At 39.7% G+C, this 72,089-nt stretch overlaps 1 protein-coding gene across 1 annotated transcript; it reads left to right on the plus strand.

Moving 5' to 3' along the window:
* Window positions 1-24,459: 24,459 nt before the first annotated feature.
* On the plus strand, window positions 24,460-55,152 carry Gc (GC vitamin D binding protein). The gene is made up of 13 exons (XM_048425065.3): window positions 24,460-24,650; window positions 33,194-33,263; window positions 33,845-33,977; window positions 36,033-36,244; window positions 37,941-38,073; window positions 38,377-38,471; window positions 40,561-40,690; window positions 41,744-41,946; window positions 43,436-43,565; window positions 43,988-44,085; window positions 45,398-45,530; window positions 50,793-50,851; window positions 54,998-55,152. The coding sequence occupies exons 1-12, from the start codon at window positions 24,557-24,559 to the stop codon at window positions 50,826-50,828; spliced, it is 1,467 nt and encodes a 488-aa protein (XP_048281022.2). The 5' UTR covers window positions 24,460-24,556; the 3' UTR covers window positions 50,829-50,851; window positions 54,998-55,152.
* Window positions 55,153-72,089: the final 16,937 nt, after the last annotated feature.

Raw genomic sequence — 72,089 nt, forward strand, 5'->3', positions numbered from 1 at the left:
CAATCTTCAAGTCTTCATGTTATTTTCCTCTCTAGCTCCACGGTCATCAAATAAATAGTCATCCTCTTTTCTTCCCCTTGGAATTCATGAGGATTGAAAGATTATACAAATATTTTAAGATTGAGGAAAGATTATCTGAAAGTTGAATCACAGTGTCCAAAAATAGCATCTTAAGTGTAGCCATGTTCATCCATTGAAAGTTTTGATGTCTCTTTCATGCTAACACAACAGGTAACTGAAGAACCAGCCTGCCTCTGTAACATGAGTGGGCGTGTTGGGGATTTTCTGTCCTGCCCAGTCCCCCAGCTGTTTAGTCCCAGAGAAAAATCACACAGAAATCTCTATAAGTTATAAAGCTGATTGGCCCATTAGGTCAGGCTTCTTACTGGCTAACTCTCACATCTTGATTAACCCATTTTCTGATCTATGTTAGCCATGTGGCTCAGTGCCTTTTTCAGTGGGGCAGCTCACATCCTGCTGCTTCAGTGATCTGGGAAAGAGTGGAAGGAATCAACTTTCTCCTCCCCAGAATTTGCCTGCTCTCCTTATATCATTTCCACTTCCTGTCTGGTTTTCCCACCTACACCTCCTGCCTAACCAATCAGTGTTTATTTAAAACATGATTGACAGAATACAGACAATTCTCCCGCACCACTTCCCCCTCCTTTTTTTAAAAAAAAACAAAGGAAAATAGCCATAGTTCATTTTTTGGGAATGTGGGCGTAGTATTCCAGGCAACTTCCTGCTGGTTGGGGGTGCTGATAATCTGATGGGGACCTAAAGAAAATTTAGAGTTATGATCAAGTCCTGATTGAAGTATCCTGTGAGTCTTGAACATCTCAGGCAGCAGTCTTGAACCTGTTCTGGATGAAGAACTCAGACATCTGGGCCATTTGTTCCTGCCAGAGATTTCTCAGGTGGTCTCCCTTGGTCAAACTGAATTTTTCTTAACTCTGTATAAATCCACAGCCTCTCATTTTCTGTGGAAACAAAAGCAAAATCTCTTCTCCAAAGTAACATACCTTTTGACTTCAATTTTGCAGCCAAGGTATTTTCAAAATACCTATCTTGGATTAATTCTGCAGCATTTATAAGCAAAAACCTTTTAGCAGCTGTTGCTCCTTCCTCAGCATTTAAACAATTCAAAGAGAGCATAATAGCATACAGTATCAAGATTCTCTGTATATTTTCCATCTTTATGTGGCTTTATTTTAACCTCTTTTTCTTTTATTTTTACTTTTAACTTTTGGCTTTTTGAGACAGGTTCTCTGCATATCTTTGTCCTGGAACTCCCTCTGTAGACCAGGCTATCTTTGAACTCCCAGAGATCCGTCTGTCTCTACCTCCCAGGCTACTCGTTCTTTCTTTTTTTTTAACTTTGAGAATTTTAACCTTTAGCCTGCATATATTTTTAACACACTGTAAACCATTTAGAGGTTTTCTTACTCTATGAATCTATCTTTACTGTATATCTCTCTTTTTCAGACCACATGGGTCTTTAATTTGCTAAGGAATATGGGGAAAACAACACTCAAAAGCTCTTAAGGCATTTCAAGGTCCTTGCCAGGAAGCAAGCTGCAACAATGTTTCCATAGTCTGGACTGCCTGATTGAAAGAGTCAAGAATTTTCCCTGGCAGGATGGCCCAGAAAGCTGGCATTTTAAAACAGCGTAGCTTTTATCCTGCTTCAGCTGAAAACTGAAATGCTTTACTCTAGTCTTTCCCAAGCTTTCTCAGGCTTTCTGTGGATGCAGTTATCCACGTGGGCGCCATTCTATAACATGGGGGGGGCTGCTTGTTCGTTGGGGGTTTTCTGTCCTGCCTGGCCCCCCAGCTGTTTAGTCCCAGAGAAAAATCACACAGAAATCTCTATAAGTTATAAAGCTGATTGGCCCATTAGGTCAGGCTTCTTACTGGCTAACTCTCACATCTTGATTAACTCATTTTCTGATCTATGTTAGCCATGTGGCTCAGTACCTTTTTCAGTGGGGCAGCTCACATCCTGCTGCTTCAGTGGTCTGAGCAAGAGTGGAAGGAATCTACTTTCTCCTCCCCAGAATTCACCTGCTCTCCTTATTTCATTTCCACTTCCTGTCTGGTTTTCCCACCTACACCTCCTGCCTGGCCAATCAGCGTTTATTTAAAACATGATTGACAGAATACAGACAATTCTCCCATACCATGTCTCCATCTTAGGCTTAAAAGCTATCTTACAGTAAAGACAAACTAGGTCAATTCTTATTTACTATTAACCTCTATTTCTCACGGATCTGGCTATGTCTCACCTGTAACTTTAACTACAAATGGTTCTGTACTGCCTGGTTAAGGAATAACAATCATAACTTTATTTGAAAGAGTCATTTATAGCCTGAGGCAGGTGGGAGAGTTTGGCCCTGAGGTCATAAGAGTGGGAGATCTGGCCGTACCCCTCATCGAGTATAGGATGTCCAGGAAGAGTCCCAGTGAGGGCCCAACATGGATGGTGCAGCAAAGACCAGGAGCCTCAAACCAGACCAATGATTGATAAATTCCTGCATGTAAACATATATGGATAAGGGTTTACTATGTGACTCACAGTGTCACACTGCAGCTTCTATGATGAGATTTCCTTCTTCTTCCTTTCTTTTTCTTTTTCTCTTAAATTTTACTTTGATTTATTTTAGGATGAGAAGGAAGATGGCCGCGATTGGGAGGCATAATGTAAAAGACAAAGAATAAATTTAAAAATTAATAATAATAAAAGTTGTTTATAACCATCTTGCAACCTTATCTTTGTTTCAAAAGATTTTATGCTTACCTATGACTACCTTGTTATGACTGCCTGTTGTTATGACAACCTTGCTATGCCCACCTTGCAACCATGTATTTGTTTCAGAAGGTTGTTAGAACTGACTTGTTATGCCTATGTTCTGATCCTGTAACCCCACCTGTTTTGTCCAACAAATGCCAGTTTGGAAACCTCCTACCCCTGAGCTCTAAAAGTCTTTTCTTCTTCACATCCAATGTTGACTGCTCAGCCCCTCCTTCGAGGGAGGAAGTCATATCCATAAGTAAAAGAGCATGCTTTAATTAATTTGGCAGTGGTTTTAGTATATTTAACTGAAAGCACTACCTAGCTTTTTACATTTCCCTTTTCTTGGCATATTTATCAAATGAGAGAATAAAACCAAAAGCTTTGTAGCACTTTAAATGTAATCCAAATGAAAGATTAGTATTCTAAAAAAAAAAAGTAAACATGAAATAGTAGCGATCAAAACTGGTTAATAATAGCAAAAGCATAGGGAAGCATTAAAGCAAAAACAACAAAAAATATTAAATATCTCACAAGCAAAGGAACTCTTTTTTATTGAAACAAAACTTGTTTTAATTAACAATACAAAAAGGAAACAGAACAATTGTCTACTGTATTGATTTGGTCAAACACTAGTCCAGGAAGGTGACCACTGGACACAGTCACTGCCATAACTCCACTAGGTCCCTCTCAGGCCATTTGTCCCCTTCAGTCTTGGAATCAAGCTCCTGCAGTTACTGTGAATTCCAGGAAGTACAGAACCAATCAATAAATGCCATCATGAACAAAGACAGAAACTTCACCTGAGTCATGGGAGCCTGGCAAGAAAGATGACCCCCAAATGATGGCAAATACTTACTCATGAGGATGAGGCTCCATCCAGAACAAGAGTGATCACTTCCTGGAAGCCAGGTTGCTTTCATGTAGGAACAATAACTCCAGGCTCCTCAGCAGAACCAGAGCTGAGCTAGCAATCAGATTACTCACCTGGCCGAGATTGTCTGTCCTGTCCACTTTGATTATTCAACCCCTCCTTTCCCTGCTTTTTTTTTGCTATGAAAAAAGTTTCTGTTAGACTTTTAAAGACATACTTGAGGTCACTGAATTCCCATATCTGTTCTCATTTCTGATTTATTACTCTTTCTTTCCCTGTCTTTTTCTTTTTGTGAGCATTGGTAACCAACTTAGATGAGTGCCACTTAGCAGACAAACATTTCTAATCACGCTGACCACTTGCTCAGAAAGGCTTAAGATGAGTTTTCATGGGCTTCTCTCACAAAGGACTTGCTCTCTTCCCTATTGCCCTAGTCAGGAATAATAGCTTCCCTGTCAGCTTCATGCCATCCAGTGCAATTTATCCCTATTGTAGTAGCTTGAATAAAGATATTCCCTAGCTTTTTAGTGTGTGTGTTTTGCCTTTTACACTTTAGAGGTCATCATTATGAAAATAAACATTTTTCTTGTATGTAGTTATCCATTACCAATTTGGAGAGGAATAATAAATCTGAAATTATCACATATGGACTTCCACTTTGTCCTTTTTATCCCAAAAGGACAATACAATACAATACAATACAATACAATATTGTATTATTATTTACAATACAATACAATAAAAATATGTATTATTTCCTATTTAAAACTTTTAATTTAATTATGTGTGTGTATTTGATTGTATGTAGGTATGTGCAAATGAGCATAGGTGACCAAGAAGACTAAGTGAAGGCACAACCTCCCCTGAATCTCGAGCTACAAGTGTGATGTGTATGCTATGAATATCATTGGCCAAAAAAGAATCTATTTTGAGCCTATTGCAGTGCAGAATAGAACAAAACAGGAATTTCAAGCAGATAGAGGAGGAGAGAGTATGCAAAGTCAGAGAGAAGCCAAGTAACCACACAGGAGATAGAAGCCAGACACTGGACAGGACAGAACCTTACTGGTGGGCCATAACCTCATGGCAATACACATATTAATAGAAATGGATTGGTTTAAGATGTAAGAGATAGCTAGAAATATGCATAAGCTCATAGGCGAAGCAGTGTTTTAATTAATACAGTTTCTCTGTGGTTATTTCAGGCCTGCACAGCCAGGAATTAGCAAGCAGACTCTGCATAGAGATTGGTGTGTAAATGTGGGGCTGACTACATCCACATAAAACCTGAGAAAGCTTGGAAAGGAATTCTAAACACAAAAGAACAGAGGGAAGCATGACTTCTTGGTAGCCGGCATTTTTTTTTTCAGATGGGCTCTGTTTGCTGGCATTGAGCAGGGCTGCTGCAGATCCTTTGACAGAGGTCTTCCTGATTCAGGATTAGCAGCAAAGAAATCCATGCTGCTTCTTTAAGAAACAGTGGCTTCCTGGTTCGTGTTTGCCACACAAACAGCTCTGGATCTTTCAGGAAGCCAAGCATTTAAATGGGGTTTGTGAGCAGCATGCTACAAACTGCTTAATGGCATGACATAGACCCACTGCATACCTGGAACTGGGGAAATGTGCATAACTCTCAGAGGCACTGAACATGCCTCCGCCATGTTAGACTGGGCAGAGCTAAAAGGCAAAGCAGCTTTAGTCCTAACCATGCTGCTTAGTACTTTAAGAAGCAGTCCTGGTCAGAAAAGGATTAGAGATATGCAATAAAGACAGATTCAGATAGAAAAAAAAGGCCTCTTAATGTGTCACAGTGTTAGATAAATGTACATAGGCTTGGGAGAGAGAAGAAAAAGAATATAGATAGTTATAAAAAGAAGTAAATCGTTTTAAAAAATAAAACAAAGTCTTTAAAGAGACATAGTACAGACAGTCATAGATAAAAGAGACTTTACAAAAGCCATGTAAAGGTGGAAATACACAGAGAGTCTATGTATATTATTGTGATTTCTTTGAATTTTTGACGGTGAAGGAGATAAGCACAGAGAGACATTTTATTGTACAGGCTGCTAAGCTAAACCAACATATATATTTTAACAATATATTGACTTCAGAATTTGGGTCTAAGCATATGTTGCTTTAGAAAAGAGGTTCTACTTTTGTTTTCACAGAGAACAAGAACCTGTGGATTCCTTCTAGGATAACATGGTTTGATGGACCAAGGGCCCCTGAAATGTCACTGCAAACACCCTCAAAAATTACTTAGCCTAACAAAAAGCAGGAAGAAGTTTGGAGAGAACTATATCCAAATTCGCTAAATGATCGTTTATAAATGTTAGTTTACATTAAAAAGGAGAAATGCTATACAGATTTGTATTGGTATGAATCTTTGTTTATTGATACAAATTTAAGGTCAATTTTGTTGTATGTATATTTCTGCTCTTGATTAAAGTATTGTGTTTGTGCATCCCATTTAAAAATTCAATGTATAATTAAAGAATATAGGTTAATAGGTAGTCATCTATAATAATCAAGCTTGTAGTCCTGTTAGGTTTTCTAGATATATTCTAGAAATTCTAGAGTTTTGGGAGTTGCTTATAATGTATTTCCTGTTAACTTAAGTAATATTGTATTCTTTTTGAGTCTTTGATGGAGTTGAAGAATAGATAGTTATAGTTTTACTTAGTCATGATAAACTATAGATTAGAAAAAACCTTTAGACTCACAAAAATAGGATAGATGATAGAGTATTTTTCTTAATTTGACAAATGTAAATGGACTAAATATTGTAATTCTTGGTTGATAACTGTTTTGTTATATATAATCTTGCTATGTTAAAGTTAAAACCTTCCTTTTTATTTAGACAGGAAAGGGGAGGTGATGTGGGATTCCCCTCTGTATGCTTTGAATACCATTGGTTTATAAAAATCCATTTTGGACCTATTGCAGTGCAAAATAGGGCAAGGCAGGAATTCCAAGCAGATAGAGGAGAGAGTGGGTGGAGTCAGAGAGAAGCCATGTAACTGCCACAGGAGACAGAAGCCAGAGGCTGAACAGAACCTTACTGGTGGGCCATAACCTCATGGCAATACACAGTTTAATAGAAATGGGTTGATTTAAGATGTAAAAGATAGCTAGAAATATGTGTAAGCTAATAGGCAAATCAGTGTTTTAATTAATACGGTTTCTGTGTGATTATTCTGGGCAGTCAGGAATGAACAAGCAGTCTCTGAACACACAAGTGGTTATGAGATAACAAACATGGGTGCTAAGAACTAAACTCTGGTCCTTCTGTAAGGCAGTACTCTTAAACACTGAATCATCTCTCCATCCCCGTATTATTTCTTCATTTTACATACACCTACTTCTTTCACTGAAAGCTGAATACCTTAACATAGGAGATTCTAGGCATTTTATTGTTGTTGTTGTTGTGTGTAATATGAGTTTAGGTGTGCATGTCACAGCATGCATGAGGAGGTCAAAAGACAACTATGGAGTTGGTTTTATCTATACTTTCATGAATTCCAAGGATAATTCTCAGGACCTTGGGCTTATAGGGCAAGCACTTTATCAACAAAGCCCTATCAGTAGTCTCTGGATTTATTTCTATAGTGAAATTTGTCTGATTTTAACCCATCAGTAGTACTCCAAGAAAAGCAGTCAAAATAGAAAGCTTTTCTTCCAGAAGTTTAGATGACAAGTTTGAACAAGTCACTATAAATCCTAATAGCCCCATTTGCTGGATCATACCCCACTCAGATGCAAGAGACTCCTTTTCATACTTAATAGCTCCTCTTTATAAACTACATATAGTGAGGCCCTATATGAAATGTCAGCAGTAAAAAACACCCATAGTAGACATGTGTGTGTGTGTGTGTGTAATATATATTTTTTTAAAAAAGAAAAAGACAAACCAGAAAGTATTATCTTGTTGAGACTTAAATCATTAGAATTGGCTTCTTCTTGACTAAATTTAATTAACAGGAAATTGTCCTCTGTACAATCTTCATAAAGGGTAGCAAATTTCCCCCATTAACACTTTATTAATGAATGCTCAATGAAGTGACTACTATCTTCCATCATCTTTATAATCAGGTAGAAGACATTGAGGAGGAAATCGCTGTCCTTTATTTTTAGCCATTTGTGGCATTTGCTCTCCGACTGGAAATTACTAACCACACGCTGTAGCAGCTTAATAGGATAGGAAGTAAATCAGCTTATGCTAATTTAGTCAGAGAGTGGTTCTTAATATCGATGAGTCTGCATCAGGTCTCCTTTTAGCCAAACTGTGCCACATTTTATACTTCCTTTTGGAAAATTCCTTTCTGCTCTTCTGACAGCATATCTGCAGAAATTCAGTTCTCAGAAGTCAGGTTATCTAATAATGCAGCTCTCTGAACTCAGACTATTCTAAATAACCCTATCATCTTTCTCCAGATGCCTAAAGATACAATCCTTATTTTCCTGAATCACCCCCTTTTATGTGCTAAAAATTATCCAAAAATCAAAAACTTTGAATTATATGGGTACGATGAAGTACTCAGCACTTCCTACTTTCCTTACAAATCATATTCCTCTGAGGGGCTCGTTTCTAAGACAGAACTATTTTCCCTCGTAGATTTTTTTTAGCATGGTAGTTCTACTAAATTTTCATGCTTATATTTTAATCAGTTGATTTGAAAATCAACTATTAAACTTTGATTTGGTTGATAAATACCTTTTACCCTGAAGTCAGATAATCACAGAATGCCTGTTTTTTTTCTCCGCTCTACAATGTAATAGTATCAAGGAGTTCCATAACAGCCTGGAATATATATATGGAGTATAACAAAGGTGTATTTATTTAGGAATAACTCACAGTAAGGTATCAATCTGAAGTCTGCTGCACTTGCTGGGAACTGGAACTGAATCCAGCAGCTAAAAAAAGGGGGGAGGTTGTGCACATTTCTCATTTGCACTTATAGTACATAAGACCATGCCCAAAGTGGGCTTGTATCTTAAAGGCTGAAGGAGCTACTACAACATCTTCCCTTATTGTCTAAAGAGAGTTCTATGCCTAATATAAAACTATATATAATAAGAAAAAATATCAAGTATTGTCCATGGAAAAGAAGAGGCAAAAAACATACAAAAAATTAAAATTACAATCAGCATGAACAACATCAAACAAGAAACGTATGCTAAATGCTAAAGAGTTATCATTTCATAAGGAGTCTAAGTCTCATATTTAAAATGTCTTGACTTAATCTTGAAAGGAAAGTAACTATGACTATCTAGTCTTCAACCCCATCAAAGACCTGAGAAGAGAAAAAAATATTTCCTGAGTAAACAGGGAGTACAATCAAACAACTTATAAAAGGGATAAGAAATGACAGAGACAACTGGCTACCTATACAATCACCCAAAGTCTCATTTGCAAGGTTGGGGCAACCAACATTGGCTAAGGCCTAGAGTATCTAGCAGACCATTTTTAGAGGTAGAAAAATTGGAAAAACTGTCTTAACCTGTCTTGGAAAGGTTTGGCAGTTGTTTTTGCTTTTATCCTGCTTGTCCAGTTTGGACATCAAGTATTTTTGTCAGTAGTCAAGGCATGGGCAGTTCTTTGCCCAAAGGCCAGTTTTGTCAAGAAGAAAATAAGCTCCAAGTGAAATGTCTTTGGTGCCAATCTCGGGAAAAGAACATTGCTGCCAGGATGTCAACAAAATCCTAAGTTATTTAAATGCCACATTCTTCAGTTCTTTGAAGTGTTTGAAGATTACCTATCTATATGGAATATAAAATCTATATATCTAAAAAACCTGACTAATCTAACTATAAGTATGGCAAACATGGGTGACTATTGGCCTGTAGTTCTTAATACCTATATAGTTTAAAGACTAAGGTTTCACATTAAAAAAATTAAACAATCTTTAAACAACTGTACAGCAAATGAGGACAATGACCTCAAAATGTAATGTGTGTGTGTGTGTGTGTGTATCTTGATCAGAGGTAGAAATGTATGGTGCAGTATGATAAATATATCCTAAAATTGCATCAATATACAAAATATCTTAAGCAGAGGTAGAAACATTCATGCATTAAATATAACCAAATAACTTTGCATAGATGCACAAATATTGTAAACAGAAATAGGAGCATATTCGATATAACAAATATAATTTGAATTTGCATCAATATACAAGAATCTATGCCAATGTAAATTGTCTATAAATAATAGTTCACAAATAATACACTAATATACCTTTTATCCTATCCCATCCATTCCCCTTTTTTTTTTCAAGTGAGATCCCTGAGCCTACTTCATTTTCACCCTAAACCTATATCACTTATTGTTGTAATAAAGCCACTTGTTTGTTCCCAGCTTCCCAGAACGGAAATAATCACACAGAAACTGTATTAATTAAATCACTGCTTGGCCCATTAGCTCTAACTTCTTATTGGCTAGCTTTTATATCTTAATTTAACCCATTTCCAATAATCTGTGTATCTTCACGTGGTTGTGGGTTACTGGCAAGGTTTAGTGCCTGTCTCTGGTGGTGGCTCCATGCCTTCTCCCTGACTCTACCTTTTTTCTCCCAGAATTCAGTTTAGTTTTCCCCACCTAGCTAAGTTCTGCCCTGCAATAGGTCCAAAGAAGTTTCTTTATTCATTAACCAATAATAGCAACACATAGACAGAAGGACATCCCACCGTAGCTTATAACCAACTCCTAGCAGATGTCCCTAACCCTGAGGAAAAACTTTGTTAGGAGAGGGGACACCGTCTTCTTGAATTACTTCCAGCAATACCACAAAGCAGAAGATCAGCTCAGAACAGGAGACAGCTGTATTGTTGATCTGTTGGTGAGGAATTAACTAATGGCACAAAGATTAGAGGTAATATTCATAGTTTAGTATTGTTGCATACAATTTGTTTCATATTATATACAGTGCACAGTAAGAGTCATAAATAATCTTTTCTATGCATTCCTAAATATAGCCCATTACCTAATTTCATCCTAGCTATGAGGACTGGATGAGGGATGGACAGCTTATGTAAGCTACAGTATTTGCCTTTAGTAGGTTCATGAATGCTAATATTTTTAAATATCTAATTTATTAGATATTATATATTGAAAAGTATAGTGATCATTCTACAAGAAAACTTTCCTGGTTTTCTTTTATATGAAGATCAAACTAAGTGTGAATTTGAGGTCTTTTTCTGAATAATCAGACAATGTTACCTCTTTGGATTCTAATTTCTTTGGCTGTAGAATATAATAGAGTTGTGCACATTCATCTTCTGTAGTAAATGATCATTGAACCCTTGCATATTCCAGGTACTTTACCAGAAACTGGGTATACAATGTGTACAAATCAAAACAATGTCCTTTACTCTTGAAGTCTGAACTCTAGAAGGAGCATGAGACATTAGGAAAGTGATTACACCCACCAAATTTTAAAAATTTAAAGTTGGTATGTGTCATGTGAGCATACATAAACATGACTTCACCCAATCAAATGCCTCCCAAAATTGGATGTTTAAATTGAGACAGATTATCTGCCTTATCACTAAGATGCAAAGAGAGCAAGCTGAGAAAATAGCAGGTAGAAAAGTTAAAGGGAAAGGGAGCTTAAGATGTTCAAGCAGGATGGCAGGGGACTTGCAATGGCTGATTAAAATGGTGGGATAAGAGGTGTTGCCAAATGCAGACCATGTGGGCTCTTTCAAGTGGGACCAAAAATAGTTGTTTATGGTAACACAGATGAATGGCATCTCTGTTAGTACCCAATAGTAAAGTCTATTCCCAATAATAAAGAGTTAATGCATTTTAATGAAAGCAGAGATCGAAATGTATAAACAGATAAAATTCATTGAACTTAAAGTTTACTCAGTGGTTAAGAGTATATACTGCTTCCATAGCAAACCAGGGTTCAGTTCCCAGCTCCCGTATTAGGTGGGTCACAACTGTCTTTAACTCTGACTCCAGGGGACACAACACCCTGTTCTGGCTTCCATGAAAGTCCCACACATGCACACATACCCAGACTCAGGCCCATGCAAATACATATATTTTTTAATTTTTGGTTTGTTGAGACAGGATTTCTCTGTGTAACAGCCATAGCTGCACTGGAACTAGCTCTTGTAGAGAAGACTGGCTTTGAATTCATAGAGCTATGCCTGTCTCTGCCTCTGCCTTCTGGGTGCTTGAATTAAAAATGTGTGCCACCACTGCCCAGTCTCAAATATATATACTTAAAAAAAATTAATTAGAATTTAAGTTGGAAAAACACACTATTTTTATATGGCCTGTTGCTGTGACCTATTGGAACCACACAGCTTCATACTAAAGTGAATACAATTAGAATAACTAATATATTTCTTATAGTAACAGAGACTTTGTCCCAGCTACACAGTACCAGGTGCAGGTAAATATCCAATTTTCACTGTGTCAGATTGCTCAATGAAAAGTCCATGGTTCAACTAGGGCGTTCTGTTTGTCTTTTTGAACTGTGAGGGCAAATAATACAAACTAAAAATTAGAAACTAATACTCCCTGTTGAAAATAAGAAAAGAAGCTTAGCCCACAAAGTACTTTCTTAGAACACTTACCTTCGAAAACATGTAAACTCCTTCCATGATTCTTTGACATTTATATAAAGTCTTGTTTTAAAAGTAAGGTCATCTTCATGCTGTCTTTATAATTTGGGAATGATTTTTTTAAAAAAATATCAAAAGCCATCTTCTTGAAATTTTTCAAAAAAGAGAAGACAGTCCTCCTAGTGTCTCTGGAGAGGTGGCCTAATGTCATCATATAGTTGCCCTGAAACACGCTTGATGTGGAAATCCCCTCTGTATGCTGTGATTACCATTCATGAATAAAGAAACTGCTTTGGACCTTTAGCATGGCAGAATTTCCCTAGGTGGGGAAAACTAAACTGAATGCTGGGAGAAAGGAGGCAGAGTCAGGGAGAAGTCATGACAGAGACAGACGCAGAACTTTGCTGGTAAGCCACAACCACGTGGCAAAACACAGATTAATGGAAATGGGTTAAGATGTAAAAATCTAACCAATAAGAAGTTAGAGCTAATAGGCCAAGCTTAGTGATTTAAATAATATGGTTTCTATGTGATTATTTTGGGGCTAAGTGGCCAGCAACTAACTAGTGGCCTCTTTACAACACATCCTTCTGTCTCAAAATAAAAGACCTTGGTTTTCTTCCAGGTAAAAACACTGAGATCCCACAGAGGGGTTCCAGATCACAAACACAGCAAAACTCCATGTGCACTACATTGTCTTCCTCGAGGACTAGTCACTACTTATCTCAAGAACATGCCTACAATGGGATGTGTCTGGATGTGCACTGGACTAGGATTTCTTTCTGTCTTTTCACTCCATAGAGCAGACTGCCTGATTCCTTTCTAGTCAGATTTGGTGAAGAGCTCTTATATTATGGATATGGAACGTATCTGGAGCTTTGATTATTTTCCTAACAATACTCGCTTCGGCCTTCTCATTGCATCTTTTGTCATCAACAACATTGAAGGAATCATACTTCAACCAGCAGCTATACTTCAGGAATGGTTTGGTACTGACTCCCTGTGTCTTACAGCATCTATACTTCAGGAATGGTTTGGTACTGAGTCCCTGGGTCTTATCACAAGTCCTGCTGGACACCAAATCTGACACTTCAGTTGATGCTGTCTTTAGCTGCCCCATGATTGAAGTAAGGCTTTGTGCCTTGGGCCTTCATCTGGAAGAGACTAGATTATGATTGGGAAAATGGTTTTTCTCATTCTTTCTACATTTCTTTATTATATTATTTCAATGTTTCCAGGCTCTATATGTAAAAGAGTAAATCCTTGTTTTAAATTCTGCTCTATTCTAGGGAAGGAAAGTAGTAAGTAAGTAATCATTTTTTCACATCTTGTTGTTGTTTATTTGTTTTTCAAGATAGGGTTTCTCTGTGTAACAGTTCTGGCTGTACTGGATTTGCTTCATAGACAAATCTGGTCTTGAACTCACAGAGATACACCTGCCTCTGAATCTTGAGTGATGGGATTAAAGATATGTGCACACACCTTTAATCCCAGCACTTGGGAAGCAGCAGAGATAGGCAAATCTCTGTGAGTTAGAGGCCAGCCTAGTCTACAAGAGCTAGTTCCAGGACAGGCTCCAAAACTACAGAGAAACCCTGTCTAGAAAAACCAAAAAAAAAAAAAAAGTGTACCACCATTGCCTGGCCATATCATAACATTATAAACTTTTTGAAATTGGGGTGCAATGGCTGCCAAGATTCTGACTAGCAAACAGACAATCCTGCTTCAATTTTAAGTTTGCCTGCTTCAGTCCTCATTAGCCAAGGGTTTTTTCACAGTAATGACTTTCTCACAGCTTAGCTGGCACCTGTGTGAAGAGGGACACTTAAAAGAAATCCCACACTAGCTCAGAACTGAGTTTAATAGAAGGTTATTTGTTTAGGAGTAGACTCACAGATTACAGTCCTCTGCATGAAAGGGGAACAGGAACCGAATCACGACACCGAAAGAGAGGCCAGACCCGTGCTTTACCTCACATAAATAGTATAAGAGGCCAAGACCAAGTGGGCCGGTAACTTAAAGGCTACTGGTGGTAGGAATTCCTACAGCACCTGTGTCAGGATAGTTCCAGCCAGTGTCCCACACTGAAACAATAGAAAATGTGAACAATACAAAGACATGCAGAAGAGCTATGATATTTCTGCATCAGTTGACAGCTGGCTGGTGGAACACCACTGCAATGGTAGCATAATAGTGAGCTGACTGAAACTCAATGTGGAAAGCTCTCAAAAATATAAAACATAATTCTGCCATATGGCATAGACATAGAACTCCTTGGCTTATGCCCAAACGATTAAGCACCCTACTCTACAGATGCTTGACCAGCCATATTCCTTGCTGCCTTATTTACATTAGCAAGGAAACAGAAACAATCTAAATGTTCTTCAACTGGTGATGGATACTGAAAATGCATTACATAAACACTATAGAATACAGATGGGCTGTGGTGGCACACATCTTTAATCCCAGCACTCAGGGGGCAGAGGCAAGTGGATCTCTATGAGTTCAAGGCCAGCCTGGTCTACAGAGAGAGTTCCAGCAGGATAGGCACCAAAGCTACACGGAAAAACCCTGTCTCGAAAAACCCAAAAAAGAAAAGCAACGAAAAAGAAAAAAACAAAAGAAAACCACTAGAATACTCTTCAGCTTTAAAAAAAAAATGAAGTCATGAACTTTTCAGGTAACTGGGTAGAACTGGAAGAAATCATATTGAGTAAGGTAACCCAGATCCAAAGAGCAAACATTGTGTGTTCTCTCTCATTAGAGGCCCTTAACTACAAATCTTCGGGTGTGAGTACATATGCTGGAATTACTGCTGAAACCAGGAAAGTAAGAAGCGACCAGTGCTGGAGTCTAAGGATAGGGGAGCAGTACAGAGGGGAAATCTGGGTACAAGTGATCTGATGTAGGAAATGGTGGAAAGGGCGGAAGAACATAATACAGAAGTAGGAAGGAGGTAAAATAACAATAAGGATATCTGAAAAGATCAAAAGGATTCATTCTATTAACTCTGTACCTAAACATCCCTGTAATACACATAAATCTGTTCATACATATACATACATAGTTTAAATGAGATTTCTCAATTAGGCTGACAAAGTTCCCCCACCAAGAGCTACAGACCACCTGACCAAGCCCCTAACACCAGTCATGAGAAACCCTGGTTTCAGTTGTTAGAGAGGATATTCAAGAGACTCCCCCAACACACAGGCTATGGCTACTGCCCTTAGTTGCCTCCTAGAGGTGGAAGGTAAAGGACCTACTGCCAAGGACACCATGCACGTCACACTATAGCTCAGTAGTTCAACTTTAGACCCACTTGAGAAGTGGGCAAACATGCCTGGAGCTGAGAACTGTTCAGCTATCAAGGGGTCAGTAAAGTCGTCCATCTCGGAGAGGAACCTCCAGGAACCATGTTACTACCCCCACAACCCTAACTTATCTGTCCTCATATCTGCTGAGGAGCGTAGCCTGCATTTCTCACCAAGGAAATCTCTCTTTGCAACAGGTAGAGACTGTTCCATAAAACCACAACCCACCAAAATCCAGGGCTGTGGATACATTTGAAAACAAGCCCTGTATCTAAAGTTCAAGGAACACAGTAGATGATGGGAAAACTGTAAGGACCAGAGGACCGGGAGTTTGGGGCAGGACTCTGTCTCCTAGTAAGGTCAGAAGCTACTTACATAAAGCTTCACCAACATGGCTGCCTAAACACCAGCTGAGTAAGAACAACAAAAACAAGCAAAGTGGGTGGTTGAAAGACCATGAGGTCTAAACCTCATACAAAGAATTAAGGACTCAGCAGTGGGAGGAATAGTCCTCCCCAGGGAAGAGCAGACTAATTGTTTTCTAATACCAAGTGGTCAGCCCTGGAGACACGCATGCAAGTAACATTGTACAGACTGAGCAGGTTATATTTAGAAACATATATATATATATAATATTTAGAAATATATAATATTTATTATATAGTATATTTATGAATATATATGTGTATATATATACTTATAATTATGGGTTAAGTGGCTGTGAATTTGAAAAAGAACAAAGAGGGCCCATGTGGAAAGGTTTGGAGAGAGGAAAAGGAGAAATTATATGATTATATTATAATCTCAAAATTAAGAGAAAAATGAATCAGAAAAGTGGGAGCTGAGAATCCATGAAACTGCCCAATACAGTTTTCATTTATATAGTTCATACAACCTTGTGCCTTGTATTAAACCTAATATGTCACAAACGAGCCATGTTGCCCATTGCTATAATTTGTCCTGAGGCTACTGAAAGCTCATTATTTTTCTCTTCCATCACACATTTTAAATTACTTTAACTCTGGCAGAACAATTCGCTCCCTCCAGGTTGCTTTCCAGATGAGATCACGCAGACATCCTAGGGAGGTCGAAGGCTTTCGCTGCACAGTGGTTTACCATAGCTGCCGACATTGGCTGTGCTTATAATCGGGTAGAGAAGCACCAACGTGTTTTCCCAGCTTCCAGATGTTTTCTTCCTTGCCCCTGCTGTACAGTCTCCCCTCCATGGGTAGTCAGGACTACTCCACCCCTACAGTAAAACCATTATTTACTCCCTAAAGGTTCAGTAGTACCAGAAAGGAAAACAATAAGAGGGGTATGGCAGAGTCAACTGACAGCATTTCCTGATGGGAAACAGGATTCTGCTTCAGCAAAGCCAGAGAATGGGAAGCATCATGCTGTAGGTAGAGTGCTGGTTAGTATGGCCGATCCTCCCAGCATCCTTTGGTCATCTCAATCACGTTAGAGGCGAATATGCCAACTTTCAGTTCAACGCATACAACTAATTCTGAAAGACAATCTCAAAACTAGTGGTCGGCGAACTGACTTCTTGCCAAATTCATTTCTTGTTCTAGGCTGTGTTTGAACTTGGATGACTTTCAAGTCATGATAGATGAGTCAGGAAAGTCCTCTAAATGCATTACATGTCGCCTCTAAAGAAGTTTACTGGGGACCACGGCTTTTTAAAGACAGAACTCCTAAAAGCTATACTTATACTGGAGTTCTCGGAAACTTCCAGAGTTTATTCCTAGCCTGCCACTCATGATCCTAGATAACAGTACACATCCACTCCCACTCAGCACATCCTGCTAGTCTAATGGCGTGAGAGAGGGAGCCAGCATGACACTCTGCAGAAGGATGAAAACACAGGGCTTATGAGAACTGTATTGTCACCAAAATGCGGAGCAAACATGTCCCTGGGACAAGATAAAGAATGCAGTGACTTTGGGGGAAAGGCATTGAACGCTGCCATGAGACGTTTAAACGCTCCTGGAGGAACTTACTGAGCTTCACAGCACACTATGAGTGGTAGAACAAAACTAAACCTGTCGGTTGCTTTTACCGCATTTCTTAAGAATTTAACAAAACCAGCCAGCTCCACAGTTACTGTCGCAGGATGATTCCTTGTTAGTTTTGCCATGTAAGCCAATAACTTCTTCCACAGTTAAAGTCAGCCATTGTCATAATGATGCCTCTGAGGACTAGCGTCATCCCACCCTGGTCCACCCCAGGATGGGGATGAGGGGATTGACCTCTAGGATGATTATCACTTGCAGGGGCCTATCTTGAGATCTAGTCAAAAGATACCACCAGAGCTTCTAATATTTCCAGTCATCTACCCTCCTGCAGATATGTAACTCACAACTTGTATAAAATATCTTTAAGTTTGGAGACAAACTCACGCTCTAGAGTGTTTCCCTCAAAGGAAATGTTTGTAACTTCTAAATTCTGTCTGCTAATAAATTCATCAATGCTATCCCCCTCATCCATGTAGCTTAGAGAGTGTGTCAGAATGACAGAGGTTCACAGATGTTCCGTGTAGATGTAGTGTGTCCCAGGAAAGCAGATAAGAGGTCCCAATGCAGCAGAAGGGAGACGTGATTAGGTTTTACCTGTTCCTTTCAGTTTCACAGCAAGGCTTGCAACGGTTGAGGACCATGGGAATAGGTGGAGAGAACGGGAGTTAAGGCACAGTGCCCCCGGCAAGCCATATACCTGTAAAAGAAAAGGAGGTGTGAAAATCCTGGAAACTCCTATCCAAGTATACCCTAGGGCACATTAAATAACAACACCACCAGCTGAATCACGTTAGTTAAATATCTGCCTTGTTTCTCATAAGCAGTGTTGGATAAATGAAAGAGCAAGTGGATAAGTAAACAATGATGTTTACCATTATTGTTAAATAATAATATTTATACATCTTAGGTAATATATCATAAAGGTAACATAAGAGATGACATAGAGAAAAAAGTATAATAAAAATGGTCATTGTTTTCTCTGTTGGTAAACAAAAACGTTTTGTCTAGGTTAATGCAGTTGCCAAGCAATCACTCCCGTTTTCTACCTGCTGATGAATGTGGGCTTCCTGTCAGCGCCTGAGGGTGCTGTTTCTAACTTCTGTGATTAAGCTAAAAATATTATGCATTGAGCCAGAGCTCCTAGGTACTTAGAGTTGTTATTTAAAAGGAAAGATTTTTTAAAAGGTAGGGTTTTTTTTGGTTTTGTTTAAATACTTTTTTAAAAAAATTTCATGAATAAATACTGTATTACATCACTCCCCTCCCCTCCTCCACCCCAGATTTTACTCTGTTCTCTCATCCCATTTTAAACTCATGACCTCTTCTATTATTGCTACACAGAGACACACACAGACACACAGACACACACATACCTATGTGTACACATGGTTGTTATATTTTAATACACACATGTACATACATGTACTCATACAAACATTACCTACTGAGTGTAATTAGTGTGACCCATATGTTCATGTGTTTAGGGTTGATCATTCAGAACTGGATAATCGTTTAAGTAGTGCGTACCTTTAGAAAACTGATTTTCCCTCTCTCAGCAGCCATGGATGGCCTGTAGCTCTGCATCTAGTGCACACACCTTGTGGAGTTTACCCATCCACAGTCCCATGTCAAATGGTGTTGTCATTGTGCTGTCTTGTATGGGAATCTTTCTGCTGAGGCTTCATGGGTATAGCATCCTTGTCACGTCTAGAAGACACAATCTAGAAGTAGACTCACCTGGGTCTTACCGTCTCTCTACCCCACTCATCCTTGGTGTCCTCTGAACCTTAGATGTAGAGACTATGTTGTGACCATACCAATTGAGGCTGACCACTCAACAAAACTTTTCTTTTTTTGGCTTTTTGAGACAGGGTTTCTCTGTGAAGCCTTGGCTGACCTGGAACTCACTGTGTAGACCAGGCTGGCCTCAAACTCATAGAAACTCATAGAGACTCATAAACTCTACCTGCCTCTGCCACTGCCTCCTGAGTGCTGGGAATAAGGCATGTGCCACCACTGCCCAGTCTTGGTATAGGGTGTTTATTACAAAACAGTTTTCTTTAAATAACAATGAACTACCCTGCCCGGCATGATAGCACATGCCTTTAATCCCAGCATTCAGAAGAGAGGTTCAAGAGGATCTCTTCCAGTTTCAGGTCAAGTAGATAACAAAGTTGAGATCCTGACTCAAAAAACCAAAACAGTGGGCCAATTATGTTTAGAATTAATTCTTTCATTATGTTCACTGGAGGACCCCGAGTAGCAAGATGGAGGTACTACATACAAGTTTTAAAAAAAGAGGCCCATAGACTTATTCAGGTATAAATTATGTCTACAAAAAATGTTTTATTAAAATTTTTATATCAGAATTACCTAATATATGTATCAAAGCAATTCTTATCCTGCTTTTCCACCAATATTATAATCCATGATACTAAATATTTTTGGCTGCCTTCTTTGCATTTTACCGCAATACTTCAAACAGTGCTATCTAATACAAATGTTTCAACTAATCAATGAATGAATTTACTGATGTTAGTCAGATTTTGTCACAGTGTAACAAAATATGATGTAGATACTGTTTTTCTACTTTACATCATATGAGTGAAGAACAGGAACAATTGTGTCTTTAAATATGATGCTGACTATTTTATTTATTCCTTGATTTACATTAATCAGCATCTATAAAACAGGAAGATTTAACACACTCTTTATGAGTTAGTAGATAAAATATATTCTTAGATAAAATGTGTTCTTTTTTATCAATATTTGATTGATTCTTAGATAATTTCACACAATTTCTTTTGAACATATTCACCACACAAACATTAAGGAAACTATTTTCCAAATATAACAGAGAAACTTCATGTATGTAAAAGGATATTATCTTTTTTTAAAAAATCTCTAAGTTCTATTATGTGTATATGAGTTGAATATTTGCCTAGATATTTAAAATAAATTATTTCACTTATCTGTTAGCAGGAAATTCATCTGATACATAATAAAGATTAGTGCTTCCTATACCTCTGTCCCTCGCTGTTGTCACAAGGATAAATGCCGAAAAGCATGACTGAGAATGTGGAAAAGGGGGAGTCTTCAACACTATTTGTTGGTAGTAATAGTAACTAGTACAGCCATTATGTAAAATAGATGACACACTCTTGAAACCAAAACTAGAGTGGCCATTGGCTCCAGGACTACACATCTGGGTACATAGCCTAAAGAACTGAAATCAGTACATATAAGAGCTGTCTTTATGGAGAGGTTTATTACAGGATTATTCACAGTAGTCAAGGTATGCAAGGGAGGTAAGTGTCCTTCCCTGAACAAATGAAGGAAACACATATGTTTACATGTTAAATGCATGCACTTTTGTGTGTGTGTGTGTGTGTGTGTGTGTATGAGAGAGAGAGAGAGAGAGAGAGAGAGAGAGAGAGAGAGAGAGAGAGAGAGAGAACCATATTTAGTGTCCTAAAAAGGAAGGCATGGAATCATTTGCAGTGTTGATACCTAGAAGACATTGGGTTAAAAATGCAGGCACCCATAAGCCAAATATTGTATGATTGCTATTACACTTAGCATCTAAACTAAATCAGCCTCATAGAAGTGGAGTAGAAAGGTTGTGGGTATCAGAGGATGGGACTGGAGGAAGAGAGACTGGAACGTGTTTCTCAAAGGGTGCGATGCTTCAGCTAGGCTAGAAAAGTACAGTAAGCAATCTGCTGCACTGCATGGTAAAGGCTCTAAGTCATAGGCATTTCCAAATGCTAAATCGATTTTAATATTCTAAATAATGACTTAGGAGGTAACAAATGGATTTAAAAGGTAGATATCATATAGCATTAATATCCATTTCATCCGGTATCAGACAAACATTCTGGTGGTGCATTTAATAAAATAGGGGGCACCCTGGCAAACAGATTCCCAGGGAGAAGGTCGTTGCTACTGGAGTAAGGTATGGGGACATTTTCCAGCAGTCTTTCACAGCGTCAGATGTAAGAGGTGCTGCTTGGATAAAAAATGTAAAACCTGGGAGCCACTTCCAGAAGAGAACCGTGACAGAAAGAACTCAAGAATGGCCCTGCCTACTTCCTCTCTCTGTCCATCTTCCCCTGCTGAGGAAACGAATCCAAGTTTTCTCTAAAGCTAGTGGAGGGACAGAAAAAAAAGAGAGAGAGAAGCTGTTCTTTAATAAATTCTTTAAGATTTATTCATTTGAATTGTGTGTGTGTGTATGATGTGTGTGTGTGTATGTGTGTGGTATGTGTGGTGCGTGTGTGTGTGGTATGTGTATGTGTGTGGTGTGTATGTATGTGTGTGTATGTGTACGTGTGTGTGTGTGGTGTGTGTGTGTATGTGTGTGTGTGTGTGTGTGTGTGGTGTGTGTGTATGCCACATATGTGCAAATGCCCATAGAGGTCAGATAAGAGCATTGAATCCACAGGAGCTAGAGTTACATGTGGTTGTGAATTGTAGCCTAGGAGTTTTGAACCAAACACCAGTTCTCTGGAGAGCAGCAAGCACTGAGCCATCTCTCCAGCCCTAAATAAATTATTTATAGGAAAATATGCCTGTACAAGTTCACTGCTCAAGTATTTAAATAAATTTAAATTTAAATAAATGCCTATTTTTGCAATAAATTCATTGGTGTCTACTACTGTTGCTATCACCAAACTGACTGAAGTTTAATTAGTTTTAGTTCTTTTTCAGATTTTCCTTCATTTACTACCAGCAATTTTCATGTAAAGTTTTGCTCCAGCCACTTAGGAATATTTCAGCTTCAGGATCACAGTATGTGATCATCTTGTAGAAGATGAAAAAGTGAAATGGATACATCCAGGCTGATTTTCTGCTGGAAAAACACAGACACATTCAAGAGGGTAATTTTGGCAGCTCGTACGAAGATTTCTCAAGAGTGTGCCTAAATGAGATGTTGTAATTCTTGCAACATGTAGTTTATCATTAAACATCAGGAGTATATTTCCAAACACAGATAAAGTTACAATTTTTAAAAATGAAGATATGAGCTGGTCTTAAATGCTGTTAAAAAGCACTCATGGAAAAGGATCTGAATGTATTTTTGAAAGAACTAATTATGATAACATGACTGAAATAGTGAGTGGATTCTAAAGTATATTTACTGTGTGATCTTGACGTGAAAATTATGAAAGTATATAAATGTGTTACTGATGATGTCTGTGTTCTTGGCGGTCTCAGCATTTGGGGACATTCGTTCTCAAATAGTTTGTAGTTAAGAATAAAACCCTCTTTAAATTAACTTTCACAAAGGAAATAGAGATCGTGACGATTTGTCTTAGACACAAAATTACTCTTTAACCAGGGCACAGGTACTATGTGAGCCTCCCATGGGTCTTCACCAATGCTCCATACCTCCGCTAACATCTTCTGCTGTGTGGGTTCCCACTGGCTTTACAGAAATAGTTCCTATTTAATCCTGCACCATTAGCTTTTCCAACTAGCTAGAACCCATTTTCTGAACCTAACACTCATGCACTTTCTGTATGGTCAGCGATCCGACTGAGAATCTAACTGTTTAATGTAGTTTGAGATGGTGGACTCTGCCTGCTCAGTTAATCTTTAGTTACTGAATTGATTGGTAAGGGTATTCACAGGCGTCTATCGTTAAGAACCCAGACATAGGGTTGAATTTTAAATCTTCAAAAGGAATCTAGGTTTCAGAGGTTCCTATGACGTTCTCAGACATTGTATGGGTCATCGAAGGGTCATTGAAGGGTCAGAGAGAATGTGGCAATAACTAGAATAAAATAAGTAACATTAATGCATGGGAACATGAGTTGGGTGTCCTGCTAACCTCTGCGCATGGCTTAATTCCACAACAAGGAAGTGACAAAGGCACTGAGTTATGAGTAGATTTCATGAGTGAACAAGTGGACTTAGAGAAGAAGAATAAACCCCTAAGTTTACACAGCAGTAAGAGCTTACCAAGAATGTGGGTCCTGAACTGATGGGTGCAGCTGACACCTCAGTGCAAGGTCATGACCTGACGCTCAGGGACAAGGTACAGGAATATGAAAACAACAGATTTGGTGTTCCACAGGGTCATGGTGAATTCTCAAATTATGCCAGCATAAAGCACACCTGCCACATAGTAGGGGAGAAACGCTAGCTCATCTGCAGTGAGTACAAGATTTTCACATTGTGTGTGTGTCTGCGTGTGTGTGTGTGCGTGTGTGTGTGTGTGTGTGTGTATGTGTGCATGCATGTGTGTGTGTGTGAGTGTGTAATTGAAGGCAAGTCATTGATACTCTCCATTTGTTAATGTTCTCACTTCCAGGACCACTCTAAGCACCCATTCACAGGCTTTAGATCGTGGACTATAACACATAAATACAAGGCACTATGACCACCAAAACTGTCCTATGACATTAAATTCATGGAGTTAGGGAATTACCATATATGAACTGGCTTCCTGTTCTTTATTCATCTTATTGCTTAAAGTATCTAGTCTTTGATGGTTTAAAGTAATACTTACTTGGGTAGACTTAAAGGGAGGAAAAGAGGGAGACAAAGAAAGGAAGAAATATAATCCCCAAATTTCCCATCCCTACCTAAAAATGGTATAGAATATCCAATATATATATATACATATGTACATATACCTTACATATACATGTATACATATATTTTCCTCTACACAGAGGAGGAAGTGTGCCTCTACTACTACATTAAGTCCATCCCAGTGGAAAGATTACAGTGGGAAAATATCTTATGCCTTGGCTCTTTTCTCTGACAAAGTTAATGATTAAAATTTCCCAGACTCTCCGCCACATTTCCCCCAGGGTATCTATTTGCCTTGATGATGGTATTATGTTCTCTCTTTGGGGACAAGGCTGACTGTCCCTTGCTTCTGTGTGGAGATTAATCATTGATGAGTTCCTAGTTAGGAGCATTTGTAAAGGCGACCGGCAACTGTGTGGCCCTGTCCTTGCACGGTGGCCCGCAGATGAGAGGAGGTGCCGCAGAACTCCTGGGACACAACATGAAGACGGTCCTAGTCCTCCTGCTGGCCTTAGCACTGGGGCACGCTCTAGAGCGAGGTAAGGCTCCCTTGTGACTGAGAACCATCGCTGGTTTAATTTTCTATGCCACTGTAAAAACTTCAGGGGTGGTAACAAACAGACCAAACTGGGGGTGGGGGGTGACTCGGAAGACTGAATGAAAGAAGGTCAAGATAAGGTTGATCTGAGCTCAGCTGTGCCTATAGCGTTGGAAAGGAAAGCTCCTCACACATAATAAATACGTATTTCATAAAAGACGGAGCCAGGTGTGGAAGCACAAGCTGTCAGCCTCGGAATGTAGGAGGATGGGAGTTCAAGGCCTACTGGTGAATTGGCTACACCGGGACTTCAAGGCCAGTCTGGGCTACTTGAGATTGTCTCAACAAACAAAAAAGACTCTTGAAAAAAAATAGAGTTGTATGAACTTTTAATTATCCCTCACACACTGGATAAATCAGATCTGTAATGTAACTGGAGACTCTGATATACAACTAAGCATTTTTCCCCAAATGTTTATCCTCTCTGGCAGCAGCATACTGTCAGTGGTGCCAGGAGCCATTGGAGAGATCGCATTGATTCTCGTTAAGGAATCTTACTCTTCAGCATTTGGAAGGAATTGAAGTTTTTAAAATACCTCTCATGCTCAATAAGAAATTTGGTCACTGTGTAATTTTAATATGAGTAATTTTCTTCTCTGACTTATTTTGGGATGTTATAAGGAGAATCTGTACACACTTTGCTTTGTCAAATTAAAGTTCCAATTAGTGCTCTCGCTTAACAGCCCCATCCAAGTCTTCTGTTTATACTCATAGTAGTAACATTTATTTTTATATTATTTGCATTGGTTTTTTGCCTGCATGTGTGCCTATGTGAGGGTGGTAGATCCCCTGCAACTGGAGTTACAGACAGTTATGAGCTGCCATTGTGGGTGCTGGAAATTGAACCCTGGCCCTCGGGAAGAGCAGCCAGTGCTCTTAACCACTGAACCATCTCTCCAGCCCCCACATTCACATTTTTCCATGTTATTTTTGTTATCCTAATTATGTTAAATCTGGTCTTCTTCATCCACAGATGTGTAAGTCAGATATAAGTCCTTAGCTAAGACTGCAAAGTCTTAGAAAAAGAGAGAGAAATGGATAAACGAGTCGTGTAGGTGTTGCCCCAGGGAGCCCTGAAAGTGTCTTTGCAGTGGAGTTTCTGGGGAGACAGATAACCTAGAAAAAGCCCGCAGAAGCTACTTCAGACCGCATTTCCAAAAATCCTAAGTCCAGCAGTAGCTAGACCTTGGAGATGCGGTGGGAAGTACAAGGAGTCCTGCTGACTCAGCAGGTGGCCCTGACTCTGCCTCCTATAGCAGGCATCCTCCTCCAACAGGGCATTCTCTTGTCTTTATTGTAATATTCTCCGCAGCCATGGTCCCAGAGGAAATAAATGCCACATCAATTCCCTCAAAGATTCTTACAACATCAGTCTTACAGCCCATGTCCTGTGACCATACGATGCCCGGAATCATGTAAAAGTCATTTACAAGGAAAAGTCACTCAGAATTTGCCAGATGCTTCACCCACAGTCCCCTTCTGTGTGGCCTCCAGAGGGAGCCCTCCTAGGAAATGCTTCACTCATCAGTTCCTAATCAATAACACGGGGTGCACAATCCAGAGCCACGCTATAATCCTTTAGAGGCTGAGCTTGGCCCCTGCTGGTTGGAAGTGGCAGGTCGCTTCTCAGTGGTCCACCACCGATGAGTCCACTGTCTGCAAGGCTCTGATAGTCCACAAGAAACTCTATTAAATCAGAGTTTTCTAAACACTGTACTTTTCCTGAGTGCTGGTATCTTTGGAGCTGTCTTTTGGGGACTGAGTCTGGAATGATCCTTACTGCAGATGCCCTGTTCTCTTCTGCCAGAGAGTATTTGGGAACTGCACACATTTTGGGAGAAACGGACTTAGCAAATCTGCCAAATTATGGTGATATCATAAGAAAACAGCCACCCACTTCTGCTGGTCCAGGACGCGGAGAGGCAGTTTGTTGGGAGCCTTGCTCCCAATGGGTCTAATGACCCAGAACAGATGTGTGAAATGAAGAAAATTCTGACCATCTGTTTCAAACAAGTGGACCCAGACAGCCTGAGCCATTTTCAATTATACAGTTTCAATAGTTTGGATGAACAATTTTACAATCAAACTTGGTTCCTTAAGTTTCTAATAATAACAACAATAATTGCCAGTGTATTCCCTTACCTCATTCCCTTTCCGTCCCCCAACTTTCCCATCGGTAATCATTAGCTACTTGATTTGTAGCTTTAATATGAGAAGCATATGCAGTATGGCAAACAACAAAGGAAGCTTTCTAACTAGGGGCACCTACAGGTAGAGCAGTGTGTCTGGCGTTGGTAGCATTTGCACTTCCAGCATCATGCAAAGCGAGAGAATTTTGCCTCTAACGGTTAACATTTACCTGTAGTCAAATCTAAACTCTCAAAAGTCAGCCAAGGCTAAGCCAATTCATTCTTCATTCTATAGATCTCTGTCTTCTATGCGGGATATACCAGGCTTCCCCCCATCATCCTGTAAACTTCATAACTTAAAAGCTTACTTTTAATAGTTGACATTGTATATTCATTGTTCTCGTGTCCTTCTCTCAACTCCCTACAGTATTAGCACAGATATTAGATATGAGGGCATTGTGGACTTCTATAATTCTGCTTCATTCCCGGTCTCTAGACTGTTCCCATTAGCTCCTGATACCATCTATTTATTAGCATTTCTCCTAGATTCTTGTGGTTGAAATCATTTTCTCCAGAATAGTTATGAAATCTGTAATATTGTCAGAAACTTCTGTGACTCTTTCAGGCTAGTCACAAGGTATGCAGAAAAGGTAACATCCTGTTCCTGAGAAGCCTGAATTTCCGGTCACACCTGAAACATCAAAGGCTTTAGAAGCTGAATCAGGTTCGCTGTATATTTTTAACACATCCCCTCTGGCTCACCCAGAGGAGAGTTATCAGGGAAAGGTTTTCCTAATGCAGTAGCCGGTTCATGTATGGCTCTAAGAGAGTGAAACTAGAGGCAGCCAGCAATATGATTTGTGTAAGGAAACCAAGGAGAGCAGGTAGAACTTATGATCCTGGGGTCATATTCAGAAGTATTCAGGGAACTATCCACTGGCCTTGCCAAAAAAATGGGTTAAATTCTCCCAGGCCTTGCCAAAGGAGAACTTGTTCATGCTATTCTCAGGCCTTGTCCCCCGAGGAAGCACATTATTCCCAGCAGTAGTTCTTGTTGGCTGATCTGTGTTCTTTCTCAGGAACTGAAACAGAGCCAGCACCAGTCTACAGCTGTCTTTCACCCGTACCCCTCCCCCACCAAAACACATAAGCAAACAATGTATTCCTTTATAGTGACTAAGGCAAATATTGTCCATAGGAAACAAACAACTGTGGACTTCTATGCATTCTACATACATATTCCTATTAGGTATTTACTACAGTGCTACTCAAATCATTGGTCCTCACACATTAACTATTATGATATTAACTATCTTTGAGCTGAACACTCATAATGTACAAATTTAAAGGTTAACACAATTGAGTATCATGAAAATAGAAAAAAAAATGCACCATGAAATAGCCTATAGCCTTCTGTAAAATATCAACTCAAGTCATTGTTATTCAAGATTCATTCCCTGCATGTGGCAAACAGTGTTCCACAAAGGACAAAATCGGGAGCTAGTGAAGTCTTTACAATATCAAAAGAACCCAGAGTATCCTTCTTGGTAGACTTTGTAACGAAATCGGGAGCCTTTCGTTGGCTGTTGCTATCAGAATGAACAAATCCATCGGGTGAGGCTGCACCTGTTTCGGCCCCATCGTATCTCACATTCAGTGTGAACGCCGTGTCTGGCGGAGAGTAGCACATGGCACATATGAAAGAATGAATAATGTCAGATTTGTTGGAAGAGTTTGTAATGGGCATGAAGCAATATGATTTCCCAAAATTAAGAACAACTCAAAAGTCCAGGATTTGATAGGATTTATCAGAATGTTTCACAATGCAGATCAAGTTGGGCATGATGGTAAAAACCATTAAAGGAATTTGTAAACATCTGGCACAAAGAGGTTGCTTGGTGTGAACATGATTTCACAAGAGTCGCTAGCTTCATGCCAATAATGTCAGTCACCACACTGAAGTCTAGATCATTCCTTTTATAAGTAATAAATTAAAGGACAAAGACGTGGTGTTTATCAGTCACTTGCTGTATAAATTTAACTAACTTTAAATGAGTTTAATTAGTCTAAAAATACTTTTCATGCTAGAGAAATGGCACAGGGGTTAAGAGCTCACACTGCTCCTGAAGGAGACCCAAGTTTCAATCCCAGCACTCCCTTCTGGCTGTGAGGGAGAACATACAACTAACTGCCTTGAAGCTTCTGGCAACCTACACACAAGTAGTGTGAGCTTGCATGCACCACACACACATACATACACACACACACACACACACAGACACACACATACATATACACACACACTTGCCTGCACTCGTGCAGACATGCAAATAGTAAAATAAATCTAACATTTTTCAAAAAATATTTCATAGGTATGAGAAATCAATCAGCAATAATTATATTACAAATCAATTTCAGTACTGACTGTATTTTATTGTGTGCAATAAAGAAGAGTGTAAATAACTCTCCACACTAGATATTGTCTCCTGTGTAAAATAACTTTATCTAAAACCCATTCAAGGCTATCCATCTGAAAGACCACAGTAATGCCTCCCTCTGTGGGTTATGTCTTTAAGATTGTACTTTGTACCTTAATGCTGTGCCACCCATTGACACTTCACCTGTGTCCTCTCCCACCCAAGGCTAAATGCTCCAGGTAAGGCGCTTCCAAAATGACGTTAATTCTCACACAGTCCAGTTTCCCACCTTTCTCTCAGCAGTGTTCCCCCTTACTAAAGCAGTGCATAATTCCTATGAGTTACAAAACACATGTGTGCAAACAAGTATACTTCTATCTACTCAAAACATTAGCAATATTAATATTAATAGTGTAATTTTTATTTACAGTACTTTCTCATACATACTGCATTCCTGTAACATGTAAAAGAAAACTCAAAATATTTAGTGAAATGAGAATTCTGAAACTGAAAAGCTAGAGGCAAAATATTTCTCAAAATATTGATCAATAGTACCTCACTTTCCTATAGAATTCACTTTGCACATTACTGGACTGTCACAAAGTTCTAACACAAAGAAGACTAGTTCGATAGAGGGGGGTTATTAAAGAACAGTTAGTGTGCATTAAAGGGAAAACCATGTTTTACCAGAACTATTTTGTGATTTCTGAATACTAGAGGTTAGGGGAAAGGTTCCACATATACAATCTGTACATGAGACTGATTTCTTAACTCTGAGAAGGGATCATAAAGATCACAAGGACATTCTTGTATTAAATATGGGACCTTGAATAGTCATGACTATTCAAATCCATTGCCAAAAGTATTTTCAGTGCCAAACAAATCTCATATTTTTTTTCAAAATAATACCCTTTCTGTTACTCATGAGCCATGATTAGAAGAAGGTTTTTAGACTGATTAGATTACACTGTCATACAAGCATCGACCATTCTTCCTGATGTGTTTTAGAAATGACACACAACCGCTCTGTTGATGTCCTATAGCATAGCTCATCTGCACATGAGGACAGCTCCATCCTGTGCTCTCCAGTGTTGCAGCCCCCAGTCCCACTCACCACCATTAATGATTAATGAACATTTTCTCCCTTCCTTTAACCTTTCTGACCTGCCACAAACCCAACCTTCCAAACAGAGTGACAAGTTCCAGTAGTAGACAAGTGTGAAGGTCCTTGGCTGGAGCCGAGGCTGTTGGCCAGGACTAAAAGGTCCTGTACACCACTGACCACTAATTGGCCTTGTCATGCCACTGCCTCATCCTCATTTTCAGGATTTAATTCCAAATAGAAACCTATGGGTTCTTGTATATCTTGCATGAAATTTTGATGGCTTGTGACTTTGTCCCTCATTATAAAATGACCTGAGAGGCCGAAAGACTGTGAAGTCAAAGCCAGTCTAGGCTATGAAGAAAGACCCTCCCTGTCTCAAAGAGGAAGATTTTGACATCTCTCAACTCTGCCCTTTCTTACTCCATTATCTATTTTGTATTGTTCACCTACAAATAAAAAATATAACAGATTTTTATACAAAATATTTTAATCAGAAATCGATTAATACCAAAATAGTATTCAAACATACACAAATAAACTCCCAAATAAACATCTGTCTATCACCAATGCCATTTCAAAACAAAATCTCACAAATAAACAAGCAAAACCCCCAAGCATTTCCACACAAGTCCCTCCAGTCTAAGGAGAACTTTTACTGAGAGGCGAGGCCACCTTTTAGATAAGCATGGTATTGAGATCACCTCTAAGATGGCTTCCCCAGTGCCTTAAGCCAAGTGGACAAAACACTTAATGCTATTTAGAACGTATTTTTATAAATTTTCAGTCACAGGAGAACACTGATGGGTTTCCAGGAATCCATCTTCAGACACGTAGGCACAGAGGGTCTTCTAATCAGCAAGAAACTCATTTTGAAACGCACAGAAAAAAAATTGTGCCTCAGGAATGTGACTATTCCTGTTGCTCAAGTAGACTTTAGACCAAGTCTTGTACTCTTCATTCTCAAAATCCAAACAGGTCCTCTTGTACCTCTGAACCCTGAAGAGCAACATCATTGCAGGCATGACACATCTAGCTACAGTTGAACCCAGGTCATAAGAGCACTGATGTTAAAGCTGCTTTCCCAGTCAAGCCTGTGATAGGAAAATGAACCTCTCTTTTTCCCTGCCATTCCCTTTTGCATTTCCCCACAATCTAAGCTACTCCTAGTATCTCCTGAACTAATACGGGAAGCAGCAGAGAAAGTGGACCCTGACTGTAGAAATCTTCTGAACCGAGGTGCTCACTTACATTTGTTTGTTTGGTTTGGTTTGGTTTGGTTTGGTTTGGTTTGATTTGGTTTGGTTTGGTTTGGTTTGAGACAGGATCTCACTATATAGCCCTGGCTGAACTGGAGCTCCATGTAGAGCAGGTAGGCCATGAACTCACAGAGATAGGCTTGCCTTTGTCCCTTGAGAGCTAGGATCAATGCACTCTGCCCCTGGCTTTTGTTTTCTCTTTAAATTCTGTTCCCTCATCCCTAGAAATGTCTTACATCTGTCTGGCATGTAAAACCTCCCCTTGGGACTGATTCTTCAAATCTTCTTGCTCAGATGTGATTTGCTGTTGGCTGCCCAATGTTGGTGGAGGCTGTTCATTTGTTCCCGGTCACCCAGACCCAAAATAATCACAAAGAAACTATATTATTTGCAATACTGTTTGGCCAATAGCTTAAGCGTATTGCTAGCTAGCACTTATATCTTAAATTAACCCATTTCTATTAATCTGTGTATTGCCACGTGGTTGTGACCTACCAGCAAGGTCCCATCCGCCACCTGTCTCCTGCAGTGATTCCATGGCTTTTCCTTGACTCTGCCTACTCTCTCCTCCTCTATCTGCTTGGAATTTCTGCCTTACCCTATTCTGTGCTACAATAGGCCTCAAGTGTCTTTATTAACTAATGGTATTTTCAACATACAGAGGGGAATCCCACATCAGCCCACTGCCTTCCAGAATGCCCTGTGGTTGTTGCCATTCTTGTTGCTATTCTGGGGAGTCAAGATAAAGATGCCTCCAGGCCCCCTTCCTTTCTTATTTGGTCTGTATCAGATCTGAGGACCACTGGTTCCACCAGGATCATCTTTGTTCCTTAGGTCCCTTTACCTGCCCTATTGCATATTTAGATTTCTGGAGTCAAATCAGATACCTGTCCACTGAACCCCAAACTCCAAGGAAAGCTTAACAAGAACTAGTGGTTATGAAACTGTTTTCACTACACCTCAAGTGTAAAGGACTCTGCCACACTGCTCCCTAGACTACCCATTTCCCTCGCTGAAGTCCTTCTGGAGTCTGGGGTGGTAACAGAGTCAGGTGGCAGCTTGGCCTCTTTCAAGTTCAAACCTAATACAACTGGAAACTCACCTTGGAGTGGAGAGGCTTCTCCATTTCCTTTCATTCTCCATCTTGTTGAAGCCACAAGACAATAAAACGAAAGGAAAGAAAAGGGGGAAAGTGCTGGAGAGAAAAGAGAAAGAGAGGGAAAAAGGGAGGGAGAGAAAGAAGGAACAGTCCCCTTCAGCATTTTATACGGACTGAGAATACTTTTCATGCTGGTGATCCTAACTCACAATTGATGTATAACATCTAGCTTATCCTTAGCATTATTTTATCCTTTCTACCTTTTTTCTTGCTACATGGCAAAATTTAACCAAAAAAATCATAAAATTGAGGCTTCTTGGGAGGAAATAGCTGAAAACATACCTCCAAGTAGAACTGTGCACAGATATTTAAAAATGCCTTTACCACTGATCATGTTGAAGAGCGCTTTATATACACATGTGTGGTATAATATTCGTTAACAGGAGAAAGACACTTATTTTCTATGTCTGGTTTCTAGGCCGAGACTATGAAAAGGAGAAAGTTTGCAAGGAACTCGCCCTACTGGGGAAAGATGACTTCAGATCTTTGTAAGTTGCAGTATCCATGCATTTCTCTTGGGTACTTGACCATGAACGAAAATGAGTAGACACTAACTTCCACACTGTGTAGAATGCAGAGCAGGTCTCTGAGATGAGACAAGAGCCTGGGGCCACTGTGGAACAGCGGGTCGAGCAGGTGGAGGTCAGCCAGAGGTGTCAGCTGAACTACAGTTACTGTGCTTGAAGAAACTATCCCTGGTCAATTTAACGAATGAATTTGTATTAGAGAGTAAATATGGGTTTCTGAGGGAAATTAGAACTGTCTGTTTTGGGACTCTAGAAAATACAAGCAATGGCCTACATAGTATGTTCTTTGGGGTAGCTCAAAACAGGCTCCAGGCTGCTCTGATGGGAATTACAAATCCAGTTTTTACTGTATACAAGATAAATTTTCCAAGAGGAAATTCCTGGAGTGTAACCATATATTCTCACCATTAATCAAATAAAAAAGGGAATGTTGAAATATTTTATTTATAAGTTGACTAGATATCCTATTTAACACGAGCCAACATGCCAGAAAACAATGAACAATTCAATTCCACTGAACACAGTGACTTTCTCCTCCACAGATCACTAATCCTATACAGCAGGAAGTTTTCCAGTGGCACATTTGAACAGGTCAGCCAGCTGGTGAAGGAGGTTGTTGCCTTAACTGAAGAGTGTTGTGCCGAGGGGGCTGATCCCAACTGCTATGACACCAGGGTAAGTGTGTGTCTGGCCACCTCTACTCTGGCCCAGAGAAAGAATGGCTGCAGGCATATATGTCACCTATCCAAGACACTCTAGAGGCCAAGCCATCTACTCTTAGTTGCAAGGAAAAATAAAGAATATTATTTTTAGCTCCCACGTTTATCACTCACTGTGACCATGAGTTTCAAAAGAAAAATAACACGGATAAAGTAACTTAATGACTGACTAAATATGCACGGCTAATGAAAAGTACATGTAGGAGTTAAATCCATGTTGGACCCTGAAAAATCATTTTTAAATCACAATAAATTTGAACCTCATAAGTATAAAGTCATAAATCTCTTAAAATAATCTAAACACATGATGTTTAGCTTAAAATCCTGCCAACATCTTTAATACAAACGAAGGTTAGGACTAATGGCCATAGAATAACTAAATGTTCGTCTCAAATTATTTGAGTCATGCAAATATTATTATACACACAGTTTTTTATATATATTAGGTTCTGAGTATTAAAAAGCACTTATCATGTGTATACATGCACATGTGGTGTGTGTGTGTGTGTGATGTTTTTCTCCCCATATCACACACACACACACACACACACACACACATATAGAGAGAGAGAGAGAGAGAGAGAGAGAAAGAGAGAAATCCTGAAAAAAAATTATAGTTCAAAGTGCAGACAGTAACTGATAAAGGTGTAAATGAGTAGTCACCAACACTCATCAATTCAACCTCACTCTGCACCACATCAGACTGAATATGCTTCAAGCTGTCAACTACAGGCAAAGCAACAAAGCAATAGTCTCGTTTCACCTCCTGCTCGCTCCATGGATTTGTGGCTGCAGGCCTTGCTGTGTGTGACTGGAGCGTTTGCAGGAGAGAACGTGGACAGAGTGTGCCTGACACCTTTCTCCTGATCATTCTAAACATTTATTTATTATTGTGTAATATCCTGATATTTAAATTTTATTTTCATTTTGGGATAATGTAAAACACGAAAACCCAAAGGAGTTTCTAGGGAAACTGATGAAAAAGGAAAGGAGATTGGTTGGAGAGAGAAAGAGAGATGATTTTCAAAGGCAGCTTAGTTCATAATTTCTAAGAATCATGGAAGAAAGGCATGTGTGAGTAATGATGAGTTGGTTTGAACGACTCATCCAGCATCTTTCCTTCACATAGGAAAGGTCTTTAGAAAATGTACCTTAAAGGGATAATTAAAATATACCAAATTGCCTTTTCTCACATAAACATCAAAGTGACTTTTCCATAGTAATTTCTACTTCTTTTTCTCTATATCTATTCTTTTATACCGGTTAATTTCAAGTATCAAATGACATCCAGTTTTTTCCCTAAAATTGCTTTGGTGGTGTCGGTGTCCCATCCTTCCGCATGAATGAGAGCAGCAGGACAGAGGCTGTGAGTGACAGTTACTCTTGCTTTCTTCCACTTGCCGAGGATAAACCCTGGAACTTAGGGGAATACAGATTTTCAGTCCTCATGTTTGTCCTCCTGTGTAAGCTTCCTTGTTTTATATGTTGGATGAGTAATTGTGACATAAATCCTGCTGCAGAAAAGACAGGCAGCTGCAACATGCGGAAGTTATAGCTGACCCCAGCAAGAGATTGCTCATTAGTAAAGGGAGGAGAAAAGGCCAAGGGAGGTCTTTCTCGCTCTTGGTCTTACTGCAAAAAGCAGGTGGGAGGCGAGAGGTCACTACCAGAACTTCTCCAAGTGCTCCTCACCACAGAGATGCTAAAATCCCTTCATGAAGAAACACCAGACTATGTGATAAAGGTCCAATGGCAGCAGCCCCATAAGCACAGTCCATTTATTAGTGAAAGTTGTTTTGTGTTCTACTCTGGAAAGTCTCATTGATTAAAATAAACAAGATTCTATACTCGCCTCTAAGTAAAATTATGCAAAATTATGTTCATAAGCCATGATGTGGAAATTTGATTGCTAATTAAAAATTTTCAATTACAAATTATATATTATACTGAATGGAGAATCACATATACTGCACAGATTTTCTCCACGTGCCCCCCCCTTCTCTCATTCCAGACCTCAGAGCTATCTATCAAGTCCTGCGAAAGCGATGCCCCCTTTCCTGTGCACCCTGGAACTCCTGAGTGTTGCACCAAAGAGGGCCTGGAGCGGAAACTTTGCATGGCTGCCCTCAATCACCAGCCACGAGAATTTCCCACTTACGTGGAACCAACAAATGAAGAGATCTGTGAGGCCTTCAGGAAAGATCCAAAGGGATTTGCTGATCAGTAAGTGATCTTTATAAGTCAAACTATAGTTCTACACCAATGCAGAAACAGCTGTGAACTTGACACATATTACCAAACCATCATGTAATGCGGACCTTTTTGTTGTTTATATGAGAAAGCAGCTTGCACTCTGATAATGTTTTATAATCTTGGAAGGTTATAAAATGTACAGAAATGAAGCTAGGCATGTTCACAAAAGCCTGTAATGCCTTAGGGATTACACTGGAGACAAAAGGAGGGGAGTTGATACAAATTTTAGGCCAGCCAAAGCTACATGCTGAAACTTTATCTCCAAAGACAAAAAACAAACAAAACAAAGGACAGAGATGGGGGGAAGACACTCATGATGATGAAAAATATCTATATGCAAAGATAAAGGGCAAAAATTAAAACTATTCACATTTTCATAAGTATTGGTTGGTATGCCCGTTTCTGGTACTTTTCAGATATTTTGCTCAAGATTTCGGGTGTCTTTCTGCCATTTTTTAAGCTTTCCTCATTTTTATGTGTATGCTGGTACCTGCAGAGGGCATCACATCCCCTGACGCAGGGGTTGCAGGTTCTTGTGAGCTACCTGACTTGGTTGCTTGGAACGGAACTAAGACCTGGAAAAGCAGGAAGCATGCTTAACCATTAAGCCATCTCTCCAGCCCTCAGAATGTCTTTAAGAGCCCCAGGAATTAATGTTGCTAAATACCAAAATGATTGCTCTTGTCACATAAGTTGACTATGCATAGAAACTGTCTAGGATCATAAAATCAAATAGAAAATGAAGAATAGATCCTCTAATTTATTCATTATTATTAATTCAACAAGCAGCTACCATTGATGATGCTCTGAGACCATAAATAGATAAAGTGTATTTCAAACAAACAAGCAAAAAGATGGCCTCTCATTTGAAACAGACAACATCAGAATTAAAAAAAAAAAAACCACTTTTTTCAAGTCAGGTAGTGGTAGCGCATGCCTTTAATCCCATCACTCAGGAGACAGAGGCAGGCGGATCTCTATTAGTTCAAGGCCAGCCTGGTCTATAAGAGCTAGTTCCAGGACTGGCTCCAAAGCGACAGAGAGACCCTGTCTTGAAAAACAAACAAACAAAAATCACATTTTTTTTTAAAATAAACACATTTTTATAGTTGTCAATATAATTGTTATTTCTTCAAATTCATAGTGATTTCATGACCGAGTTGGCTGGGGAGATGGCTCCATGGATAAAATGCTTGCTCTGCAAGCGTAAGGACCTGGGTTTAGAACTACAGAACCATAAGGACCTGGGTTTAGATCTTCAGAACCACACGCTAGGATAGAGCAAAGGCAGCCAGATCCCTGACACTTGCTACCTTAGTCTAACCACAATGGTAAGCTCCAGGTTCAGTGAGAGACCTTGTCTCAAAAACTAAAGTAGAGAGCAATGGAGGAAGATGTCTGATGTCAACCTGTAGCCTACACACATACACGCACGCATACACACAACACACATACACACACTGCACATACATACATACATATACACACTATACATACATACATACATACACTATAGACAGACATATAGGTACATACATACATACATACATAGATAAATAATAGATATAAACAAGTATAACATGTATGCTTTCTTAATTAAAATACTAACAAAAGTTCAATTTTGTTTTCCGATAATTTATTTTAATTAATCCCATTTCTCCCCTAGATTTCTATATGAATATTCCAGTAATTACGGACAAGCTCCTCTGCCACTTTTAATTGGTTACACCAAAAGTTATCTCTCTATGGTTGGATCCTGCTGTACTTCTGCGAGCCCAACTGTCTGCTTTTTGAAGGAGGTAGGCTCCATTTACCTACTACAGTCATGTATTGTTTCTCCTTCATACACTGGCATTTCTGTTAAATAATGTCGGAAGTTGGGATTTTTTAATTAGCAAAAGTTTCTAAAATAACTTCATTGCATTTTGTTAATTGGGAAACATTCATATCATTAAGGAGATATCAATAAATTACAGTGGCCAGAGCTCAGCATCATATTGATTTTTACATGTCAAGCAACTGAAACATCCCTCCTGCTATTTATACACACTCCATGCCATTGGTTTTGATTGTCTAATACAGTTCTCCCTGTTACCTTCTAGAGGCTCCAGATTAAAGAATTATCAGTTCTCACCACGATGTCAAACAGAGTCTGTTCACAATATGCTGCGTATGGAAAGGAGAAATCCAGGCTGAGGTAAAGATCCCACCCTATCTCCAAGGTTAGAAGTCTGCTCCTTCACTTGCCCTCCTTAACCCCGTGAAACATGCTGAGAAAGGAGCTGGAGAACATGGTCCACTAACGAACCACATGCACACCCTGGGCACTTGCCCTAGTCCTGCCTTCATGCTTCTTTTACACCGAGAAAGCATGTTTTCCAAGTATCATATGCATAGTCACAATACAGAGCCATCATTGCTTAATTAACCTTGGGTTATACTTGCGTTAGTGTCGAGGAATTGACTCAAAGATATTAGCATTTGTTGAGAATAAAGATTAAATTTCAAAATATTGCTGCCCTATTTTCAATAAGTAAAATTTAGAGATTCCCTAAATGTTCATAGAAGGAAAAATATTTCAACTATAGTAAATAAATGTAAAATATATCATTGTTTCAAGATTATACCGTAAAAGCATGCTCAATGAAAAGCATATGTTGTTCAAAGAAATCAAAGAAGATACCATAATTGGATAGGTGCTCCCTGCTTGTGGTTTGAAGACATAAAGCTATTAAAATATCATACTAGCCAAGTGAGGTGATGCACACCTACAATGCCAACCCTTGGGAGGCTGAGGCAAGAGAACAGCCATAAGTTGAAGGCTAACCTAGGCTACACAGTGAGTTCCAGGCTAGTCTGGGCTACATAGTGAGACCCTGTCTCAAAAAGTAAATTAGTAAATATTAAAAATAATAAATGAAGTAAAATGTTGGGCTATTTAAAGCAATTTATGTAGTCAGTCTTATCTCTTAAAACCATAATGGCACTTTTAAAGAAAAAGGTCTTTGTTAATTAGCTTTTTATTACTCTAACAAATCCCAAAGCTAATCAACCTATACACAGAAATGTCTATTTGCAACTTCTAAGGTTCCAGTCTATTGTAAGCCAGCCCCATTGTTCTGGCCTCTGGTGGTGTATTGAGTGGAAGCGTATGGTGTTGCAAACCACCCGCCTCTTATCTGGAGGCAAATGACAAGAAGAGGTGGAGGAGGTTATACTATGCCCTTTGGAAGTCAATTCCCAATGACCCAAAGACTTCCCAAGAGGACCCATCTCTCAAGGCTTCCAGCACCTTCCAGCAGCATCACCTGAGTTGAAACAGCTGCCATGTGGTGGACAATTGAGCTCCAAACTCCAATGCCATCCAGGAATTAATGTTATTCTAAGGGAACCTCAGAGGACTCCAGGTGAACAAGACACTTGTGAAAAAAGCAACAGTGAGGCTTAAAAAAAAACATGTATCAATAATCAAGTTAGTGTGATGTTAGCTTGAGAAGAGTATGTAGACCCCTGAGCAGATAGAAGGCCTAGAACTAAATCAGCGTATTTGGTCGAGTGCTTTCCATCAAAGGTGCTGAGATGCAGCAGAGCAAAGGCGATTTCCCTAACAGTGTCGAGAAAACAAAGGGCTCCATGCAGGAGAACGAAGCTGGCTCCTTATCTCACACCAAGAAAAACTTATTGAAAACTTAAATATAATATCTATAATTATAAAACTCATAAAAGAAAATAGGGAAATCTCCAAGGTATTGGCTTTGACAATGATCCATAAATATGATTCACAAACAGAAGAAAAGCAAAACCAAAATCAACTATATCAAACTTTACAACTTCTATCCATAGGATAACAATCAACAAGGGAAGACACAACTAGGGAAGGCACTGGCAAACCGTATCTATTAAGGAGGTAGGATTCAGGTTGCATAAAGCATTCTATAACTCACTGACTAAAGTGCTGAGCTAGATAGAAGTGATTTTTTTTTAAAGACGTCTTAAAAGATCGCGAGACTCCATATTGCCATGATGGACTGCTTTCGATCAACGTGTGTGAACATCTGGAAGAAAGGGAAGCTCTGTCTCAGGGCTGAATGTTTAGGAACCTTCTCTGGGGATGGTTAAATCTTGAGGACTGTAATTTTACTGTGTAGCACAGATCACATGGCTGGTGTACTCCATACATCTCTTGATGCCAGAGACTACATTAGTCCTCCCGCTAGCATGTCTGCCATGAGAGCTAGAAAGCTAAAAATATGAGTGAGCTAACAAATTCATTTCTAATTATCTAGCCATCTCATAAAACTAGCCCAGAAAGTGCCAAGTGCCAATCTGGAGGCTGTTATGCCACTAGCTGAAGATCTCACTCAAATCCTGTCCAGATGTTGTGAGTCTACCTCAGAGGACTGCATGGCCAAAGAGGTAAGGTGGTCCACGTGATCACCATCACGTGACGTACTGCGTACTGTGAACAGACTGCCAGTCTTCTCTGCTGCTTTTCCTGTGCGTTATTCTATCCTCCTCATAGGCATGTACAAAATCCAAGTACATTCTTAACTCTGACTCCCAGATGAGGAAACAGAGTCACGGAGGTTGGTCATTGGAAACCACTCAACCAGTGACAAAAATCCAAAAGCATACAAGGACAAGACTCCCATATTCCCACACCCTATATTGTGCAGAGTATCCATTACCCACACATGGTTATATAAATTTAATTATAATTTCCAGTATTATATTTAAATTGGACACAATTTAAAATTGAGCTATGGCATAAAGTCTTATTAGTGCTGACACTATCCAAGCCTGGTAATGTTTTTATTATACTTTGTACAGTTTAGTAAGCACATCAGATTTTTTTCTACTTTCTCAGTTTGCATAATTTTCTCAAGCTGATACAAATTCAGGTAATTACATTAGATGACGATCAGTCTCCAAGATCTTATTGACATAGTTAGCATGGTTGCTTTGTGCTGTGTAGTCTTCTTCCATTACAACTACACGATTATGTGTATAGTTGCTTTTCTATAATGATGCATGATGTCAGTAGGACTACATGGGATTGTCAATTGTATGTATTACATCATCTCCCCAGGTGCATCATATGTTTAACTAATCTTCAATTATTGCATTTTAAACAATGACATGTTTTATAACATTATATCTAAGTATTCCCTTTATCCTAATTATTTTAAGCATAAGTTATTCTGTTTTTATACTAGCATGAAGTACTCAGTTTCAAAATGGAATTTTCATAAACATCATTCTCTCTGTCAATGTGAAATCAGACTTCTGTGTGGTAAACTTTCATGTATTAGTAAGCTCCCTTCCTGAGCACCATATCCCATCCCTTTGTCTTCTAAGAGCATTCTCACTGACAATTATAAATATCATATCAGGGTTTGAATGTCTATGTTTTAGTTTTAGTAAGACCAACAAGAACACTAACTGCCGACTCCACCATTCTCTTTCTAGCTGCCTGAACACACATTAAAAATCTGTGACAACTTGTCTTCAAAGAATTCTAAGTTTGAAGAGTGCTGTCAAGAGAAAACACCCATGAACATTTTTATGTGCACTTACTTCATGCCAGCAGCTGAACCACTTCAATTGCCAGCCATCAACTTGCCCACAAAGACAGACCTGTGTGGTCAGCGTACCACTCAAGCCATGGATAAGTAAGTGGAGCAGTGTGTGGTATGTTCTGCCCTCACAGGGCACCAGACCGAGGGAAAGCAAGCTGTCCGTCTTCCCAACGCGTGTCTCTTTATATGGCATCTGTGGAGTTTAAGTATTTGTTAACTGTTGTTAAAATACTCCAAACCATTAAACTTGGATAAGGAAGGAGCCTGTTTTTGCTAAGTCTGTCCCCTGAGAGTAGTGTGCAGTGGTAGAAGGGGCTTGGCCTTTCTGACCTAGATTTCCCTAAGTTGACTTGGGAATGACATCATTGCCTTACTTAGCGCAGAGACGGCCAGTAAGAAATACATCTAGAAAAACATTCAACACAGTAAAATGTTCCATGCAAATCATGTAATATATATCATGGCAATGTAAACATGTATCATGTTATTGCCCAGTTTGACCATATTCTATTTCAAATCGCTCTCACACACACCAACCAAATGAAAGTTTATCAAGCTTTCAGAGAATAATCATTTAATGACAAACAAAACCTGATCTTGTCTCAGTTAACTAAGGAGAACCAAAACAAATATACAATGTGTTATATATTATGAATATCTTCACACTTGTAGCCACAAAATTGATTTACAGCTTGAAAAAACGGTTAGACTGTCAGCTGCCTATATAAGGAGAATTTAGACAAAACAAAAACTAAAGTACAGTTTTCTTATAAATACTAATTGATCTGGTAAGTTCATAGACAACAGTTGGATAAGATGGAGTGAACTATTTTGTGTACATTTTTGTACAAAAAACTTGCTCTGAGGTACCCAGCTAACGTTAGCTGTGGGAGAACTGTGTTATACTCTCACGAAGGACATGTCCATATGAGCTCAAAGTAAAAGGATATGTTTACATGTCCTGTTGTATATGTAATATGTTACAGTCACTAAACCAAGCATTAATAAAATCTTCCCATGAAAATGACATCTAATCTAAAGTCAGTTTATAGGAAGACCATTTGTGTTAAGTCATTTTTAAATTAAGTTACATAAACAATAGTAAATGAACTCAGCAGGTTTTATTTGGTCACATGCACACACGTTCATGTTACAATGCTAATTACAGAAAAACATGCCACGAATTTGAGTAAAAGTAGAAGAGACATGAGAGGGGTTTTAGGAATGAGAAGGAAGGGGGAAAGATGTTATTACATTTTAAATAAAATTAAAATAAATTAACAGAACCAAAAAGTCAGGCATGCTGGTCCATGTCTGCAATCCTCGCATTAGGGGGATTGAGGCAGGAAGTGAAGTGGGAGGGTCCTAGGATGAAGGATTCACCCCACTGTGAGTTACAGACTGAATTAGGCTGCATAGTAAGAGTATCTCAAATAAAACAACACGACAATGAGAAACAAGATGCCAGTTCTGCCCCTGTAGACAGGTAGAATGGTAGTAGACAGTAGACGGGTCCCATTTCCAATTCTGAACCCCCAGACACACCTTGAAAAGCATCCTCTCCTTTTCTGCCTGACACCAGGTACACGTTTGAACTAAGCAGAAGGACTCGGTTGCCAGAAGTATTCCTCAGCAAAGTGCTGGAGACCACCCTGAAGCCCCTCAGGGAATGCTGCGAAACCCAGGACTCTGCGGCCTGTTTCAGCACTCAGGTACACTAAGTTTCTTTATCAACAGTGTAGGTCAGAATTGCAGCCTGGAGCTTAGGGATCAAACCTGGCAAGCTTGCCCTGCAAGTTATGGTATTCTTGCACTTACTCAGGGAAAAAAAGTCAAAAGAAGATTGAAATTTCATTGTGTAAAAATTAAAATTACAGTGGCCATTGAGTTGTATTACAACACCACCATGCATGCTGTTTATCTATCATCCACTACCACAACTATTTAGTGTGGAATATCTATAATAGAGATCATATATGACCTACAAAGACTAAAGTAATTACTAACTGGCTTTATGTAAAAAAAAAAATTGTTTGCTGATACCTGGTGCAGGGACTTGGAATTCTGATCAAATGTCCTCACCAGGACAGTGTTTCCATACAAGGAATGTTGATGTGCAATTTTTTTTTTACAGAGTCCCCTGTTGAAGAAACAACTAACTTCTTTCATTGAAAGGGGGCAAGAAATGTGTGCAGATTATTCTGAGAACACATTTACTGAGTACAAGAAAAAGTAAGTGGCTGGCTTTGTGGCTTCATCCTCCAAATGTATCTGCCTTGCTTGTCTATCTAATTCTGTGACTGAAAAGCACAAGTGAAAACTCAGGATGCCCTGAGTGGACGATACAGAAGGCTGCAGTTTTAAAAGTTAGCCAGTTAAAACATGGTCACAAGAATATAAATTATAAGTGATCAGTTATATTTGATTTGACTCAAAACAGAGACACAAGCACAAAGTTGGTCTATATTCATTGCCCCTAGAGTTGCCCACCAATGTTTGTTCTCCAAGAACCAAATTTTCATGCTGGCTTGGTGTCAACCATCACCAGCATGTGATCCTTATGAACGGGAAGTAAAAATGCTAGTTATCAACAAGACGATACAACAGTTACTTTTCTCAATGAAAGGGAAGAGGAAGCATTTCACTGTAAATAGAAATTAACAATAAAGTATTTGGCCATAATAATGAAAGGCATGGTGGTGGGGTTTGGGGGGATATCTCTAAGAAGATTGCAGTGTTTTCTACTTTGCTTAATAAATTTCCATTTTAAATCAGTTGGAATCTAGGAGTCAAGTAAGCACACAGATTCACAAAAGGATTTTCTTAAAGAATCTTAGAACAGGGCATCTCCTCAGTGACCTCAGTGAAATCGCCCTGAACTTGTGAAAGTCTTGGATTTGGAAGTGTCTTTCCCATTTTCTCCTTACTGCCCACTATTGGTCTAGGAGTATATTTCTTGGAGAAAATAATAGATCACGCTAAGTGAGCCGCTATGGCGGTGAAGTGGCTCCGAGATCATAGATAGTGCAAGCTGGAAAACAGCAAGAGGCTTCAAATCCTGTTACTATGTTAAAAATGAAGGTGTGAAATCCCTGGGAACAAGGGCCAAAGGACCCCACTCCTATTTCACTGTATCCACATAGTGAGTTCCAAAGCCGGCAAACTGAACAACAACAAAGAGAAAGCATAAAACTGAAATCACGTCCTGTGGAGGTGACATTCTAAAGGAGCTTGAAACCTATTGTTGGAGAAAGGTGACAAGCCAGGCGAAATAGAAAAAGGCATCACTTATGCTGAAATAATGAGCTACCAAAAGGGGGGGGGTGATTGGCTTTCAAATTCAGTGGCAATTTCTATGTTTGCTTGTATGACTTTGAATGAAGTATAGATTTCAATTTTAAGCTCATTCATTCTACGAATAAGGTTTCCTAAGACTGGCATGTATTTCTATGTCCATTGTACATGTTGGGAAATAGCTGTCATCTTGCTTAAGCAATGACCCTACAATAGCTCCAGTGAAACCTAACAGAGAGCTGTTTTTCAGACTGGCAGAGCGACTGAGAACAAAAACGCCCAGCGCCTCTGCAGGGGAGCTGGAGGACACGGTGGACAAGCGCTCAGACTTCGCCTCCAAGTGCTGCTCCACAAACTCCCCTCCCCTCTACTGCAGCTCGCAGGTAGGAAAGCCTCGCCTCTGCCCCTCAGCACAAGAGGGTTCCAGAATGCCAATGTTTCATCCCTGTTCTGAATGTTCCTGAAGTGTGTGCACAAGACAGGCTGTCCTGCAGCGGTGCTGACCTTGCTGGTTGTCTCACTAAGAAAGCAAGAAAAATTGTTTCCAGGTTTTACTCAATCTATAGGTTAGAATCCGGGAACGGGTTCTAAGACTGAGAGAAGAGACAGTATAAGTATTAGAGTCCACATTACATGGAGCCCATGCAACTTTATAGCATTTTATGTCATGCTTACATATGTGCGTGTGTAAATAAGGGATATACATGTGTACAGGCAGGTAGACTGATAAACAGAAATACCTGTAGAGAAATGGGATCGATTCATAGCTTGTATTTTAACTATAAATGCTACATTTAATTTGTTTTAATATAATGGCCACATAAGTGTTTATTCAGCATAAGAATTATTTTTATGAAGAAATATTTTTTAACGTTAAATGGTAATCATTTTTAAATATTAACTTTTCTTTCAAACACTATCAGTTGGCTCTCATTCTTCCTTTGTCCCTTCATCTTCTCTCTTTACTTGAAACATCTTTCACATCGTTACTTATTTTTTAACTTTGAACAAAAGATAACCTTGTAAGTAGTATTTTTCTATTTACTACCACAAAGGTGGCTTCTGTAGACCGCAGTGGAAGGTTATACTCCGTTCTCTCTCTCTCTCTCTCTCTCTCTCTCTGTCTCTCTCTCTGTCTCTCTCTCTCTCTCTCTCTCTCTCTCTCTCTCTCTCTCTCTCTCTCTGTCTGTCTCTCTCTCCTGAGATATGAGAGAAGGGAGCCCAGCTTGGTTGTGCTGTCTTACTGATGTTAGACCTAGAGTTACTGATTTCCAAGACACTGAATGTTTATATTTGTATCTCCGTCAACAAATCAGCACCCGCCCTACTCCACCAGAAGATATGCGCTGGTCATTGTCAGAATACAGGATCCCATTTGCTTACATTTCTTGTTACACCTATCACTCTCCAACAGCCATTTAAGCTATTCAGGAGAGAGCAAAGTCAGAGCCACACTGCATTTGCCTTTGCCTTAATTGGAGAGTATGATAGTTCTCAGACGTTTGATGTCCCCGCTCCATTTTTGGACCTTGGTGAGAATAATCCAGCAAAACGATTCTGCCTCATGAAGTCAGAAAACTGCTGATGGAGTTGCTTGCTATAATTTAGCAAACAGAAGCAGCTGCCAATGCCCAAGTAGGAGTTCGGCTGACAAACGCCAGCGACGCTTGCTTTCCACCTGCTCCTTCCCAGTGCGTACTCTACATGGCGCACCCACTTTAGGTTAGCATGTTTCCTACCAAAGATCAACGATACGTTAAACAGAATCAATAGCTCTCTGTGTAAACATTTATAGAACCTAAAACAACTCTATACATTAAAATACGTGTTATAAATGGACTAAATGAAAAAGATCCTATACTGTTCTGGAAACCATGTGTTTATTCTTGTTATCTTCCTGCTGATTTTCTTCATGCCATTATCATAGACTACAGCTCCAGTTTCACTAGTCATGACAAAGCCAAGTCTTGATGCCAAAAAAATTGTTACTGACTGAAAATCCAAACTTACTGTTGCTAAAATATTAATAGCAAGAACCACATCTGGTTGGTTGTATCCCCTCTAAATCCCATCTGACTCTTTTCCTTGCATCCGTTCCTATCTTTTTGCTAAATCTTTCCAATTTATACTAAAGTTGTTTTTCATTATATCAAAACTAGCAAATATGATACTTTAAACACTTCTTGAGAGTTTTCTTTCTCCCCTTTTTTCTCATTTTTTTCTGGTCAAACAGTATGTCCTCTGACTCCCTGTACTTTCTACTCAATTCTTGTGTCAGAACATTGCTGAGACTATGTTGGTAGTGGTATGGTACCACCAGAAGCTAGACCATACCACTGGCTAACCTTGACAACATCTTTCAGTCCCCATTGGCCTCCTCTGTGAAACATATGTGTGGTACCCACAACTACTCCTTCCTCTTTGAAGTAATGTATTGTGTGTGTGCTCATGCATGCATGCACATATATGTGCTCCGGTGTCTATGTGGATGCACAAGCATTTTGATTAGGCTATACACTAACTGGCTAACAAGTTCCAGGATCCCACACATCTGCACCTTTCCAGTCTGGGATTTCAAAGTACACCACCAGGGCTGGAGAGATGGCTCAGTGGTTAAGAGCATTGCCTGTTCTTCCAAAGGTCCTGAGTTCAATTCCCAGCAACCATACAGTGGCTCATCTGTAATGAGGTCTGGTGTCCTCTTCTGGCCTTCAGGCATACATGCAGACAGAATTATGTATACATAATAAATAAATAAATATTAAAAAAAAACAAAGAACACCACCATATCCAGCTTTGCAGACAGGTTCTGGGACTCAAACCCAAGTCCATGTGCCTAAGTGGCAAGCACTTTACTCCCTGCTCTGTCTTCCCAGCCCCTTAATACACTTTCTATGGCATCTGTGCTGCCATTTTCTGTTAGCCTATGGTCTTCCTATCTTGGTCTGTCTTATATTTTCTTCATCCTCTACTCATTCCTCAAATTTCCATTTTGTACCATTTATTTGTCTTTGATTTTCAGGTTCATGGCGCTTTTCCCTGAGTGTTCTCTCTGTGAGTGTCATCAGTGTCTAAATGGCCACCTGTTGTGTGCTGTTTTGTTCTTTTGACTCCCTTAACTCCCAAATAAATCACACATGGAGACTCATTCTTAGTTGTGAATGTCTGACTTTAGTATGGCTTGGTTCTTGCCAGCTTTTCTTAACTTAAATAATTCCAGGGCTGGAGAGATGGCTCAGAGGTTTAAGAGCATTGCCTGCTCTTCCAAAGGTCCTGAGTTCAATTCCCAGCAACCACATGGTGGCTCACAACCATCTGTAATGAGGTCTGGTACCCTCTTCTGTTGTGTGGGCATACACACAGACAGAATATTGTATACATAACAAATAAATAAATATAAAAAATTATCCCAACTACCTTTTCCCTCTGGGCTTTTATCTTTCTCCATTTCTGTATACCCTTCTTTGCTTCTTTTTCCAGGACTGACTGGGTGGCTAGCCCCTGATGTCCTCCTCTCCTTCTTCCCTTGCTCCTTGTTCTTTTCCTTATTTCTTGTTTTATACCTCTGCCTGTAAGCTCCACCTTTCCTGCTCCTGCCTCACTATTGGCCACTCATCTCTTTATTAGGACCATCGGGTGCTTTAGACAAACACAGTAACACAGTCTCACAGAAGGAAACAATGCAGGGTAAACAAAAGCCACACACCTGAAAACAATAGTCCCCTGTACACAATAGGAACAATTATCAAGTAAGGATTACATTTACACTGTACTGAATGCCAATTAATTTGTGTCTGGTAAATTTAAAGAAAATACTCGATAATCTACCCTATCTTAGTAAATCCAAAATTTTTAAACTAACTTATGTGCTATCATACATAAGTAAAACTGCAACTATAACTATCTAGTCTTCTACTTCAACAAAGACACCAGAAGGATATATTATTATTTAGATAAACAAAAAATGCATTGCAAATGACTTCTAAAACCTCTAGAAATGAAAAAGACATCTGGCATAGTCACCCAAAGTTCCTTTGCAATGTTGGGGCATCCATGTTCAGCTTACAGGCCCATAGTAACTGGCAGACTTTTCAATACAGCAAGAAATTTGAAAGATTGTCTCGCCTATATTAGCAGTTTGTTGGTCACTTTTCTCTGTGTTCTGCAGAATGTCTGGCAGTTTCTTCTGTGAAGCCAGAACCCTGAAGGACCATCCTGCCTTTTGCAGTCTAGCAAAGTTCACTGGTCCCTTTCCTATGGGTCCTGCATGTCCAGTTTGTACAGCACACTGTCAAACAGTTCAAGCAAGAGCAGCTTCTTGTCCAAGTGACTAATCTTGCTACAGTGACAGCAAACTCTATAAGTAGTTTCTTTAATGCCCATCGTCTCTGAAGTAAATTGGTGCTGCCGGGAGCAGATGTGTCTCGTTGTCATGACAATCCCTACCAAAACATTTTAAATGTCATAGTCTATAGGTCTTTGAAGTAATTGAAGACTATCTGTCTAAAATATATCTATTTTACCTAGAAGACACACCTACCATATCTACAAATTTGATTGTTCTAAATGACTAACTACTGCCCTGGGTTTCTTGATTGCCCTATATAGTTGATAATAATAACTTTCAAAAACTAGAACTTTATCTTACACTTTTAAATAAACCGCAAAGGTAAAATACCTTAAACAAGAAATTTGCTTATAGCACAATAAACTCATACTCAGTATGACCAAAATTCTCTCATCTAAAACCTTCCTGCTTTGCAAACTCATGGCTCACATCAGCATCATTTACCCAGTGTCTCCATATGAAAATTTAGTGATACTTAACTTCTCCTTTTTTCTAAATATTTCAAATCAACTCCTAAGTCCTGCCAACTCTGCCTTCTAGATATTCCCCAGTCTCTATCCTATATTTTCAACATTCTTTGTCTTCGTTTCCTGTAGTCTGCACCCTGGATTACACCTTCACAATAGACCTCCCACATCCAGACAAATTATACTGCCTCACACTGAATCCCATTTCTATGCTGAGGTCACAATAACCTCTATAAAAACACAAGGCTAAGATATTCTTCCTGTGGTTCTTCATTATTTTCATACCAAAGTCATATTTTATTTTATTTTATTTTTCTTTCTTTTTTTATAATCAAGAGATTTGATCCTTGATTTTTTTTCTGCAGCCAGACCTCCTGTGACTAGTTCTGTGCCTCTGTGAGACTCTCCTGAGCTACTTTCAACCTTCCAAACTTTAAACTTGCTCTCTCCCCTCACCCCATTGTGTGCAGATCATGGCTAACCTGATTTCATGTTCCTTTCACCAGGCTTTAAGGTTAAGAACAGAATAATCAGCTCCTCCAGGCCTCCATGTGCACAAAGTCATCTCCTCTGTTATCTGTTCTGTGCATCCATTAGTGAGCATGTCCTAAATTCTATTGTTGTTCTTATCAGAGTATAAACTGTGGGAGGGGTTATACGAAGCTAAACAAGTAAGGAGCATGGCTAATGAAAATTACAACAAAAACATGTGTTTTCATTATAATCTTATCCCCTGACAAGGTTTCAAAATGCTATGCATATTCTGCATGACCCAGTAGCCTACAAGTAGAATGTTTGATAAACTGTAGAACATTCTTTTTCATCATTAGATTGATGCTGAAATGAGAGACATCCTGCAGTCCTGATGTAGTGCATATGTACTGCTGGGGTAAGTATATTTAAAACACATCATCAAAGAATTCAGAATTTTATCACGTATTTTATAATTTAGAATAGAACACAAATTTACCCTACTTCTCTATCCTATTTATTATCCATTCCAATTCAATTTTCAGTTGAGCACACTAAGCCTGGAGAAAAGTTTCAGTGCTTACAGAAACACACAGATAACTTCTGACATATTTAAGATTAATTCCAGATTTTTGGGTACACAGTTCTTTATCCATCATAATACCATTATCTAGGATAATGATACCGTAAATGTCATGGGAGGGTTCCTGGTGCACATCAAGAGGAAAACAGGTTAAAGATGGGGCCGTCAGGCATTAAGATTCACAACAGAGTTCTCCAGTTAGAGTGTGCCGCTTGCTTTCTTCAGATAGTGTGCTTTCAATCATTTAAAAGTGACCTACGAATATATTTAGTCCTCAAAACTTTAATTGTACATAACCCACACTTCAATCTGAAGTTGATCTCAACTCTGCACATTTCAACAAAAGTTTTTTGGCAATTCAATGATGATCATTAAAAATTATTACAGCTGAGATTTTAAAATGATATCAACAATGATTATGATTTGTGTTAGTCAGGTTTTTCATGGAGTTAGGCAAAGAAGCTCATCTCTAGAATCATCTAATCTAAATTGAAATCCCCACTCCAGTTATCTGTCTTTGGCAGCTTGAGCCAACTGATCCATATTTGCTACAGCTCACGTTTCATCCTTCATAAATGAAATCTTCAGCATCTACTTCAGCGTTAGTGTCTATTAAAACATAATAAAGCAAATATCAGCAGGGAGACTAGCAAGAGCATTCATTGCCGCTGCTGCTTCAACTCCTAAAATTCAGAACCCAGACTAATGACAAACTAAATTCTCTACCTTCTGAAAAATAGAACTCAAAATAACAAGTTATTCATGGTTTATGTGATATAGAGTTAAATTAGCTTCTGGATCATTGCTGATACATTTCTACACCTCTATTTAAGTGAATATAGTCTCCCTTTATCACAATATGTACATAAAGTAAGCATCTCCATGGATTGAAACTTCAAGTACATCATGGCTTCTTCACAAGCCACCTTCAAGGCATCAGAAGCTTTAATTAAAAATCAGGATTGTTTAAAAAGCCTTATGATCATTTCGGTTTGAATTTGTTTACACCAAGCTGTTTTTTCCTCAGTAACTCAGAGAACATTTTCTTAAAGTTCTAGGAAAATACTTTTAGTCTCTCAGAGGACACATTGAAACAGAAGAAAATAACCAGTTAAGAAAGCAAAGTAGGGTATATGGAATTGTTCAGCATGTAAGGGTCCTTGTTGTTTACCCTGACGACCCCAGTTGATTCCCTGGCCCAGCATGGTGAACCTCCTACAGATTGTTTTTTGACCTCCACACAAATACATCATAGTCCATGAGTGCTCCATACACATAAAATATATAGGTATATTTTGAACAGAAAGTAAATAACATGAAACTAATATATTTTAAGAGAGTTCCTTTTAACCTAACAACTTCAGGAATATTTTAATGCTAACAAAATCAAGAGATTAAGTCAATTTTAACACAGTAATACATTTATGAAAATTCTAAAATACTAATTAATCTAGATGATAGTAATTATCTCCATCTTCTATGGGTATTTTGTGTTATTTCTCCTCAATTAATATTTTTATTTACCCTTAAATAATCTTTAAACTTCTGTGCCTTCAAATTGTTTGATAACTGGAATGCATTTTGATCACCTGAATAAAAAAATCAAAAACCATTTACATCTTTCTTCCATAATATTTTACAAAATGCATTGAATATTTTGAACTCAATTTTAGCCATGTCCTGCTGGTCATGAACACAATCTGGAATAAAGAGCTGCTAACAGTCAATTGTATCAAGATGATTTTTTTGGCACTGAAAAAGAATCCTGCCTTCCTCACAAGGTTACATGGTTGAGGCATCATGTCTAGAATACAATTCTATGCTCTAAGCTTTTCTATTAAATTTCAAACAACAACCCATACACTGTGATTCTTGGGCTCCAGGAAAAATTCTGTGGTACCGTGGAATAAATCTGGAGTCATTCTGCTAAGAGGGGACCATGCTGAGATGACTGAATCCTCTATGGTCACTCTGTACCTAGTTTTGCAGTCAATGATACCAGAAGACATGTTGAGTGTTGTTCCCCAAACAGGGCCATCTTTGCATCATATCTTAAATTGGAAGATATTCATTCTTTTCTACAGTTTTGACATCCTAACACTGTTACAGTGACTATGAATGACCATGTTACTCTTTTGCAATGAAAGCCCACTAGCATATAACTAGAGATTTGAATCTATTCTTAAGGTTCTACCTTAAAGATTTTGTCTCTACATGTTCTTGTCCCTAGTTACACTTCTGACTTATCTCTTATACAGCCAACAGATACATTCTATTTTATGCCTTAAAAGTGTTTCAATAACTGGAATTGTCATCTTGATGTTTATTTTATTAGGCAAGCCTTTGAGGCCCCAAACTGATGTTCTATTGGGGAAGGTATAAGATTTTCAATCTTACAAAGCATGACTTTTTTTTTCCTGAAAGAAATTAAATTAGTGTTCGCTGGACTGCCAAGATAAAGGTGTTTCTTTCCCTTGTAGGTGGAAAATGTTTTAGATATGGGAATTACACCTTGTACAGACTGTTGCAGTGTGACAGAGATCTAATAAATGACACTAAGAGCATGTCCATATGTTCTGTCACGTCCTCTCTCCAAGGCATAAACTCAGAGAGCAAAGTAGCAGATGAAGATTTTATTCCTGATATCTTAGAAAAGAAAAAGAACAAGGACAAACGAGTTGTTCCATAATACAAACAAGATTTTTTATAAATATACAAAAAAACAACCAAATATACAAAATATTAAATATACAAAAATAAAAACCAACAACCCAACAGCAACAACAACAAAAACAGCAAAGCCCAGAAAAATACCCATTTTATATTCAACAGTGCCTTCCTAAAGTAAAAACCACTGAACTGCTCTCTCAATTCCATGACCAGGAGCATTAGTATCTAGCTTTTCATAAATGTAACAGAATACCCAAAATAATAAACTTATTTTTTAAAAAATAGGTTGATTTCATCTCACTGTTGGAGGTATTCCATCCCATAAGTTTCGTGATGTCCCACTGCTTTCAGGCCTCTAGGCAGGTGTCAGATGGCAGTGGTGGGAAACACAGGGCACAGCAAATTGCTGACTTCACAGTTAGGAATCAAAGGCAGAAAGAGAGGAACGGTCAAGTGGGACATACTCCTATTTAAGGACACACCTATCCTCAATGACCCAACGACCACCTACTTCACTGCACCTCTCTGGTCTCCATCTCTTTCCTTGGCATCTGTCTGGTCAAGGTTTCCACTGCTGTGATGAATGCCTTGACCAAAATAAGTTGGGGAGGAAAGGGTTTATTCAGCTTACACTTCCACATCACTGTTCATCATCACAGGAAGTCAGGACAGGAACTCAAGCAGGGAAAGAGCCTGGATGCAGGAGCTGATGGAGAGGCCATGGAGGAGTGCTGCTTACTGGCTTGCTCCTCACGACTTGCTCAGTCTGCTGTCTTATAGCACCCAAGACCTATCAGTTCAGGAATGGACCATCTCACATGATGGGCTGGACCTTCTCCCATCAATCACTAATTAAGAAAATGTTTTACACACTTGTCTACAGCCTGATCTTACAGAGGCATTTTCTCAATTGAGGTTTTCTCTTCTCAGATGACTTTAGCTTGTGTCAAGTTGACATAAAATGACATAAAACTAGTTAGCATAGGACCACATGACCTCTGTCAACACCCAAACAATAACCACGTCTCTTTTATCCATTGTTTCTCTTTTCTCTAACAGTGATTATTCCCATAGAGCAGACAGTCACACAGCCTTCCCTGGATTTTGTACTATGCACCTAGGCATAGCAATAAGGATAACGTTTTGCTTTGAGTATTGGAAACTTCTTAAATTCCAACCTCCCCCAACCCCAAATAAAGGATAAATGGGTCATGCCAGACAGTTTTATGGTCACTATGAACATAAAATGAATATGGTCTTGTATGCATTTGATGTTTCTCAAATCCACCATTTATTCCTATTTTCTCACAGACCTAGGGCCGGACCACCCTGGAAAACAGTCACTGGTAGCCAAATCTGAGCCAAGCCATTGAGCTTCCAGGAAGACCACCGAGATGATTCTCTTTTTCCCAGTTACAATGATTGTGATTAATAAAAAATAAATTGAAATATAGTTCAAATCCCAAGCACGATGGAGAGTGATGTTGATCTTCAGATCTGTTGCGGTTCTCACCAGACAAAAAAGCCAGGCTTCTCACTCCATCTCTGCTGTTCCTCTCAAACATTCCCAACATTAGCACCAACTCTACAATCCCCAACGGGCTCAACTCCATTCTCTGATTATTTTTCAGACTTTGTAGGTATCATTAAAGTTATCCTGTTTGCTAACAGACAGCCAGGGACATCGCACTTTTTAAAAGAAAGACCAAGCACCTCCTGGGGCCACCCTCATGTCCAGCTGCTCCCCGCAGCAGTTAATTCTGTAGTATCTCTCTGCCTTACAAATGAAAATTCTCCTCAGCAGGAATGGAGAGGGAAGGTTCAGGTGTCTTGTTTGTTTTAATTTTGGTTTAGGTTTTTACTTTTGCAAATGGCTTCTGAGAGCCATTTAGCAAGGTAAGTTCTATAATATAATATCATGGTAAATTAGCTTGATTTACCGTGTACTTACAACATTCAAGAATTTCTATGTGTACATTCTTTGCTCAGAGAAAATGAAGGTGCCCTGATTCTATATTCTTCCTGGAAGACAAATATATTTTTGGAATAAAAATATCTGTAAAGCTAATAAAATCCAAGGAAAGCTTTCTCTAGTGTTAACTGCACTGGGAAATCTGAATTCACCTCATTGCAGATGTAGTTATACAGTAAAAACGAAAAGTATTCTCTGGCATATATAATGGGAATCAACTTAAGCACAATCAACTCTGTCACTTGCCAATATTCTAAGTCCCACAGGAGAATATCATTGTTCAAGCCAAGTGAAGAGCTTGCACTTTTACTAAGGGAATGAGCCAGTTGTTTGCTGCACCCTGTGTGGTGTACCAAGGTTCCAAAATGAGAAAATAACTTCAAATGCAGTTCTTAGGTGCCACAATGTCAAAAAAACCAACTATTCATAGATAGGCAACATTTCAGACTTTTGAAAAATTATCTCTCATGAAAACAAAGCCTTACTAAAGTTTCAGATAACTCCAAGTTATCATTGACAAAACATGAGAGGACAGACTCCAAAAAGAACTGGTGCTCAGCAGGACAATGGTGGCACAGGTCTTTAATGCCAGCTCTTGGGAGGCAGAGGCAGGTGGATCTCTGAGTTCAAGACCGGTCTGGTCTACAGAGAGAGTTCCAGGATGGCCAGAGATACACAGACAAACAAAACAAACAAACAAGAAAGAACTAGCATTCAAGGTCATAGGAAGCAAAACGCAGGACAGACGGACCTCAAATTAACATCCCATAGAAGGTTAGTGGGTATATTTGAAGGACAAATTCTTGAATCAAATTTATTTTGGAAATTTACCTCTCCTTTGGAGAGCCATAATTTATTGTATATAAGTCATCATTTCTCAAATTTATTTACCTACAGCCCCTTTGTGTGAGTACTGCCCAGAATCGCTACTCTGTCAATTTCCGAGAAATCATGCCTTGTTTTTAGATGAGACATTGCATTCACCAATTATTTATGCATGAACTGCTGCACACTGCTCCAGTTTCCTCAAGTATTTTGGGGCTTGATCAGGTAGAACTGAGTACTGAGAACTTTTGGCACTAAGTAGCCAATAAATCGGGCGTGGCTGAGTGAAATGGTATTTTCACTGGCTTTATCGGGCTCATCTCGACTGTGTCTGCTTACATTGAGAATCACTGAGTCCAGTGTTCCATCACGTTAGTAGGGGTTTGCGGTTCACTCTCCTGTCTGTAATCCTGCCACTGCTGTTCCACTTCCTATGAAGGAGTCGTCTTGCTGGGAGACTCCCGAAGCGCTGCCCAACAGAAGGGGTGGTTTCTCATTTTCATTTACTGTCAACCATAGTTGATTCCGAGAGATACTTTTTATAAGCTCTCAATGATTTATGACTTTAGTTGTCAACTTTATCTGAGTCCTCACTGTATAGAAAGGAAACAAACCCCTCATGTTTCTAAGGATGATAGAAGTTGTACACCAGGTTTCTCCTAGGAAATGGCAAGATAGATTGGCTTTAAGGCACTGTCTTATCCCATTGTGAAGCTGGTTAGTCTGTCATCCACAGGGCTGGCTGCCAGTGTAGACATGAGGGAGGATTTCCATGCTACAGAAGAGGTCGAATCCTTCCAAGCCTGGTACGGGAGAATTATCTGTATTCTGTCAATCATATTTTAATAAAACGCTGATTGGCCAGGCAGGCAGTATAGGCGGGAAAGCCAGACAGGAAGTAGGGGTGGAGCAAAGAGACTGGGAGTATTCTGGAAGCAGAAGCTCTCTCTCAGGCACTCCTGCGCAGACCACCGAAGAGGCAACATGTAAGCTGTCACACTGAGAAAGGTACTGAGCCCATGTGGCTAAAATAAGGATAATGGGGTAACATAAGTTACAAGGACTAATAAGGAGCCTGACCTAATGGGCCAATCAGTTTATAACCTTATGGAGACTCTGTGTGATTTTCCTTGGGACTTGCTGGCTTGTTGGGGTACTGGGTGGGACAGAAACCCCAACAAGCCGGTCCTCATGTTACACAAGCCCGGGACTTTCTGTTTCTTGTCTTAAGGTCTGCAACGAATTGGATGTCCATCTTCTTTAATTTGGCTCATGGTAAATGTTAATCACACTGCAACATCTATCTCTGTCTTTCACCAAATTCTCACCAAAACCTGTTCAGGCTAATGTACAAACTTCAACTGGCACACACATTTTTTGTTGCTGTCCTTTGTAGAGTGTAAGGTCTTTTGCATTGCAGTACTAGTCCCCCGCCGCCCCCCCCCCACCCGCCCCATGCTTTCTGGATGCTTAGATCATCACACAGATGGTTCTTACATGTAAACTTAATGGTCCTAAACACTCTCCACAAGAATTAGTTTATTGTTATCTCACCACAAAATTCTTCAGAAGCAAAGTTCTCTATTCTGGAGATTTAGATTTTGAAACATGGGGAAAACATTTATGTCATTTAATTCAAAAATAATAATACCAAGTAACACATGAATTTGATCAGATTTGACATTTACCAGTCTCCATTGGGAAAGAGATGGCTAGACAGAAGCAAGGGTTTGGGAAGAAGGGTTTGGAAGGTTCTTTGTTAAGTCTCTGGTCCCCCTTCACACAACACATTAGTATCATACGGAGAATTGTACAGAAATAGAAACTCCTCTCTCCCAAGCATCACCTCCGAGTAACACTCATTGTAGGACCATAATCCCAAGAACAGCCAGTTCATGGCTCTCACCTGGTGGCTAAGTGGCTGATCACACTTCAGCAAACACGAACTGATACAGCTGCTTTTACTGTGGCTGCTACTGCATTTTCAACATTTTTTCCTTAATGACAGAGTGACACTTTGATCTTACACTAAGCATTCCCAATCATGGGTAATCACATAAAAATATTTCCTTTTCCAAAGGCTGTTTCATCCTTATTTATTTCTTCCAAGATTTGAAAAATTCTTTTTCCTACTAGAAATGTGCCTAATGACAATTGCTCTTTCCTCCCACCACTTCCATAACCCAAGCTTACCCAGCAAGTATCTGCTACTTGTCTCTAGATCGCGGTGGAGGTTTTTATATTTTTCAAGTCCTTAAGAAAGTTTTTAATATCTAAATTCATTGCCTGGCTCATCAGTCTTCAACATCAGAAGAATGGATTGCTGTACTATCCCTGTTGGATGCTGGACTACAAAGAACTTGCCTATTTCAAATAAAACCCTTTGCCGCCACCCTGTGGATAACATGTCTAAGTGCAGGTAACCACAGGAAGGGATTCTGAAATGAGATATTTTCCATTATTCTAGATTTTACTTACTCTTAAAATTATTAGACAAACTTGTTTTGTGGATTCTCCCCTCTCCTCAGTCCCCATGGCCTACCTAGTTGCCCGGTACCTTTCCACCCTCAGTAACCACCCTTTGGCTTCCATGCCATACGTAGTCTGGTTTCCCTACTTCTTTAATACCCCGTTTCCTCCTCTCACCATCCTTTCTAGTTTCATAACCTTCTACCTATATTTATTCACACACACACACACACACACACACACACACACACACACATTCCACACATACTCACACATATGGTTTGGTGTTGGTTGTTTTATTAAGATCTATTTTAACATTTATATAATTGTGGTGTGCATATATTCATATACATAACATAAATATATATGTTAAGACAGATCTTAATAGTCAACACTGTTTACAAAAGCATGAAAAGCAGCTAACAAGAACAAAATGTCCAACTTTTCTTCTCTATGATTCATTGTATTAGTTGTTAATTTGATGATGTTTTACACATAGACCAAATGTGTTCCACTCGGATTTTTTTACTTCCTTCCTGTTTCTGAGACTGTCAAAATTCTGATAAAGCATTAGATTCATTTTGTCTCTAAAAGACAACATTGTTTGGCCAGGGAGATAGGCAATGGTAGTGCATCTTCCTAGCATGCAGGGCCCTCGGCTCCATTCCCAACACAACAACGACAATATTCCTGACCAGTTTAAGATCATTTTTTTAAGTGTTTTTAAAGTGATACTAATACTTCACTTTTTATATTCTTCTCCAATCTGTGACCTCATCTAATATTCACCACAGTGACCTGAAGATAACCCAGGTCCTATCACATGGAATTAAATCCTGCCCAGCAACCCACAGCCCCCTCCCCAGCTGTACTGGAGGCCAGAGCAGTTCTAGAAACACCAGGGAAAACACCACCCACCGCCTGCTAAACCCCTTTAAGCCTGACCCACAATCCCAGACTGCTCACACACACTTCCAACCCCCTACCCAATCCCTCTCAGCTCCATATCCTGGTCTACAACTTCAGAAGACTTCCATCTTACCAGACGCCAGGCCGGATATAGAGACTTCAGGTCGACAGCTTCAGAAGAAGAAGTCAGCTTTACTGGAGCACAGAGCAGATCTAGGAATCCCAGTCTTTATCCCCACCTGGGCTCCATATCCTGCTCTACAACTTTAGAAAAAGACTCTGGCTTTACCAGAAACCAGACTGGATCTAGGGACTCCTAGCTCCCAAAACCCCAGAGAGGACTCCCTGCAGGACCTGAAGACATACTAGTTACCAGAACTCTTAGCCATTTAAGCCAGAAGACCAGAGAGGAAAAAGAAACCAAGGAACAAAATACTCAACTAACAAAGACAAACACAGGAATCAGCACCCAGACCTCTCACCATCTCCATCTTTAGATGCCTAAATGCCAGTGTAGGAACACAGTAACAGAAGAGGCGCTATGGTATCAACAGAGCCCAGCTATCCTACAACAGTAAGATCTGAACACTCCAACACAACTGAAGCACAAGAAAACAACCTTAAAATTACTTTATGAAGATGATAGTGGTCCTTAGAGAGGATATGAACAAATCCCATAAAGAAAATGAGGAAAAAGCCAACAAAAATTGGAAAAAAAATCAACAAATCCCTAAAAGATAGTCAAGAAAACAAACAAATAAATAAAGGAAATTGTTCAAGATCTGAAAATGGAAATAGAAGCAATTAAGAGGACACAAACAGAGGGAATCCTGGAAATGGAAACTCTAGGTAAGCTAACAGGAACTACAGATGCAAGCATCACCAACAGAATATGAGAGATGGAAGAGAGATTCTCGGGTGTTGAAGACACAATAGAGGAAATACATTCATCAGTCAAAAAAAAATGTTAAATCTAAAAAAATTCCTATTACGTGGAACTTCCAGGCAAAAAGGGTTCAATGAGGCAACACACAGTGGCATGTGCTAAGGAACACCAAAGACTGACCTAAGAGAGCATTCGGTATTTCCTTGAATCAGGTGAGTGCTTGACCCTCTGGAACTGCGTTGTGGATTGACTGCCTAGAGGCTTGCTACCCTGAAAGAGCAGTTTAAGATGATAACAGTTACAAACAGTTAAATGCAATAGCAAACGGCATCAGACACATCTGCTGCAGTTGCAGGCTGACTATGTATAGCTGAAGCCTTAAAGACCGCTCCGTTCATGTGCTCAACACTTAGGCTGCAAGGAATCCAGTAACTGGAGTCTAAAAAGAGACAAGGCTCCACGATGGTCTCTCCCCATAGCAGCCAGGCACTTCACACTGTGGCTGGCAGGGTGTGCTTCCTACAGCACCTCTCCTTTCTAATTGAGTTTCGGGTGTCAGATTGTATTCTTTCCATCTCTATTCTGCTCACCAAGTAAGCTCAAAGACTGATCCAAGTCAAAGGAAGGAGAAACTGACTGTGCTTTTTGATAAGTGAAGTAACCAAAAATTTGCAGTATTACAATATTACCACGTATACTGTATGCCCGTTACCTCTTGAGGTAGGCCGTAAATTCTGCCCCGCCTGGTCCAGGAGCTATTCAGTCCCAAAGAAACACATAGAGGCTTATATTAATTATAAACTGGCCTATTAGTTCAGGCTTATTACTAACTAGCTCTTACAACTTAAATTAACCCATAATTCTTATCTATGTTTAGCCAGGTAGCTTGGTACCTTTTCTCAGTGCAGCATTTTCATCTTGCTTCCTCTGCATCTGGGTGGCAACAGTAGACTGAACCTTTCCTCTTCCCAGAATTCTAGTCTGGTCACCCTGCCTGTATGTCCTGCTTGGCTTCTGGTCAATTAGTGTTTTATTAAACCAATATGAGTGACAAATTTTCAGGGTACAAGAGCTTTATCCTATAGCAGTAGGTAGTGCTAATATTCTCAAATTTTAGATGAGGACACTGGGGCAAAAGGGGGCTGATTAACTCTTTGAAGGTTAATTGCTAGGAAACACACACATAGAAAGATGTGTTGGGGCTCCATACTGGAGTATTATTAGCTTGAGTTCTATACATCCTCTCTCAACAGTGAAACTGGTGACTGGATATACGCAGATAAATTTGAGCAGTGTTTTGACATCTACTACAACTTTCTGGTAGAAGTTTCTCAGGTAGAAAAATTCTCAAGACAACAAGGCTGTTTTACAGAATACAGATTTTTGAACATGTCCAGAGATTATAGTCATGATGCATGGGAAGATAACATATCACATAATTAAAATAAATCATGCTGCCACTGTCTACTCAATCAGGCTCTGGAAAACCTCCGTGGGAAAACAGGAAGGAGACCAATGGCAGCTTCCAGGCACCTCTCCCTCCAGCCTTTATTTCTCCCTAATACTGAGGGCAATCCTGCTTCTACTCAAACTCCTTCACAGATTCCAGTGCTTTGATACACTATCAAAGTGTATATAGTGCCCTAGTTTTATGCTATCTTCAATTCTTTTCAATGCATTTGTATTACTACATTTGATATTATTAATATCCAAATTGGTCTAATAATTGAAAGTGATTTGAACGTATTGTTCTCTTTCCCAGAAATACTTGCTTTGGGGGAAAAAAAAACCATGGTGAAAGCCAAAGGAACCAGTACGCTATAAGTTTTTGATGTGCACAGACAGGAAAAAGCATTTTATACCAGAAAATTCTCTCCAAGTCCAACTTCCAAGAGATGCACAAATCCTTTCTACTCAACCAACCCTGCCAGCATCCTAGCCACCTTACAGGGCTCCTGCTCCAAACAGAATTGATCGCTCACTCTCCAAGGCAGTGTCCTTGAAAATATCAGTTCACTGAAACACGTAAACAGATGGGAAACAAATACTTTCCTAAGTTGTGTCGGGACAGGAATGATGAAGGTGAGATTCAAAATACTTAACAATTGGAATGGCATCTGTCCTCACTAATGGGAGTAGGACACTGGCAAGCAGTTCCATCCTATGGTGTGTGCATGCCTGAACATGGCATGACTGTTGGGAAACAGAATAGTTGAAGTAGCTGAAGAAATGGAATAGCTGAAGTAGCTGGGGAAATCCTTGATGAAAAGAGGGCAGAACACAAAGTGGCAGGATCTCACACATTTCATTCATTTGATTTGATTTGATTCGAATAAGTTCACTCTTTTGTTCACTGGCCATCCCGTCAGTTTTTAATGGCACAGCTGCATCACAATGAGTTTCCATGGGTCTTGATCAGAGATATAGTGGGCAAGTTCCCAGCAGGTGAAAATGTTTTAGGCAGCATTGTCACAATTTGGGTAGAACACCACTTACGAAAAGAGATACACAATTCTTCTTTTTCTTTCATTTCTTGTTATCCCTGAAACATAACTAAGGCATGCTGTGGTCTAAATACTTGTGTAAGAGGAAATTCCAATTATTTCAGAAGCCTGTCTATGACACAGGTCACTCTAGACTCTGCAGCATGAGGAATGACAAATGCCTGGGATTGTACACAGAAAAGAGGTCTCTCAGGGTGCCTCCAGCAAGAGCAATATCCACTCGTGGTCTCCCTTTTCACCCCAAACACACAAGTCCATCATTATCAACTTTCAAGAATCTGAGACCCAGGAAAAACAAACAAACCAAAAAAAAAAAGCCCTATAAACTTCAGTCTAGAAATTTGCAAACCTTTAAAATCCCAGCACCCTCTGCTCATTGCTACGAAACATAGTACTTCTACCACTCCGAGTCAAAAATCTGTTTGAGTGCCACTCATCCCAGTGCACAGTTTAACAAATTAGGAATAAGGTTCAGATAACACACACCACCCCCACCATACTCCTTAAGATGAGACTCTTTAATCCTTTACATAAATTGTAAACAATACCAATTGCTGTGGGACAATGGTTTGTACCCTGTCAATTGTATTTTAATAAAACACTGATTGGCCAGTAGTCAGGCAGGAAGTATAAGCAGGACAACTAGGCAGGAAGTAGAGGCAGGGTGACAAGAACAGGAAAATTATGGGAAGAAGGAAGTTTTAGTCTGTAGTCGTGACCCAGCCACAGAAGAAGTAAGATGTGACTGCCTCACTGAATAAGGTACCGAGCCACATGGCTAGCATAGACAAGAAGAGTGGGTTAATATAAGTTATAAGAGTTAATAAAAAGCCTGAGCTAATGGACCAATCAGTTTAGAAATAATGTAGACCTTTGTGTGATTTCTTTGGGACTTAACGATTGTAGGAACTGGGCAGGACAGACACCCCAGAAACAATCAATAATGAAGAGATTTTCATAATTAGGAACTTTCATCCATACCCACATAATTAAATCAATACGTTATTTTCTTTTAAAATTCAAGAGCAGTGGGTTTTAAAGCAGCTAACTGTATGCGAGGTTTTGACTAAAGGTTATCTCTTTTCCCCACTGCCCAGCTTCTATTTAAGGTTGCTCCACTGTCATTAAATAGGGAGCTTGAGTGCCTATTTGCATGGTGTGGGAAGAACAGAACAAAAAGAGATTTCCAAGGAGATGTCTCTTCTCATGATTTACAGTTCATTTTACTCCGAAAATAGAAAAGTCACCTCCGTACCACCTCAGGCAGCAACTGTGTCTCTTGGAAATTAAATGAAAAGAATATGTCTTTAGTGTCAAAAAGGAATATTAGCATCCAACCTACCCCTATGTTAAATGTAGACAGAGCCCCAGCTCTGGGCAACACTGGGAAGTCTATTCCAGCCTCCCTCTAGCCAGGAGCCTCCCAATGAGTCCAGACATCACTAGAGAAGCGCCCCTTAAGAGCCCATTCTTCCTCCGTCCACTTTAGTAGACAGAATTCCATGCAAGCTTCCAGTCCCTGCAAAGGCCTCCTCTTCAGGCAGACTCCACTGTGAGAGAACAACACTAGATACCAAGGCCACCAGAGGCACTTTTTGTAGTCTGAAGATAGAGTTTCTAGGTGTGTGGGTCAAGGTTGACACAGGGATTACATGTAAAGTCCTCAAGGAGATAGGCAAAGTTGGAACTTAGAAAAGAAAGGGACAGGCCATTAACTGGAGGCTGACTCGTGTTCTCCTGTGAAGGGGCTGGTACCCTGACAACCTGGGCTGCATCTCTACAGCTCACATTGTGAAGATCCAGAATCAACTCCCAAAAGCTGTCCTCTGCCTCTCTGTCTCTCTGTCTCTGTTTTTCTCTGTCTCTCTCTGTCTCTGTCTCTGTCTCTGTGTCTCTCTCTCTCTCTCTCTCTCACACACACACACACACACACACATGCACATACACACACAGGGTGGGGTATCATGCTAAGGTGTAACTAAGGATTTGAAACTTGAATTTTCAAATCGTTGCCACCGCATGTTTGCCCACTTAGGGAGAAGTAAATGTCTAGATATGCGCTGTGAACCTTCTTTTATGCTTTTATACCAGGGCCTGCAGAAACAGGGACAGGGCTGGAGTTTGGAGATACTGAAATGGATAAAGAACGTGAGTGGCCTTCCCACTGGAAACAAATAAAAAGCCCTAACCTATCCAAACAGATTTATCTGGGAGAGGGAGCTGTTCCATTGGTAACAGAGTTTGAGTAACATATAAAAGTCACAGATTCAATCCATAGCATTGCAGAAAGAAAGAGAGAGAGAAGAAGGAGGAAGAGGAAGAGGAAGGAGGAGGAGAAGGAAGGAAGAAAGGAAGGAAGGAAGGAAGGAAGGAAGGAAGGGAAAGATAGAAAAAAAGGAAAGAAGGAAGAAAAATAGATTCAACAAGTATGCAAATTACACGCACAGTATTTTGACTGGTCGTAAAACAAGGTGATTGCTAACTTCCACCAAAATAAAATCCCCCAAACCTGAAAATATTTAGAAGAAAATGTCATGATAAAAACATGAGAACCTTGAACCTGGAAAATCGCTCTCTCTCTCTCTCTCTCTCTCTCTCTCTCTCTCTCCCCCCCCCTCTCTCTCTCTCTTTCTCTTAAAAAAGTATTTTGGACTTAGTTACATCCATGTATGTTGAGGGGTAGAACAGCGTGTGCACAGGGGCGCAGGTGTCTGCGAAGGCCAGGAGAGGATTTCAGATCCACAGCAGCTGTAGTCCCAGCAGTTGTGAGCCTTCTGATCTGATGAGGTGCTCAGATTCTCCGCAGGAGCAATACACACTCAACCGCTGAAGTATTTTTCCAGCCCTGCATTGGAAAATCTCTATTTTTCTCTCAAGCTTAGCATATTTCTTACAGACTTGGTACAAACTGTATGTTAACCACACAGTGCTAAGCATTTAAATATATTGATTTGATTACATACAAAAATAGTTAAACATATTGGCTTTCACCACAATACAGATGCAGTAACTTCAACCTTAGAAAAACAAAGGATATAAAGGTGTCTTTTTAAAAACTATTTTCATTGTTCTGGAGAGATAACTTAGACACTAAATGCTAAGACTCTCAACCAAAAACTTATTTTTATTAATTCTTTGAAATTTGTATACACTGTGCTTTGGTCATAGTTACACTCCCCCCCCCCCCATTCTTGCCCCTAATTCCTTCCAGGTACACACTCACCACCCTACTCCCCAAACTCATCTTTTTGAAGCATGAGTTTAATTTCTCTATGCCACCTCTGACCAATAACAAGAGGGAATACATTCCACATCTAGCACCAGGCTTTTTATCTGACAACCAATGGCTTCTGAAATGAGCATACCCTATGTGAAGTAAGCTTATAAAATAATATTGTCTAAGGACATCTTCCTTGTCATGCTTATACAGCCATGTTGACAAGACTTTAAAGATATAACTTCTGACATCTACAAGACACACTCACGTGTGTGTGTATAATTTGACATATGAAATATATATTCATATATATTATAAAAAAGATTTCTTTTTTCCTTAGTCAATACCTTTATTTTACAATGATATAAATAAGAGTGAAAAATGTACAGAAAATTTCACATTTAAAATAGTCATTGAATCATCTTAGAATCTAACACAACGATTACAGACATTTCTTTTTGTACAACACCAAACAGAAACAAACAGAGCCAGATGACCATATCCTCACGCATTTTTCATCTCCTTTGAGTGTCCCCTCGCTTTGTTTCTGGGAACAGCTCCTTGACTGGTTTCAGCCAATATGGTATTAAATAATGTAACATGAAAGAAGGTGTATGCTCTTACACTGAGCACAGTAAAGAGAACCGAGATCAAAGACAGAGCAGTCTAGTTGACAGTTTTTCAAAATATGAACCATGGATGCATTTTTTTCCTAGAACACTAAATTTTGGGGATGGTTAATGGCAAAATTAAGGCACTGTACAATTGCAAACAGTACTGGTATTTAAATTAAACATTCTGAAGCTTTATGGTAGGCATAGAGTTACCTTTAGGTTAGATCAAAATGCTATGTTTATCCAAGGTTCAAAAGTTAATGATATTAAAATAGGCGAAAGCAAATATCACCACATGTTCTTTGCCATAATTCAAACTTAATTGAACATTGAGTAATGTGCTTAAGATTTCTTTATTAATTTTATATACACACACCAGAAGAGGGCACCATATCTCATTATAGATGGTTGTGAGCCACCACGTGGTTGCTGGGAATTGAACTTGGGACCTCTGGAAGAGCAACCAGTGTTCTTAACCTCTGAGGCATCTCAGCCAAGATCATGATGGAGAAATCTAGAGACAGCTGAACCAAGCTCATGAGAAGTCATGAACCCTAGGCTGGCAGCTGTGGAGCCTCCATGGGACTAAACTAGGCCTTCCATATGTGGGAGGCATTGGTGAAGCTTGGGCTATCTGAGAGGCCCCGGGCGGTAGGAGCAGGATCTATCCTTGGTACATGAACTAGCTTATTGGATCCCATTCCCTATGGTAGGATGATATGCTCAGCCTTAATGCAGGGGGTTGTTGGGGGGGGGGACTTAGTCCTTCCCCAACTTAATGTGCCAGACTTTGTTGACTACCCATGGGAGCCCTTACCTGTTGGGAGGAGTGGATGGGGGGGGTGGGCTGGGGAGAAGGGGGCCAGAGGAGGGGCGGGAGGGAGAACTGTAGTTGGAATGCAAAATGAAACTTAAAAAAATAAATGAAAAACAATACTAGCATTCCATATGACTCTTTCAAATGTCCTCAGAGTTGGTTCTCCAGCCCTCCTCTACTCTACCTACTCTACCCTCCATCCATCTCTGCACTTGAGCTTTCCTCCTCACTATTTCCCTTTTCCCCTTCTTATCAATCACCTGGGTTCCACCAGTCCCTCCCCTTAAGGATTTCCTTCCCCTCCTCATCAATACTCCCTTATCTACTTCGCTGGATTCTATGGGGCCTCCAAATTAAGCACATGAAGACTCTGTGCTCAGACCCACATGTGAATGAGAACCTGAGTGGATCATTTTCTTGGGTCTGCTGTCTTCCATTTGAAGCACTGTGAGGGAAGGAAGTTGAATTGTTACCAGTTCAAGCTCAGGGTGAAAATCACTGGGAGATAGCTTCTGAAAGTCTACCGTGCCTCCAGAGTAGTTTAAAGCTGATTAAAAACTATAGAGATCATCTGACTAATGAAGGGAGAATAGTTTCTGCTCCTGGAGTGGATAACTTTAATATAAAATATTAATTCTGTCCAAATGCCTCTGTAAATTCAATGAGATTCCTATTAAAATTCCAAATGAATTTTCTTAGCCCCTCAAATTCTTATTTGAAAATTATGTAAAAATACAAAGTCTACAACAAAGAAAGCCTTAAAAAGCAATACATATGGATTTTAACAACCAGATATTATTATGGCACAAAACTCAAAATCATATAAATAATAAGTACCATTAAATTATATACAAACAGATATGTGGAGCACAATAGAAAAGAAGAAATATGTGGGAACTTAGAATGCTATTATGATGATACCCGATACCAATTAAAAAGCTGATTCCTTTTCATAATTGACAGAAAAAATAAATTGAAATCCTATAAAGCTGCTCATGCAGGAGAGGGAGGAACTCAATGACAAAAGCTGTCCCCTAGAATATTCAAGCCCCAAAGTTAAATCGCGAGCAGTGAAAGACAGGAGCATGGGTGTGGCTGTCTCTGAGTTGCAGAAAATTAGATACACCCAGGAATGTGTACGGAGTCCTTGGTCACCTATACATATAATCTGGATGGTTCTCAGGTCACATCTTAAAAGGTTGCTTTGAAAAATTTCCCCTCCTCTCTCTTTTGGTAAGTGAGATAAGTGAGGTTGATCTCGAGGCCTTTCGGATAAAATCATAATCAGATAAGGTGACTCCGTGAAACCTATCATTACACGGAGGTCTACGTCCTCTTCCTGCAAATGAGATCCTGGTGAGATTCCTACAGAACTGCAGGTTTCTAGATAGAAAAGGGGAAAAACCTGAAGCAGTTTGTTCATTTGGCTGGAATTCCTGCCTCACTGCTGGCCAGAGGAGAGAAGGTGGGGGGTGATAAGAAAAAGAGAGAGCAAAGGGAAGGGAAGGAAGGAAGGCAAGAAAAGAAAGTCAAAGAAAGACACAATGCATGCCAAAAAGACTACAGACAAACTGAAAACTTGAAAGATAAAGTCTCATGAAAAAAATATCTGTAATATGTGTACAAGAACACCTACTTAAAATTTCAGATTAGCTTTATTACATAAAAGTTAAAGTGTTCAAACCAACAAAGGATTGCAAGGATAAAGCCCACAAGCATGGAGAACACCTACACAGTATTACAGAAGGGAAAGCATATAATATCTTTAATATAAAACCAGATTGAGAAAAGCAAAAACTGATCAGGGGAAGAAAAGATTGGTAGGTTCTGTCAGCAGCGAAGGGACAGAAATACAGCTTCCCACTGCCAACTTCAGCAGCTTGGAGAGTTTTAGAGACCTTGGACTGAGCGAGCCCACTTGGGCGAGTGACTTTGACACTGAAAATGATTCCAGAACTAGCCAGTTTATGAAGCAGAATTGGAGCTATATGAATATATGTTGGTGTGGGCTTAAGCAGAAGGGTCAGGAGCAAAGAGAGAAAGAATATATACCAGAGAGCCTGTGTCTGGGCGTCTCTGAGAGACCTTCAGGAAATAAGACACAGGCAAGAATGGGGTCGGAGTCCTCGAGAGAGAATTAGAGTTGTCTCAGCGTTAGCCGCCAGCGTATCATTTCATCTCGATGGCTTTCAGTTCACGTCTTCCAGGGCTGCTAAGAAAACATTGCCCTTCCTCTCTCTTTTGATAAGTGAGCTAAGGGAGGCTGCTGTGGAGACTCTGGGTGGAATCCTAACTGATAAGGTAAGAACCAAGAGCCCCTGTCATTGCCCAAGAGGTCTGTCTAGCCTGTGTCATCCTCCTGTAAATGGACCTCTGCAGAGATTCCTAGACAATTACAGGTTTGCAGCTAGAAGTGGAAAAGGCCTTAAGCAATCTGTTTTGCTGGAATTCTTGCTTTACTGCGGCCAGAGTCTGGAACTGGACTCTATGGTAAAGGGCTTCATTTCCTTCGGAGGTTCCCCAAATTTTCTCTGCCTTTCTATCCTGTCTCTCCTGCACCCACACACTGCTATCATATTGACGGGGTACAGCCCTAAAGGATGGGGGCAGCTACCCTTTGGGGTGGGTGACGGTGGGAAAGCCCGAGGTTAGTGGTAGGCTGACAGTCATATCAAAACTCCAGGGAATCTGGAAAGAGAGGCGTCAAGGAAAGGCTGCTTCGGTGTGAGAAGTGTAGAGTGTGCAGGAGCTGAAGAGAAGACTGGGCAAGAAACAAATTAAAAAGTAAAAAAGAACCAGAGTATCAGATGTGAACAGACAGTCGTCACTAAATAAATAAATGAATAAATAAATAAATAAATAAATAAATAAATAAATAAATAAATAAATAAATAATTTTTAAAAATGGCCGGGGTGAAAGGAGAAAGAGAACCTTTGGCAACGGAGGAGGAAAGAGAGACCTCAAACGCTAATCTCAGCACGGGAAACTGATGTCTAATCAGGTAGGGGTGAACACTGAGAAGCACGGTTCTGAGGAATTCCCTCAGTCCCGTCATTCTGCAGGACAGTGACAGGAAGCTATTTGGAGAGGCTCTGCTATGAGGCCCAGCTTTGAGAATCAAACATCCCTCAGCTAGCCTATCTCCATGAGTCCAACCAAGGGTCAGCCACTGACCCACTGGTCCTGGCGTGGAAAGTTAATCTAGTTACCTGAGAAAGACTGAGTCAGAAGCTGGAGAGCTCCGTGACCGGGGATTTAGTAGGTGAGAGCCAGAAATTGCTATTTGTCTGTGCCACCCAGTTTGGAGGCTTACCAGAAAAGCTGCCAAGTGGTTTCCAGACTGCTAAGTTGTGAACAGTTGAAGATCCCTCTGGGTGCCCAGGGGAGTCTCTATGTCAGTATGGAACACTGCATCCTCATGGGGCCTCCTGATGCCACATCTGGGTGCCACATTGAAGTGCACTGGAGACAAGGTCGGATCTTCAGGAAGCCTCGACTCTTCATTTCTGGTGTTCACTGGGCAACTCAAAGGTCTGTTCTCTGTGCAGAGCCAAATGTCATACCTCTGGTTGCCCTAATTTTAGGACCCAGAGGTACACAAGCTTCCTGAAGATCTTCAGACCTTTGAGTTGCCCAGTGAACACCAGAAATGAAGAGTTGAGAAGCCAATCGACCAAGACTGCTCCCACCAGGTGCCTCACAGGCCAAGCAGCCACAGAATGATGAGCTTGTCCACGTAGTATGGTAAACCCACACACACAGGGCTGGCCTCCTTAGCCCTCAGAAGACTTGAAACTGTCACTACCTCTTTTTAAAAAATATTTTTAACCCTTCTCTTTCAGTGTCAAGCTTTGTGGTGTTTGTTCCCTTTTCTATAGACTGATGTTTTTAAATATTTACATTTAAAGTTTTCTTATATTTCTGTAGCTTCCTTTTTTCTCTTTTGTCATTTATTTTTCTTGTTCCCCCTTAAAAGACAGATTCTTATCTCGTATTGTCATGTTCCCCTCCCTCTTTTTAAGTTGAAGCTGATTCTTTTCTCTGCTTTGATCTTCAGACTACACACATCTCGCATCTCCAACATCCTGAAGTTTCCACGCAGCCTCACTCCTCATGTTCACAGTCACCACGCAGGGCCTTGTTGTAGGAACTCTACATACTGTCTACATCCCACTACGTGTTGTCTACA

This window comes from Myodes glareolus, chromosome 8, assembly GCF_982192425.1.
Source record: "Myodes glareolus chromosome 8, mMyoGla1.1, whole genome shotgun sequence".
Classification (NCBI taxonomy): Eukaryota; Metazoa; Chordata; class Mammalia; order Rodentia; family Cricetidae; genus Myodes; species Myodes glareolus.

Excerpts from the sequence above, each read along its gene's own strand:
- Gc (XM_048425065.3), top strand. The coding sequence starts at position 24,557 with ATGAGAGGAGGTGCCGCAGAACTCCTGGGACACAACATGAAGACGGTC. Across the intron at positions 36,245-37,940 it reads CCAAAGGGATTTGCTGATCA|ATTTCTATATGAATATTCCA; the intron begins GTAAGTGATCTT and ends TTTCTCCCCTAG. Across the intron at positions 44,086-45,397 it reads TTTACTGAGTACAAGAAAAA|ACTGGCAGAGCGACTGAGAA; the intron begins GTAAGTGGCTGG and ends GCTGTTTTTCAG.